At 37.4% G+C, this 72,089-nt stretch overlaps 2 protein-coding genes, 2 long non-coding RNA genes and 1 other non-coding gene across 5 annotated transcripts; 1 reads left to right on the top strand and 4 right to left on the bottom strand.

Annotated features, from left to right (window-relative positions):
- Positions 1-21,392: 21,392 nt before the first annotated feature.
- On the bottom strand, positions 21,393-22,120 carry LOC147474795 (uncharacterized). The gene is made up of 4 exons (XR_015207352.1): positions 21,971-22,120; positions 21,719-21,880; positions 21,522-21,626; positions 21,393-21,441 (listed from the first exon to the last, which is right to left on the bottom strand). It is a non-coding gene; the product is annotated as an uncharacterized LOC147474795 (long non-coding RNA).
- Positions 22,121-22,403: 283 nt separating this feature from the next.
- Positions 22,404-25,034, bottom strand: LOC147474794 (uncharacterized). The gene is made up of 7 exons (XM_086585194.1): positions 24,671-25,034; positions 24,529-24,594; positions 24,328-24,450; positions 24,255-24,265; positions 22,827-22,950; positions 22,620-22,739; positions 22,404-22,529 (listed from the first exon to the last, which is right to left on the bottom strand). Exons 1-7 carry the CDS (start codon positions 24,923-24,925, stop codon positions 22,404-22,406), a joined length of 825 nt encoding a protein of 274 aa, XP_086441320.1. The 5' UTR covers positions 24,926-25,034.
- A 2-nt stretch (positions 25,035-25,036) lies between these two features.
- On the bottom strand, positions 25,037-26,880 carry LOC147474793 (uncharacterized). Its single transcript, XR_015209514.1, has 3 exons — positions 26,786-26,880; positions 26,565-26,684; positions 25,037-25,105 (listed from the first exon to the last, which is right to left on the bottom strand). It is a non-coding gene; the product is annotated as an uncharacterized LOC147474793 (long non-coding RNA).
- Positions 26,881-32,542: 5,662 nt separating this feature from the next.
- On the bottom strand, positions 32,543-34,492 carry LOC147474792 (uncharacterized). Its single transcript, XM_086585192.1, has 4 exons — positions 33,787-34,492; positions 33,204-33,353; positions 32,956-33,052; positions 32,543-32,828 (listed from the first exon to the last, which is right to left on the bottom strand). The coding sequence occupies exons 1-4, from the start codon at positions 34,490-34,492 to the stop codon at positions 32,543-32,545; spliced, it is 1,239 nt and encodes a 412-aa protein (XP_086441318.1).
- A 37,075-nt stretch (positions 34,493-71,567) lies between these two features.
- On the top strand, positions 71,568-71,674 carry LOC147474791 (small nucleolar RNA R71). The gene has a single exon (XR_015209954.1). It is a non-coding gene; the product is annotated as a small nucleolar RNA R71 (small nucleolar RNA).
- The last annotated feature ends 415 nt before the right edge of the window (positions 71,675-72,089 follow it).

The raw sequence follows: 72,089 nt of genomic DNA, 5'->3' as shown, positions 1-72,089 counted from the left end.
TCCACTTAACCTTTCATCAAACCTTTCACTTTCACCAATAATTTCTTACCCATCTATTAAACCAAATAAAAGAACCTACCTACGTGATGAGTATGAGAAATAGGATGAAATGAAAAGAGAAACACTTGTCCCAAATAAAAGTTAGTTACTTGCTTCAGGAAAGGTAAATAGAATCATGTTCTTAAGCCTTTAAAAAAAAATGTGAAATAAGTACAAGGCTTAAGAGCAAAGTAGGAAAACTTAAGTAGAAGCAGGAAAAGAAAACAAGGATTTCTCGAGTGTAAATATCTTGAAAACCCTATTCTCTCATACTTATCATTTTTTATTATCCATTTCCATTTTCTTCTACACTACCACCTAAGCCCCATAATACCTAATAAAGACCTCTATCTCAATTAGGAGTAGGATGGTGTGATAATAAGTAATAGATGTGATTGATCGACCTCGGCTCCTTTGACTGTCATTGAGTATGTGAGGAAACGTGTGCCCACTGCACACTAGAGTTAACGAAACTTGAGTGGAAAAATTATGAGTGAATTTGTGTTTCAACACATACCTGTGAGAACCCATTTAGGTACGCTCTCCAAAGGATCCAGAAATGACCCTGCTTGTGCATTTCAATGTAAAGTTCATTGTATGCATGTTCATATGTAGATGTTTTAATTATTGTATGCATATTAACTTGAGTTTCAAAGGAATTAATCCTCGTCCTCGATAAGGAGATGTATAGATATCTGAGATTAATTTAGGAAACAAGCTTTTGTTACTGAGTCGTTGTAGTATAAATGAAGTTTGTGAGTATCTTCTCTAGAAAACTCTCACGAGACTATAACTCGTCCACTAGGGAATTCCTAGTGGTTTTAAGGCCTTGTTGCATATGGCAATCAATGCAACCGCGACTCTGTAAACGAGACTTAGCTTAGAATGCGCAGTTTTGGCCACTTATCTGTTTTAATGTCTCTTCTTTGCTTGAGGACAAGCAAAATGCTATTTGGGAGTGGTGCGATAAGCACCCAAAACTGTATTATGAAAACCCGTAGAGACGTAACATTTCAGTCAATTTTGTGCTTAATAATCATGAAATAATCGCATCTTCGTGCTTTTTGCAGGTTGGAGCAACTAATGTAAATTTTTTGATAAAGCCAACATTTAAGCATAGAATAGGGAGTATACACATGCCTTCCGATCAAGCCCATGTGAAGCCCAACAAATCCGGACTAAAGCCCAAAGACTCAAACAGTACAGAATCCATTCAGAAACGGGATTATGTGCACAGAAGCGTCAAACTTCCGAAGCTCATATCTCTTGAACAAGGACTCCGAATGCAACGAGTGAGCTGCTCCAATGATCAGTGCGACGAACTCTACGCATAGGCGGGAAGTTGAAAAAATGTCAAAAGACCAGACCGCCACTGGACACTGCGCATGGGCCCACTAGGCGGGCTCACAAGATTTGCTGAGTCATCATGCAAGTCAAGACAAAGGTGCAAATAATTGGTGCAAATTTGACACCTTGCATGAAGTTAATGAGTTGGTTGGATTTAGGTGATGATTATCTAAAAAAGTGAAAGGTGTCAAATGGGGATTAGTTGTGGATAAGAGAAAAATAAATGAGAGGAGAGTGTTTCACGTGGGAGAAGAGAAAAATGCTCTCTTATGTAAAGGGGGGTGGATTTTGGGAGTAGGCTAGCTTTTACTTCCTTGACTTTTACTTTTCATTTACTTCCATGTCTTTACTTTTAGTTTTAGTTTTTAGTGTTAAGAAAAAAAAAAGCTTGTAACTTGTTAATGGGGAACTCTCTCTAGTTTTTAATAAACTCTTCTTCATTTAGGTAAACAGGTTATAGTTTCTTGTTTCATTCTCTTTCTCTTTCATTTCACATATCTTCTTGTAGTTTAATTCAATCCTAGGATCATGAGCTAAAACTCTCCCAAGGGGACGGTTAATGATGCTCATGTGAGGATCAGGCTATAAATTTAGGATTCCAGAAATCACTACTTAAAGACTTAGGTTCTATTTTTCATCCTGTCCCAAAATGATAGAGATTGACCAATATCTGATCAATTGTTGTAAAATAGAACTAGGAGTTGGAATGATATTTCATATTTCAATTCCACATGCTAGCATGATATGTTTAGAGATAGGTATATTGTGTTAGGGATTTGAGATGGTAGTGACCTGTTTTTAAAAGACTTGTAGCTAGGCTTTGCATTAGTAGGATTAATCCTTGCTTATCTTTCTCTCTCTTTTATTTAATTATAAAACAAACTTACAAATTTTAGATAACTTGTGTAGCAAAAATCTATCTATCAAATCCTTCTCACTTAATTCTCCAAGGTGTAGATTTCAGTTGTGATCATTTAGATTCTTGTCTTAGGAGTGGAACGAAATCCCTACTCAAACTAGAAAAAACCGAAAAAAAATAGTAGTAAGGAAATTTTGAGTTTTAGCACATAGTAAGTAAATTTCTAAAAACACTGAAAAGTGCTAAGATCAATGGCGCCGTTACGTTTTCCTTAAAATTTGCAAAATAAATTAATTTGTTCACAACACTTCCATAATCATTTTTATTCCCTCCACAATTTTTCATTTTCCTCTAAAAAAACCCCCCACAAAATCTTCCATTTTGTAGTTGTGGGCCTACTTTGGGGCCTTTCTTTCTATTTTAAAAAAAAAAAAAACTCACCCACTCTTTCTTCTCTTCTTGCCCTCCTTCTCTTCTTCTCTGACAAACTCCTTTTTCTTCTTCTACTAAACTAGACTTCATCTCGCCCCTAAATTTTCTTGTGTTTTCTTAAATTCTCTTCTCTTAACCATTAATTCCTTGCTTCTCATCTATATTTCCTTTTGTTGAAGGTGCTGCTGCTACAACTGGATTGGAGTTGCGTTGTGGCGATGGTAAATAACAAAGAATACGGTGATGGAAGGTGATGGCTATGTTCGCGATCTTTGAATGGAGACAATTGTTTGGTGGTGGTTGATTTGTGTATGTTGGTGGTGAAGCTTGCATTTGTCGAGGTGATTTCTTGTCTGTGCTGCCAGTCGATGTCAAGTATTGTCCTGTTCATGGTGACGAATCGGTGGTAGTTTCGTGAAGGTGATGAGTGTTTCAGTGGTGGTTGTATAGAGGTGAGAGGCGTGATGGCTAGTGCAGCTTGCTGTTTGTGTGTTGTTGCTGCTTGTTTGTTGTGGTAATGATGATTGGGAGATGCTTGTTGTGGTTATGCTGATGCCTAGTGAAGGAGGTGTTGTTGGGGGTGACTGAAAGCTGGTGTATGATGAGTGATGGTGGCTTGAGGTAAGCTAGAGGGTGTCTATGCTGCCGGTGCTGCTTATTATCGCTGCTGTTGCCGCGACTGTTGATGCACGTTGCTGCCACTCCTTGGTTGCATGAAGATGATTTTGTTTGTTGGTGAACTAAGACGAAGGGTTGAGGTATGTCGGTGGTGACAGTGAATTGGCTGTGAAGGTGCTGCCAATCTATGTTGAAGTTGAGTGATGGTGATAATGTGAGCAGGTGACTGAAGCAATTACTAAAAGTCTACGTTGGTAGCTCTGAGGGTTAACTTTGTGGTTGCACCTAACCCAAAAGCAATTAAGAAAAAAAAAATTAAAAAAAAAATAATAATAATAATACGTAAATAATAAATAAATCAATAATAATTTTGTGTGTGTGTGCTAATTAGGACTTGCTCCTAAAAACCGATTGGATTTTGGACTAAATGATTTGGGGACTGCCCCTAATGCTTACTCCCACGCTTAATTGTGCCGAAAGTACACGGACTGTGGACCTTGATTTTTATCATCCAACCACCACACATTTAATTAATAATAATAATAATAATAACAATAATAATAATAAATAAATAATAATAATAATAATAATAATAATAATAATAATAAATTAGGATGTAGAATTATTAGGTTTTTATTTTATTTTTTACTTGTAATTTTGTTGTTTTTATTTTTAAATATATTCGTGTAATTAGGCCCTCGAAGGCACCAAATTGTAACTTATTGGCCTTGTGCCACCATTTCCGCCTGGCTTGTGGGCTTCTATATGTTTGTAAATAAATTTTCTAAAACAGATGAGTGGCATTAACTCCGACCTGTCAACAGGTCAATGACCACTCAAATCATCTTGGACCCAAGTGTGTGTAAGCATAACTTGGGAAGGTACGTTTTCTTTTCTCTCTCTCTTGAATCTCCTGTCAAAGGGTTATATGCAATTTCCAGACATGATTAGGCTACTTAAATGAAAATCAATTTTAGCCTTCTGGAAATGATATGATAGCATGGTTAGAATCATGATTTAACGTTAATGCATGTTTAGAACGTAGGATTAACAAGTATGATTAGACTTCAAATTTTATGAATGCTTAATAATTTTGCAAACATGATCAACTTTAAACACATGCTTTTATATCGGGTAGTTGAAACATACTTTTAGGTAATCTACTACATGCAAATTCAAAAAAAAAAAAAAAAAAAAAAAAAAAATACCATCACAGTAAATCAAAATGTAGACCTACCTAAGAGTAAAGAACCTTGACCCTGCATACAAGAAATAATTCAATCATTCCCGTAGTTGAGAACAATCTTTCAACTGAACATCTTAAAAATGCTAGTTGTCCTATTTTGCATATGTAAGCTTCATGATAGACAACTTTTGATGCATTTTCATTTTCTATCTCAACACGGATGTGTAAAAATACCAATTTTTTTTTGGGTACTTCCTAAACCCCCAAATCGTTCAACTATTCCCTTATAGTTGATCGAGAAACATGCATGACACCCCAGTTTCATCCTATTTGGGGGTGTGCATAGTTTAGGGGAATCTGACGTAAAAAGACCCAAAAAACCTAGTCTCGGGAATCTGACTTAAAAGGACCCAACATAAAGTCTTGTGATAAGAGCCTAAAACTGTAGTTTTAACCCCTTAACAATCATACTTTTAGACCAATTATGCAAGTAATAAATAAGAGTTAATACTGATTACGTGCTTTTATGTATTTCAGGCATTGAAGTCAACTATGTGCAGAAATGTGCCACTTTAGCCAGATAAAGGAGCAAGAGTTGGTTGCTAAGAAGTTCTGTGATTAAAGGGCAAGATTCAAGGAGACAAAGCCTTTGTGAAGCCCGGTCAAAAGCTGAAAAGTCAACGTGGGCAGAAATAGTGCACAAGTCAGCAGAACTTCCGTAGACCATATCTTTGGACTCAGGCCTCAGAATTGGGCCTACCTTATGTCAAAACGACGGGCTCGGAAAGAGATTTCCAATGGTCTAACCCTTGAACAAATCATAGGATAAAAAATGGATGAAAAGTCTATTGAAATCAAAGCCAGCTGAAACGGGCTCTGTGGACTGAAGAAATTGGGCTTTGGGCTCGATTTTCCGACCCAAAACATGGATGCTCAGCCCATGCACGAAAATGTGGATTTGGTCTCCTCCATTTCCACACACAAGACTTAGCTCTTAAGCATATAGATAGATTAGGTAGAAAGTAGCCATTAAAGCTTAGTTCTAGATCTAGTTTTAGATTAATTAATTAGTTGTTATTCTTGTTTTAATTTCAGTATTGAATGATGGTTATTTATTTGTTAGATCAATAAAATAATTAGTTCTTGATAATCTAGTTTCAATTTCCATTAATTATTAGCTTCAATTCCTAGATTCATTTAATTGTCATTATTAGTTTGAATAAATTTTTGCATGAGTAGTTTCCATTTGAGTTTAAATAAGCAAAGTTTCAATCTTTTTATCATGACTTGTTTAATTTCATATGGAAATGATAGCATGATGATTCTAGGCTAAACCTCCATTAGAGGGGGTTGAAGAAGCCTTGATGAAGCTTGATTTGTGTTAGCATAGAGTAGTCGTAATTTCCATTCCATTCTAGAAACGATTAGTTCACCATGAGAATGGGTTTGATCGTTCACTTGCTAAATGTTAGTTGGTAGAGATTACCATGAACAACTAGGGATTAGGAAGAACCAATTGTTCTAGAAAAGCAGTTCCATTCGGATTACGACGATTCGTCGTTAGTAAATTAAGTCGAGTTAAGGTGGAATCAATCCCCCCTAATTCCTTATCATAGATTCAACTTGTAGCATTTCGTAGTTGAATCCCATTATCTTGTTAGTATAAATTGCATAGTAGTATAATTCGTAAACCTCTCATTAACTTTAGTAGTATTGATAAGCTAGAAAACACGAATGCTAAAGAACTAGGAGCGGAACGAATCTTCTATTCCAACTCTATTTCAATAGTATCGAGAGTAGAAATCTTTGATAAGAAGTCTAGCACAAAGTTAAGTTATAGTTTTATTAGCATTTAGAGTTCTCGTAGCTTTATTCATTAGTAAAACTATCATTTAACTTTTATCAAATGGCGCCGCTGCCATCTTAGTTCCTTTTAGCATTCTTTCCATAGTATAATTAGTCTTCCTAAAGTCCCATTACACCCACCCACCCTTGTTTGATTCTAACTGTGGTTGTCTATTTTAGAACGGAAATTTTTCGAGCAAATTCACATGGAGCGCGACCCGCGCCCTGGGCTAACAAACTTAGAGCCTGAGCTGCCCTCAATACACTGGAGCAGAGCGCGCCTCGCCCTCTCTAGAGCGCGACCCGCCCTCAAAACACTGGATCAGAGCGCGCCCAGACCCCAAAGGCCTGGAACGCACAATTTTCCAGAGCGCGACCTGCGCCCACCATAGGCATACACGAAGCGCGACTTGCGCCCACCATAGACCTACACGGAGCGCTACCTGCGCCCACTGCTGGATTTGCCCGATTTCTATAGGTTTGTTTCAAACTTCCATTTCTTTAAGATTTTCAGTGTTCTAACTTGTTATAAACACTGAACACGAGTAAACAAGACGCTATTTATAAGCGAAGCAAGGAGACATTCAGGTACTCTCTTCTTCCATTCCTCGCATTTTCTGTTAGAGGTTTATATTAGGATATCAGGATTGTTTGGAGTGTTGTCGTGTTAGTTAAGATTGGTCTTAGCCTTGCATGAGATTAAGGTCAGGTCTAAGAAAAACAACTAACATAATCAATAGGCAACGTCAACAAACACGCCTTTCTAGTATACCACCCACTACACCTCTACCTAATATACCAGACACACCACCTAAAATAATGGCTGAAGAAAGAGAGTCTCCTCTCTCTGACTTTTACAAAGCCTTAAACGATAGCCCAAAATCTTGCATCGTTCTAGCAGACCTAGTGGGGGATTTCCGAATCCCCCCAAATATATTTAATTTGTTACCCGTTTTTCATGGTTTAGACCATTAAAAACCTTATCAGCACATGCGTAGGATTGAACAAGTCCTTACAATATTCCACCATCCTACGGTGGGTGCTGAACAAATTAAACTAAGGGTATTTCCCTTCACTTTAGCCGATAAGGCGGCATATTGGTTAACTGCCCAAGCGCCTAATTCTGTGAACTCGTGGGCCAAGCTTGTTCAATTATTTATGGAACATTTTTGCCCACCCCTGAAGACAGATGAAATGCTTTCCAAGATTAATTTCTTTCGGCAGAATCCTCATGAATCATTTTAAGAGGGTTGGAATCGTTTCACCGATTTTCTTATAGAGTGTCCACACCATAACCTAGCGAAAGACACGTTAGTTCGTGCCTTTTTCAAAGGACTTCTACACCACCATAAAGAAGTCCTTGAGGCTTATAAATTTTTAGAAGATCAAACTAAGCATAATAACAACGGGGGTAGTGCGATATCTCCCATTCTGCTAGTTCTTCTATAACAGTTAAGGCTGCCGATATGTTTGAGATGAAACCCGATCCTGAACTAAAAAATTTAATCGAATCTCTCACTAAAAAGGTAGAGGCTATTTCTATTCAATAAAAGCCTATCCCCGTCATGAATGTCAACTCCAATCCATGTAATTTCTGTTTGAGTCCTGAACATCCCGACTCTTATTGTCCTCTAGCTTATGAGCAACAAACATCACAACAAGATAACGTTTGCTCAATTAATAGTTATCCTATTCCTAACGCCCCTTGGAGATAACATCCCAACTTTAGTTGGAGAAATAATCAACAAGTAACACCTCCAGGGTTTAATAATCAAAATGTTAGGCAAGCAAACAATTATAACCAAGCTCCACCACGACAAGGACAAGGTCAAGGACAAGGTCAGGGTAATTATAATAATTATAACAATAATAATTATAATGCAAATCGAGGTATCATTCCGGTTAATAATAATAACTATTACAACCCACCCATAAATAATCAACGTGACATAGTTCCTGTCACACAACCTGTAATAAATACCACTCCATAACCGGATCATTTTGATACCTTTATGCAATCCCAACAATAGATTTTACAAGCCATCCAACTTTCCTTACAGCAGTTAGCACAAGAGAAAGTATAACCCAAAGGTGTGTTTCCAGGTCAAGCAATAACTAACCCTAAAATAACAAACACAACCTTTGAGGCGAACGGTAATACTAGTACGGAAAATGCAAATGTAGGTAAGCTAAATGCTATCACCACTCTCCGTTCTGGGAGAGTGGTTGATAACAACGTAACTATGCCTATAGTTACCTCACCAGTTGTCCCTACTCCGAAGATTGTACTAGATACCGAGATGGAAACTGAAGAGCCTACCCCTGTAGAGGTACCAGTTAAACCACAACCTAAGAAACAGAAAGCAGAGGTTAGACATCCAGTTGATCCATACGCTAAATATAGAGAGAAACCACCGTTTTCCTAGAAATTAGCTATGTTAAACAGGGATACAAACTTTGACGAGATTAGGGAAGTATTCAAGAATCTAACAATAAACTTACCCTTTCTCAAAACAATGAAAAAATTACCTCGCCACGTTAAGTTTCTTAAAGAGATGTGCACTACTAGGCGTAGGACAAATATTCCTAAAGACGCCTTTCTAACTGAACAATTTCCAACTTTAACAGAACATAATGGAATTGTGAAGTACAAGGACCCTGGTCGTCCTACTGTACAATGCACCTTAGGTGATTCTCACACGACCACCGCTCTATTAGACCTGGGGGCAAGTGTAAACTTACTCCCGTATTATTTATACAAACAAATAGGTCTACAAGAGATGCAACCGACTCAAATGACGTTGCAATTAGCGGATATGTCTATTAAATATCCTAAGGGTGTGGTGGAAAACGTGCTTGTTAAAGTTCAGGATTTCTACTATCCTCCTGATTTTGTTATCCTCGATACGGAAGTCGTTAACGACTCTGTTCTGATCATCTTAGGGCATCCCTTTTTGGCAACTGCCAACGCGCTTATAAATTGTCGTGATGGTTCGATGTCCTTGTCTTTTGGCCATCTTTTTGTTGAGGTAAATGTTTTTAAAATGATGAAACAGTTACCAGATTCGTCTATAGATGGGGAGGTTAGCATGATCAAGAGCTTAGCTCAAGATTATTTTAATAACACGTTTCCAGAAAACCATATGCATAAATTCCTTTTTTTTAGAAGATCAGATTTTGTCGATGACTCCTACTTAGAGGAAGTCAACACCATCTTTGAGTCTACACCTACCATAGACCCTTCTGTTGCTCCATCTACTGAGTTTGAAGACTTGCTGCCTAAGCAAATATTCATCACTCAAGATAAGGACCCTCCAGAAGCATTTATCGACATTCCAACCATCCCCGATACTGAAACCTCTTCCTTATGAGTTAAAATATATTCAACTAGATCTGAATGGTAGTCATCCGGTTATTATATCTTCTCTGTTATCTAAGGATGAAGAGACATGTTTGGTCCCTGGCCGATATTAAGGGCATTTACCCTAATGTGTGCACTCATCGTATCCATTTGGAGGATAATGCAAAGACTTTTCACGAACCTCAGCGTCGCTTGAACCCTACCATGAAAGAAATGGTCAGGGAAGAAGTCTTATGGTTACTCGATGCGGGTATCATATACCCAATCTCTGATAGCGAATGGGTCAGTTCCATTCATGTAGTTTCTAAGAAATCAGGAATTACCATGGTACGTAATGCCAAGGGTGAATATGTTGCCACACATGGTCCCATGAAATGGAGGATCTGTATTGATTACAGACGTTTAAATACCATGACATGAAAGGATCATTTTCCCTTACCCTTTATAGATCAGATGTTAGAACGTCTAGCTGGTCATGCTTTTTACTATTTTTTGGATAACTACTCTGGCTATTTCCAAATTATTGTTGATATGGATGACCAAGAAAAGACTACCTTCACATGTCCTTTTGGAACATACGCCTATAAACGAATGCCTTTTGGCCTTTGTAATGCTCTTGGTACCTTCCAGTGGTGTATGCTTCATATATTTAGTGACATGGTAGAGCATTTCATAGAAGTATTCATGGATGATTTTTCTATCTATGAAGACTCTTTCACTTACTGCCTGTCTAACCTATCTAATGTTTTGACACAGTGTGAAAAGAAGAGTCTGGTTTTAAATTGGGAAAAATATCACTTTATGGTGAAAAAGGGCATAGTACTAGGTCACATTGTATCTAGTGATGGCATATAAGTTGATAAGGCTAAACTAGTTAAGATAGCGACTCTACCTATACCATGGACAGTCCGTGATATTAGAGCCTTTCTAGGCCATGCAGGTTTTTATAGGCGCTTTATCAAATATTTTTCTAAAATAGCTAGGCCTCTAACTAATCTGCTTTTAAAGGAGGCCATCTTTGATTTTAATTTTAACTATAAACAGGCTTTTGAAACTTTAAAAGCCGCCTTAACTTCTGCACCCATGATACAGCCTCCCGATTGGTCTAAACCTTTCGAACTCAAGTGTGATGCTAGTGACTATGCTGTTGGTGCTGTCTTGGGACAGAAACTAGATAATAAGTCCATTGTTATTTATTATGCTAGTAAACCTTTAAACGATGCTCAAAGGAATTATACAACTACTGAAAAAGAATTCTTAGCTGTCGTTTATGCTTTAGATTAGTTTCGTCCTTATTTGGTTGGTTCTAAGACTCTAGTTTACACGGACCATACAGCCTTTAGGTACTTTCTAGCAAAGAAGGATGCTAAGCAGAGATTAATCTGATGGATTCTTCTCCTGCAAGAGTTCCCCTTAGAAATAAAGGACAAAAGAGGGGTCGAAAACGTAGTTGTCGACCACTTATCTAGACTGACAAACGACGATGATAGTGATTCTGAGTCCATACCTGATTCTTTTCCTGATGAGCATTTGTATGCTATTTTTTCTGCACCATGGTATGCTGACATCATGAATTATTTAGTGTCTAATGTTATTCCTTATGATTGGTCAAGAAATGAACGTAAGAAGTTCTTGGCCAGAGTTAAGCTATACTACTGGGATGAGCCCTACCTTTTTAAGTATTGTGTGGATCAGATTATTCGTCGTTGTATTCCCCAGTGGGAATATAATGAGGTTCTCTCATTCTGCCATGACAAAGAGTGTGGTAGCCATTTCAGTGGTATGAAAATAGCTGCTAAAATTCTACAATGTGGGTTTTATTGGCCTACTCTCTTTAAAGATGTCCAAGTGCATTGTAAGACGTGTGTTCATTGCTAACAACTTGGGCGAATCACGAAACGTAATATGATGCCATTAAATCCAATCATGGTGGTAGAAATTTTTTATGTATGGGGCATTGATTTCATGGGTTCTTTTCCAGTTTCCCACGGTTTTATATATATTCTAGTTGCCGTGGACTACGTGTCTAACTGGATAGAGGTCATGGCTTGCCGTAGCAATGACCATAAAACAGTTGTGTTTTTTGTTAAAGAGTATATTTTTTGTCGATTTGGCATTCCCAAAGCCATCATTAGTGATGGTAGAACACATTTTTGCAACAGAGTTGTTGCATCTCTCGTGAAAAAGTATGGAGTTACACATAAGGTAGCAACTCCATATCATCCACAAACTAGTGAACAAGTAGAAGTTTCTAATTGGGAAATCAAAAAGATTTTAGAAACAACTATAAATCCTGATAGGAAAGACTGGTCAAAGCGTCTATCTGATGCCTTATGGGCATATAGGGCTGCTTTCAAAACTCCTATAGGTATGCCTCCATTTAGACTTGTATTTGGGAAACCTTGTCATTTGCCCGTTAAATTGGAGCACCGTGCTATGTGGTCTATAAAAAGCCTTAACTTCAATTTTGATGAGGCGGGTGTCAAGTGCAAGTTGCAATTGAATGAGCTTGAAGAAATCCGAAGCGATTCTTATGATCTCGCGAAGGATTATAAAGCTAATATGAAATATGTTTATGATAAGCAAATCGGCAAAGAGTTTGTGGTAGGTCAAAAAGTCTTGCTTTACAACTCCCGTCTACATATTTTCCCAGGGAAATTAAAAACCTGTTGGTCTTGTCCTTTTCTGGTTACTGAAGTCACCCCTCACAGGGCAATCACCTTGATAAATCTCAAGGACAACAATACCTTTCAAGTCAATGGCCAACGGTTGAAACATTTTCACGAGCTATTGTCCCCTGATGTAGAGAAAGTCCTTTTATAGGACCCTGCCTATGAGGACTGACCTTTTCATTGGTGTACTTCCTTTCATTTCCATATATTGGTAAGTGCACCATTCAGGTAACCGAGCCCTCCTTATGGAGTGTGCGGCTGTAAGTACCGGATCTTTAGTCCACGGTTAATATAATTCACGTTTTCCACTCTTGCATATTTTCTCGGTTTTTGAGTCATGTTCCCCTATGGTGTGAATTATGCATTTATTTCTTTCTTGTTTTTCTTATATTAAATCTTATTCATAAAAAATAAAAATAAAAAATAAAAATTGTTAAAATCACAAACATAGTAAGTTAAAAAGTCTCGGGAATCCGACTTTAAAAGACCCACTTTTAAAAACAAATTTTCTAAACTCTATTGTCTAAAATTTGTTTGGGGGTGGGGTGTTCATTTGTCCGTCATGGATTGTTCAACTTTCCATTTGTGTTGTTTAGGTCGTTTAATCGTATTCCGATTCGGTTTGACATTATCTATGAAATTAGATTTCATTCGTTCGCATAACTTACATCATGCACTCACTTCGAGGCGTTTTCCATCTTCTTATATGTCACCAACGATCGAAATAGAGTGTTTTATGGATCATTGGATTGGAAATTCTCTCCTGATCATTTTCATAGCTCATTCGTAAAAATCAAACTGATAACGAAGCAGCAATTTTAGTTTGAAGTTGTGCAAAAAATCGAAAAATCAAATTGGGCTTGGGCCCAATCTCACACGCACGTCCAACGTGCGTCTCCATCTTCAACATAACAGTCGCGATTTCACCTTCCAAAACCGCCATTAACAAGTTTTAAAGCTTTTAACCCTAAACCAAAAAAAGACAAAAAAATAAATCTAACTACACCCACGCCAAACATTTAAATCAATCCCAATTCCTCTCCAAATCATTCTCCCACCAATTCCCACCACCACAACATTAGGAAAAACCAAAAAAATTTGAGAAATTTGAACTGCTGCACCACCACCATTGTTTGGTTAGTGAGGTTGTCTCAAACTCCATCCCCACATTCCATTTAATCCCCCAAATCGTTCCAAAGTCTCAATGGCTCAAAGACGAAGGATTTTGTCGGGACAAGCGTTTACGGCCGACCGCTTCGCACCGTTTTACAGTGACGAGATGATTAGGAGGGATTGGAGTAGGTTGTGGTACTCGACTGAGGATTTTTATCACTCAGATTTGGTGGAGGAATTCTATAGGAAGAGAGAGTCAGATGGGAATCGAGTTTTCGTTAAGGTGGCCGGGAAGAGGAGAGAAGTGACGAGGAGGTTGTTGGCTGAGATTTTGGGGATTCCGCCTAGACGCCATATCAATGCCACATTGCAGGAATCCCAATTTACTGGGATTGAGCCCTTGATGAATGCGATGGTTGTGGAAGGGAACTACAATGCGAGCTCGCATTATGTTATCCAGTCGTCGCTAAGAATTTAACCAGCTGGCTGTAGCTCAGTGGATTGGTAGGAATGTCACTGGAAAACAGAAGGTGAGTGACATCAGTTTAAACTGTCTTCACATTTTTTGAATACTCTAGGAGCAGAAGTACGAATTCTGTATTCTGGAGTTTTTGATTGATATGATTAGGGGAGTTGGGAAGAGTATTGCACCTCTCCCAATATTAATAACAAAGATCATGATGCAATTGAGAGCAACTCCAAAAACTGAGTGTACTATGGTTAAGATGCATACGAATGTCGTAACATATACGGACTGTGTTCAGGGTACAAGAAGAGACTGACTCGGAGGATGAAGAGGACACAACATGTTTTGATGCCGATGCCTTAGAGAGGTGTAGGTCTGATAGAGAACGCATGTTGGTACTTCATCGTGGCATGCATTCTCTAAACACTATTTGCAAAGATCTTCGGACTCGCCAGACTGTCATACATTGTAACTATGAGACTCGTGCCCAGCGTGAGGATAAGCGTTGGGAGCAGTCTGTGAGACACGAGCGTTGCCACCGCAAGATGGATGGCTCTGGCCCATCGGGAGCTCAGGAGTCATCACCTGACCATGTGTCATCCACTACCAGCAGCGAGTTCTTTAGGAATATTATGGATTAGATGTAGTTTCATTGTCCTTTTATGTTTTTATTTATTTTAATTTAGGCGGATGTTAAAATTTTTAATTCCGTAGTTAAATTTGAATTTCGTAGTTAAATGTTGTTTGAATTTCATTTTTAATATAATGTGGTTCTTTTCAGATTGTGCGTTGTTTTTATCATGAATCCCACCTTCCCGAATTGTTTGGGGGTGGCATTATTTAATCTAGCATGATTTGTTATATGATCATCCATTTTAGAAGTTATTTTGGAGTGAGGGTTGAGAATATTGCCGTAATTGGCATACCTATGATTAGATGTGGTGGTAGGATGAAATCTAAGAGAGTTTAGAAGTTACTATTCTAAATTCAGTATAAAAGATATTAGGGTTGTTATAAAATCAAGAATATGGTTTGTTTCCGTTTCCGATTTTGGAAATTTCTGTTTCCAGCAATTGCCTTAAAACGTTTTGGAAATTTCCCGATTCGTTTTGGAAACCCAACCCTATATAAACTTCATTCATTCTCCACACAACACTCACATCTCTCACTGTTCACTCCCAAGTTTTCTTTATTTTTCCTTCGCACTTCCGCGTTACAGCACCCTCGAGCGTACCTGTGCCCTAGTGGAACGCCACCTGCGCCCTAGACATTCCCAGAAAACTTCTACCCTGAGCACGACCTGCGCCCTATCAAGCCTACACCTGAGCGCGACCTGCGCCCATACCACTAGAATTCCAGTTTTTCTACAGAGCGCGCCCCGCCCCCTACCCAGGCATAGGTCGAGCGCGACCCGCCCCCAAAACACTCTAAGTCCAAAATTATCAGAGCGTGACCCGCGCCCTCAACAGGCTCAGGCTGAGCACACCCCGGTGAGCAACAAAAATTTCAAATATTTTGAGAGTTGTTCCAGGATCGTTGCAGCTGTTCCAGAGGGTAGTTTTGAGATGACAACTCCTACAGTCATACCCGAGCAATCTTTCGAAGGCTTGATGGGAAGCGACTCTTATGGGCATTGGTTCCGCGATAGGATCTTGCAGTTAGGATGGCGCCATCTATTGGTAAGTGATGACGATTTATATTCACCTCAGCTAACTGCTTATTTCTACGACCATGTAAATTTCTATTATAGCCAAGATGGAGAACAAAAATTCTCCATCGTAATTGATGGCACGCCACTAGATTTCTGTAAGTATTTGGTAGCGTTAGTTTCGGGATTGCCCTTGCCTGACCCCATGCACACGTGGGGATATATGACCGATTATGCCAACCTCTATGACTATGCATACTTTCATGCATATTATGGGGGAGGAGTATTTCGAGTAATGGACCAAGGGTGATATAGCATAGCCCTTGGTAGCCTATCCCTGAATGTAGGCACAACCATGTTATTCATTATGATGAATATTTTAGGGGAGTGGTAGTTTACCTCTGCAAATAGTACTGTGGGTGACATTTTCCTTGCTTTAGCTGAGGGACGTCGCCGCTATGACATTCCCCGAGTATTAGTGTCTAGTCTTAAGAGAGCCCACAGCATGAGGCATAAATATCTTTTTATGCCTGTTTTGGTTAGCTGCATCATGCATGGCTGTTTACCTAAATTCTGTACCCAGTTCACGATTGGAAAAGGGTAGAAGTCATGAGACCCACCAATTGGGTGGTTCGCTCATTTCGAGTTATGATTTGGCCGGGATGGCAAGTGCAACCTCATTTGGTTGCTCCTTACACCCCATCTGACATTGTAACACTCGACAGGTTAGCACGTGTTGATGACACCCGGCGTCAGGCTTGGCAAGTTCTCATGGCATGGCAGGATGCGAAGGAACCTCAACTCTACAAAGCTGATAATGAGGAGGAAGAGTAAGCAGGAGTGCATGTAAGTTTTAGTTTCAGTTAGTGTCTGCTTATGTCCCAATCAATTTATTTCTTATTAACCCCATAATGGGTGGAACTCCTATAGAGTTGCGTCAGTTTTATTTTCTATATTAGTATGTTTTAACCTTGTTTTGCAGATGTTCCACAATTTCACGCGTTTCTATGGTATTTTCCTACCCTTTTTATTTTAAAATACTTTCAGGACAAAGCATGCTTCTTGTTTGGGGGGGGGGGGGGGGGCGGGGCATAGAAACACGTGTAATTAAGGCAACTGTTAGGATATAGATATGTATAATATGCACTTAGTTTCTAGTTAAGATTTCAAAAAAAAAATTTTAAAAATTTAAAAATACAAATAAAAGTTATGCTATACATTTAGGAATATTGGTATTGTTTTCTTTCTCTATGCTCTTAATAATATAGAAGTCTCAAGTAGCTTTTGCATTAGAATAGTCTTTAAAAACTTAGGTTAATATGTAGGTAATAATCTTTGTATCTATCTATAAATATATTACATGAGTATCTATGATTGTTGGCAGTAAGTTTCTGAAACCTAGGCTAGAGTACTTATTCTACAAATCCTGTGAGAATATAGCCTAAAGCCTTATATGAGTGAAACATTTGAGAAATGACACAAGAGAGAAGTAAAATCCGGATAGAGAAATCACACGTCCACTTGCTTGATCACTATACCATATCCTAAGCGAGAATTTAGGCCCTCTTTGGATAGATATAGCCGGAAATTCAAACCATATGAAATTATTTTCCGCTAGTCGCCCCTCTGAGCCTTTCTTTAGCCTTTCATAAACCTCAAATCCTTTAACCTGTTACAAAACAAAATAAAAATAAAAATCTGCCAACCCATTCTTTGAATGAGTCTGAGAATAGACATGAAGAATAGAAAAGAGAAAGACCTTTGAAATCAAGAAATTGTTAGGTGCTTCAAATAAAAAAAAGAAAATTTCCATCCAAATAAAAAAAAGAATAATAATAATAAACAAATAAAAGAAAATAAAGAGTTAGAACTCCAAAAATAGAATCAAGGGAGTCAAAAGCCAAAGAAAAAGAAAAATATGGCTAAGGATGGAAACAAAGTGTAGAAGCATAAGTAAAGAACAAAGTTTTCTCTAGTTACATAATATGAAGACTCTATTATCTCAGACTTGTCCTTTTTGAATATCCATTTCCTTCCTTCTTAAACCATCTCCTAATCCCCGCAACACCTAATAAAGACATCTAGCTCAATTAGGAATAGGTTAGTGTGATAGTAAGTGGCAGATGTGTTTGATCGACTCTGGCTTCCTTGTGTGTCATTGAGTTGTAAGGTAAAGTGTGCCCACTGCACACTGGAGTAGCAAAACTTAAGCGAAAAAATCAGAGTGGTTTTTGTCTTGACATTTATGTAAGGACCTACTTAAGGACGCTATTCCGAGTTTTCAGAAACGGACCTGCTAGGCATTTCATGGTATTACTCATTGTATATATGTTTATTGTAGATAATTAATTATTATGTATATATTAGCTTAGGTTTCGACTTGGTTATTCTGTATTCATTGCTAGTGAGATGTATAGATAATTTGGAGCATGAATAAAGAAACAATAGTTTTATTTCTTAGTCGTTGTAGTATAGATGAAATTTGTGAGTACCTTCACTGGAAAACTCTCACGAGGCTATAACTCGTCCACTAGGGAATTCCTAGTGGTTTAAGGCCTTGTTGCATATGGTCAATGCAATCTCACTCAGCAAAACGAGAGTAGTTAGAACTCCATTTTTGGTCACTTATTCTAATTTCTCATATTTGCTTAAGGACAAGCAAAATGCTGTTTGGGAGTGGTTTGATAAGAGCCCAAAACTGTAGTTTTAACCCTTTAACAGTCATACTTTTAGACCAATTATGCGAGTAATAAATAAGAGTTAATACTGATTACGTGCTTTTATGTATTTCAGGCATTGAAGTCAACTATGTGCAGAAATGTGCCACTTTGGCTAGATTAAGGAGCAAGGGTTGGTTGCTAAGAAGTTATGTGATTAAAGGGCAAGATTCAAGGAGACAAAGCGTTTGTGAAGCCCGGTCAAAAGCTGAAAAGTCAACGCAGGCAGAAACAGTGCACAAGTCAGCAGAACTTTCGAAGACCATACTTTGGACTCAGGCCTCGAAATTGGGCCTACCTTATGACAGAACGACCGGCTCGAAAAGAGATTTCCAATGGTCTAAGCCTTGACCAAATCAAAGGAGTAGAAGTGGACGAAAAGTCTGTTGTAGTCAAAGCTAGTTGAAACGGGCTCTGTGGACTGAAGAAATTGGGATTTGGGCTCGATTTTCCAGCCCAAAACATGGCTCCTCAGCCCATGCACGAAAATGTGGATCTGGTCTCCTCCATTTCCACACACAAGACTTAGCTCTTAAGCATATAGATAGATTAGGTAGAAAGTAGCCATTAAAGCTTAGTTCTAGATCTAGTTTTAGATTAATTAATTAGTTGTTATTTTTGTTTTAATTTTAGTATTGAATGATAGTTATTTATCTGCTAGATCAATAAAATAATTACTTCTTGATAATCTAGTTTCAATTTTCATTAATTATTAGCTTTAATTCTCAGATTCATTTAATTGTCATTATTAGTTTGAATAAATTCTTGCATGAGTAGTTTCCATTTGAGTTTAAATAAGCAAAGTTTCAATCTTTTTATCATGACTTGTTTAATTTCATATGGAAATGATAGCATGATGATTATAGGCTAAACTTTCATTAGAGGGGGTTGAAGAAGCCTTGATGAAGCTTGATTTGTGTTAGCATAGAGTAGTCGTAATTTCCATTCCATTCTAGAAACGATTAGTTCACCATGAGAATGGGTTTGATCGTTCACATGCTAGATGTTAGTTGGTAGATATTACCATGAACAACTAGGGATTAGGAAGAACCAATTGTTCTGCGAAAGCAGTTCCATTCGGATTACGACGATTTGTCGTTAGTAAATTAAGTCGAGTTAAGGTGGAATCAATCCCCCCTAATTCCTTATCATAGATTCAACCCATAGCATTTCGTAGTTGAATCCCATTATCTTGTTAGTATAAATTACATCGTAGTATAATTCCTAAACCTCTCATTGATTTTACTAGGATTGATAAGCTAGAAAACACGAATGCTAAAGAACTAAGAGTGGAACGAATCTTCTATTCCAACTCTATTTCAATAGTATCGAGAGTAGAAATCTTTGATAAGAAGTCTAGCACAAAGTTAAGTTATAGTTTTACTAGCGTTTAGAGTTTTCGTAGCTTTATTCATTAGTAAAACTATCATTTAACTTTTATCATCTTGAGTATCTGACTTTAAACGACTCATTTTTCGTTGCATTCATTACTAAAAAAAGGGCGTTTTATGACAATTTTTAGCTGTCATGAAATACATATCATGACACTTTCTAATTGAAAATCTAGCCGTCATTACTGAGGGTGTCATAAAAAGTCAACCAAAACCGTCATTAAATTTATGACGGTTCATAGAAAGATGTCTTAGAAGGTCCTCCCATTATGACATATATTAGTCTTTAAAATGTCATAGTAGGTAAGTTTTATTATGACACCTCATATATAACCGTCATTAATTATAGTTAGAACCGTCAAGAAATTAACAATATTTTCTAACAGTTCACGTCATAACCATCATGAAATGCCAATTGACTAATGTGGAACCGTCATGAAATGTCCATTGACTACTGTTGAACTGTCATGAAATGCCCATTGACTATTGTAGAACCGTCATGAAATGCCTATCAACTACTACAAAACCGTCATTTTATGGAAGAAAAATACGTCAACAAATAATTTACACTGTGACAGTTCGTCTACAACCGTCATCTTTTTTTTTTTTAATTATTTTTTTAATTTATATTATATATATTATTATTATATTTTTCCTGTAAAAAATACTGCATAATAACCTGTAATTCAATTCCTACCTAATAACCTGTAATTCAAATACTGCATAATAACCTGTAATTCAATTCCTACCTAATAACCTGTAATTCAATTCCTAATCTGTAAACTTATTTCGACAATAAAACAGCTATAAAATTCTCAAAAATAAAATTAAAACATCCACAATAACTGCAACCCATATATTTTCAAACCATTCAGAAACACTTATTCTTTACATCAATTTATCATTTATCCAACATCACTGAAAAATGCTAGATACATTTATTTGATAGCACATTCAACCAAACTAAAAGTCATTCTAATAAACTCCATCATCAACAAATTAAATATTATCCATCGATCGATCGAACGTTGTCAAACCTAAGAAACAAATAAAGTAAAGAAATATTATTAGTAAATTTGCCACTGACCAAAAGCAGACTATTTCATATAAGCATGACGATAACAATGCGATGGGACCTAGTTCTCACAACGGAAGTAAAAATAAATGAAAATACCTACAATGCAAATGGGGTGTGATTCAAGATATACACTACTACATTTAAAGTCATCCCATACCTCAAAAAGTAGCAAACAAAATAAAACAAAATACTATTATTATGCAATACATACTCATACCTTTGGCTTGGCGATATAAATCGTTCGATAAAGTCAATAAACTCCCATACAATTTCAATAAGCTCAGCATTGGTATAGGTGATAGTGTTGGCCAGCTCCATTAGCTACACGAGTACGTCAAGTCAACAAAAAATTTAATATATATGATATACGTTTACAAGAAAAAATTACATAGATATTTTAGAATATATTAACAAGAAAGACTTGCTAACCTTTGTCTTAATTGATTGACTAGGATCCATCATAAAATGTCTCATGAACCGCAAGACATAATATCCACACTCGTATCCTCCCGGGTTGAATTGGGCACTACACTAAAACATAAACAAATTGTCAAAACACATTCAATACACTAAGTAAATCTTTCACATTCAAATATTGTATATTTACCTTGACATAGTCCCTCTGGTTCCACTCTTTTTCCTTCACTTAATGCTAATGTCTTCATCCCACTAAAAACAAACTTTACAATTAAGTTACAAGTTGTTTGCATATATGACATACAAAATAAAAATAAGATTAATCAACTCACGTGTTCACCATGCATCTTAGTTTTATATCAGGGACACCTCCAGTTGAATCAAGAAAATATACTTTTTTTGCACTTACGTCAATAATTACCAAAACCCAATGGATCCTATACAACCATATATAGGAGTTAAGAAAGTACAATAAATAAAAATAAAATGAGAATGCATATATATTAAATAACATGACCAACAAGCATACCCCGAATTGTACGGAAGAAAAATAATTTGGTCTCCTTGTCTTGCCATTAATCTATTTGAGACCAGACGATTCATCTCTTTTTTGTCTGCATACAAGTTGAAATCGCCAGGATAACAGAATCCAAACCTCTGTCGAGAACTTTCGTATTTCTCATACAAATATCTAAAAGTAAAGTATACTACCATTAGTACGACATGTACGCATAAATTAAACAACTCATCTCTTAAAAATAAAATCCAAGATTCCACTCACCGGATATATACTACAATGCAATTGGCATTCAACATTTGCTTATGACAAATATCCATTATTTCATCTTTTGCAATATAAAACTGCAGTTCACGCTCAAAAATCCTCATGTCCATTTCACTTATATGATTTCCCTTCATTATATTGCCGACCAAAACCATAAAATTCTTCAAATATAATTTCGTCATGCTCATCCGCAATCGACCTCATTTTTCTATAAAAATAAATAAATAAACAATGAATAATAAATACAAATAGGTGCTAATTTATATAAATATTGATAGAAAAATATAATAAGAGAACGTTTTACCTTATTATCAAGTATGACAAAGTCACGAGGCCAAGCCACGTGGTACCCGATCGCACCACCTACCCCGGTAATGTCATCATCGGGGAATTGGTCTTGGTAGAAGAGCAATCGCTGAAATTGCACGTATTATTTGTACACCATTACATAGCCTTCACCCATTCTATCATTATGGATCTTGTCATCCGGTCCAAATCCCTCAATTATACAAGCATCAGCAACAACATTGCTTTTGGACCCCAAAGCAAGTTTACACTTTAAAACAACCACAAACATTAAAATAATTATAAATTAAAAATTCTAGTGAGTACCATGATTAATGATTTTAAAAATTAGAGATTTTACCTTCTCATTTCCTGATTTAGGTTTAGAGATTGGCATAACACTTTTGGCTTTATTAGCACCATTATCATTGCCTTTTGATCTGGCTTTAGCACCATTATCACTGTCTTTTGATCCCACAGCCTAACAAACATTATAAGGACAATTTTAATAGATATTTGTAAACTATATATAACTATCACTTTTAGTTAATATCAAAATGACAAGTACCTGCTTGTTTCCTAACATAGGTTTTGAGATAGCCAAATTGTCAAATACCACAAAGTCACTTGGCCAAGCCACGTGGTAGCCAACTGCACCTCCTATGGTGGTAATATCATCATCCGGAATCGGTCTTTGCAGAAGAGAATTTGCCAAAATTGCACGTATGATTTGTACGCATTACATAGCCTTCCCCATTTTAACATTATGGATATTGTCATCGGTCCCAACCCCTCAATTAGACTAGCATCCCAACAATATTGCTTTTGGACCCCAAAGCCGACTTACACTTTTGAAACAACAAAACAATTGAGTATAACATTATTGGTAGCACTACACCATAACACTTAATTTGCAACATATAGTAAAATTGATTGCTAACACTTATTCATCCGTTATAATGTTTGTCACACAAGTTTTATGTTAGAAATATTACCAACCGTTACCTATTTTGTAGGCAAATACTTGATTTATTTCCTAACACATACCCAATATTATGTGATGGATAAATAAAGAAAAAAAAAAAAAAAAAAAAAAAAAAAAAAAAAAAATTGAAAACAAATGAAAATGGGTGAAAACATTTGGGGTGATGTTTTTCATTCTCGCTCATCTCGCAGAGACCCTCAATAACACCATGACTCTTGTACTTTCACTATTATTGCATAGGAACTAGGACGGATAAGAGTACGGTAAGCTAAGCTATTGTCATTTTTTTCCATCTTTTAAAGCTATTGTATTTTGATAATGACACACCATTATGCTTGTTTCCTATCTATAATTAAGTTAAAAATTCCTTGAAGATAAATTATAAACCCCCCCTTTTTTTTTTTTTTTGTACCTACCCCTTAACTTTCTGTAAAGTGTCTATATAAGTATTTAGAATATTGTGCTACTAACTATTTGCAAGTATGTTTCAAGAGCATATATTTGCAAATCCACCTGCATCCTAGTGTTAGTAGCGTAGGAGGTAATACGTTACTCCCATACTTGCCTGTGAATATTGTGTATTTTAATCTGTTCTATTAATATTAACTAATATCTTTCTAAGCCACAAATAAAGCCTTTGGCACGTGAGCTCTATTGATACTTTTGTGAACTGCTCAAGTAGGTTTGGTGGCTAATTTGATGAATATTCTAGTGTATACTTTTAAGTTTCTTAAGACACCGCGTGTACAAGTTGATCCCGGTACACATTTGTGGTTTCAAAGAAGTCATGCACACTAACCATATCACATCATGTGCTCTCTCTCTCTCGATTATAGAAACTCCGGATGGGAACAATAGTACACTATTCATCACTTGGGTAAAACCCTATGTAAGAGTATCCGAGCTATACTAACGGTTCCAACCGGATAAACTCATTTATGTCGAGGGTTGACATCATGAAAAAAAAGTTGTGTCATACCAATGAAAAGCGTAACTGTTTACAAGGCTCACACTCCATACTCCTAACGACAGAATAGATATTGGCATATCACTTTTGAGTTTATCACCATTGTAAAACATTTACCTTCCTATGCCTCTCTAACTCATTAGTAAAAAAACTATTACCCCGCTTTGCGCCCGACTTATGTTGAAAGACTGCCACTTTGCTATTAAGTTTAGCAACACTACTGTTCTTCAAGCCCACATCCTAAGAGACATAACAATGAATTTAAAATCAACAATCTTTTAAGTAACATTTAAAGATTGCACGTTAAATAACATATACCTGCTCATTTCCTAATTTTTGTTTAGAGACTGCCTCATCGCTTTTAGATTTAGCACCACTAATTGCCTACACACATATTGAACAAGTTAATTCAAAACTGAAAAAATATTTACATTGAGTAGCCATTTATTTAAAGTAATACCTTTCTCGACTTCTTTCTCGAATTCACACCCAATGCTCTCTCAAGACATTTATTAATTGTCTTGTTGTTAGTGCCAGAAGATAATACATCATCATTTGGACTTTCCATTCGCTTTTTACTATTATTCTTGGAACCATTGGAGGCAACTTTCTCTATGTGTTGCGAGCTAATCACTCCTTGTAAGGTCTCCAACTCTCTCACTCTTTCCTTTAATGCCTGGTTTTCTTCTTCTTTCTTACGGATCGTGGACTCCATCTCTGCTCTATGTGCTTTTGATCCCCGTTTAGGGAGATTAAAGTAAGTAGTTGGAGTGACATATTTCCCTCCTGCTCTAACCCTGCCACAATGTTCTGGAGTCCCCAATGCCTTCATAAGAACATCATCGCTTCCTTGGGTTACTAACTTCCCTTCAGCCTCTTCCTTTTTTAGTTGTTCCTGCGAAAACATTCTCTCTTGTTAAGCAAGGTAGATCATACATTTACTGAGAAAGAAAATATCAACCCATCATTCTCAATGTGTGTTTTCTTAGTGAGTGTAGCTAACTGGTGGACTGGCCATGCCTAATTGGGACGGTTGACGGCTTGTCATGGGCTGACTGGTGGACTGCCAATGCTTTTTTGACCTGTTAAGTATTGCGGGTGGACATGAATGGTATGGACATGGTCTGTTGAAGCTTGATATTGATTTGTAAAGGACTGAACAGGGTCTGACATGGGCTGGAAGACTGAACAGGGTCCGACATGGGCTAGGAGACTGAACAAGGTCTGACATGGGCTAGAGAACAGCCCGTGGGGTCTTGAACATATTCTGACATGGGCTGGAATATAATAGTAGTTAGTCCTTTAGTTTGTTTGGAGTGAAAGCAGCCTTTATAATACATCAACTTCAATACTTGGCTGTCCAGTAATGAGGCCAACTATGAGAATCTAATAACTGGTTTTACAAGATTATATAAGTATTGACTATGGAGTTATTGGTTTTTGAGACAGACAAATTATAATTCATGCCTAATTGCCCATATTTATCTATACTGCGTACAGACAATACAGTAGTCACAGTGTGGCTTACATGCATCATTATATTCTTAAACCTCTGCGTTCTATGCCTTGAGGAAAGCTTGTGTTGAAAATTAGTAAATGCCTACAACTTCCACAGGTATGTGATTTACTAGCCTACAGCCAGAAACTTAATTGGTGGAAATTCTTTAACTTTCATCACACATGTTCCAATAATAGGCGCAAAAATTTTCCACCTCATGTAACATTGCTTCACCAATATCATTTCCCCAGAGAAAATCCATAGAATGGTACCATATGCATGAGTTACATAAAGTTGGGTGATCTAGAAATATATTAGTTGGTTTTAAGATTTTATTGAAGCCCTTTTTGGTACAGGCTCACAAATGATCAATTAAATCAACTGATCTAGTGAAAAACTAAGAATTAACTGACTCACCTGCTTTCGAGGACTAAAGAGGTATATACAAATTAAACTACTATTACCGTACTTAAAGTTCATATACACTAGACAGTACTCTTCTAGTGTACTTAAAGGTCTTTAAGCTTTCACCCCAATGGCTACAGAACTCTTCTTCCTAGCACCTACCAGGGGGTAGCGACTGTTTATTAAAAACACAGGACTCTGCCAGTGGGAGTGTGGATCTCCGGGTTTTGGAAACACACAAAAGAAAATTCTATATAATGGATGGGCTTAATTTTTCATTTATATAAACATCGTTCCTTTTCCATTGGTACCAGTTAAGGAGAGGCACACAGTGACTCCACCGACAGGAGCAACAGTGGCGGCATGGGCGGGAAGACTGAACAAGGTCTGACATGAACTAGAACATTAGTACTTTAGTCTATTACCCGTGCTAGCATAGCTCAAAACTTACAATTTTTTCTGCCACCTTCCTTATATCATCGTTAAAGTATTCGCCACTCTTGTTCTGCCGAGCTAAAAGCCACAAGCCTGCTCTATCATCCTCATCAAACGATTCTCCCAACTCTTCTTGCTATAATGAGATATACAAAAAAAAAAATCAATTTAGTTATGAAGTATTTGATATGGTTTACTATATACATTAAGATTTTAAAAAGTTGTACAAGTCCTCACCATCTTATCTATCAAGCCAGCATATCCAAGCCTGCTAACTCGGTGATTATACTTACCCTTTGCCCTTCGTGCAGATTGTAACTTACTCTTCTCCTATAATAGATAAAAAATTATTAATTTAAATAGAACAATATACCTATTTAAATGTCTCACACATACACGGAACTCTTCGTTAATCTCGATTTCACAAATGCATCCGGCTTTTTTAATTAGCTTATACTTTGCAGGTGGTTTTGAGAGTGCCTCGGGATCATCTTTAAATGGAATAATATATTTGACAGTCAGCATATTCTTGAAGGTCCTCCATCTAACTCCAAACGATTTCAAACTGACTTCCTATACGATATCTATATCGAATCTTATCGGGTCACATAATAGTTTTAATAAATAAACCGAATCCAAGTTACAAGCAAGATAAGAAACAACAGGAAAATAAAAATTCAAAATTCAAAATTCAAAATAAATTACCAGTATGCTAGCCCATAATATATATATAAACACCTAGTAATAGCAAATGCACACCAAGCAAATTGTATTTCTTGTAAATAAGTTTCGGAATCAAAAAGAGAACACTGGTGGTGTCATAACCTAATAATATTGTATTGCCAAGTGTTTCTGTTTTGCTGTATAACTGGAGCCATCAAATGCTACTATTCGAATTTCAGGTTGTTTCTCTCCTTATGATGAATGCAAGGTTTCTGACAAGCTAAGCGCTCAAATCTTTCAAGGCGTCTGGCGTTTGTCATGGGTTGTCACTATGATCAGATTGACTCGCAACATACCAAAGAAGCTCACCGATGCCAACCTCTATTCCAAAGACTATTGACTCTGTAGACCACAACATTAAGCCAACTACCCCACGCGGTTACGGACCTACCATATCCGCCGCTAAATACATATGCGTCATGAAGCGCATGGGTGACTGGAAGAGAAGGTCACCGTTTCGAAAAAAAACCAGCTACAATGCAATGCCGAGAAAGAGGAAATCTTTGAATCTTTGGCGTGAAACGTGTCGATGCCCTAGAACAAGAACTCATGGCAACCAAACTGGTAATTTTATAGACTCATGGTTTTTGAATTTGAAATACTAACACCTGCTCTACTCTTCTTGATTGCTAGAACTCATTGTATGTATTTGGCCCAAGGTAACAGCTACTAGCAAGTGGCACATTCAAGGAAAAACGTCAGAATGCTTTTTATTACACCGATTATTCTTGTTTTTCGCAGGCTCTGGAGGATGCCCTTGTCCGTGAGAAGGAACTTGAAGCCTATGTAGATAAAAAGAAGAAGAAGAAGAACAACAAGTTGAAGAAACTTTTGGTATGTATGATAGCAAGTTCAATGCTTAGTGATTGTGTAACATGTCATCTCACTTAACGGTTTTTCCCCCTTACACTTCCTTCTTTTTCTGTAATTGTAGAATCATTTCCGATGGTGAAGGGCTAGGTGACATGGTTGGATTCTCAGAATAGCGAGGTCTAAATTCAGGAAACTTGTGACTTGAGTGATTTCAGCTCTTGAGAGCCAAAATCACGCTGTAACACACTTCATTCAAGGAAAACCTTATGTAAATGTTTTGGTAAAACACACTTCATTCAAGGAAAACCTTATGTAAATGTTTTTTGTGCAAATTCTTTTCAACAGAATACCCTGTATCAAAGTAGCTAACAGCAAAGGATCCCAAGTACCATAATACTAAGGAGTGCCTCACGGTTCTGACTCCCCAATTGTATTGGTCAACAACAAGATCGCTAGTTCAAGTGAAATAGTCCGTGGAGCGTAAGAGCGTGCCTCACGGTTACTTCTTTTGGTGCTACATTAACACTGAGTTAACATAGTATCTCATATTTCTATAATTGTAAGATATTTGAAAGTGACTATGAACTATAGTTGTATTTTCAAGGGTATCCTGCTGTATTTGAAATCTGAGATGTAACCTGCCTATAATATCCTCATTAAAAGTTGTAGTAAGACTATTTGTCTAATGGATCTGACATAGAGTCCCACACAATGTCCACGATTGGGTAGATATAGAAATTGGGTGGTGTTCTTTGTATCTTGGGGGGAGGTTCAAGAAACAGATTGTAATTCCGACTCAACCATGTTGTCGAGGAAATGATATGATAACGGAGAATGGTGAAGAAACACGTGCCGTGGACATACCACTATGGAGGAAACCAACTCCGGCTAGGTTGTAAGTAATTTGCAATGGCTAAGCTACGCTTATTAAGGTAGGCCGCCTTACAATGGGAAGTCAAGACACATGAGTCTTCGACAATACTCGTTATTAAGGTATGCATACGAAAAGTAGATATAATGTGTTTTTCAACCCATGTACATTAGTCATTTGATGTTTTATTGAGATGTACGTGTTATTCAGTGTTGCATTTTAATGGACTATACAAGTTCCTTTGGTACTTTATTGTTATCCTTTTTTATGGATATATTTTTAAGCAAAGCCCTCAGATTTGCATAATTTGTTTTGTATGATTCACTACGTATAGTGAAAGCATAGGATTAAGAACTCCTACTATAGTTTCATCTGGATCCTTTAGACTTTCTGCCAATGAATAACACGAGAACCGACCATGACATTTAGAAGGTTGTGTTGTCTCCTACTGCTTATGGAAAAAAACAAAATTCAAGAGTTTTAAAAGACGACAGAACTCGAGTTTCAAGAACTAATTTGTGTAAATGTTTCTCTTAAATTCATTTCGTGTAGCTATTATTCTCAGTTTACGTCTTAACCCATTCTTTTTTTTTGGCTCATGGGTTTAACGCCTATGGTTTTGGGCTGCAAGACTTGGCATTCTCGCTACAGTTTGAAGTCAAGCACTCCAGTACCGTTTGTCAAAGTTTGGTGGGCAAACAGAGGAGTGCCCTGCACATAAGTCAATCTAGAATAGAACTAAGAGTCTGCTGCATATAATAAGCTCTAATCTTTTAGGTTCCATATATATATTACATAGGTTTTACGTTAAAATCACGGATGGTGGTCAGTCATATCATATTGCTATATATATATATAGAGTTGTTATTACTTCTTTTAGTTCTTAGTACTTTCATGCTAATTTATAAGCGTTTAACGTTTTTGCAGTTTTCGTGAATGGGAAATTTTGCAAGGACCCAAAGCTTGCTCTGACCAATGATTTCTTTTTTGGGCTTCATATGCCGGGAACACATCGAACCAACTTGGTTCAGCGATCACTCTAGCAAATGTGGCTCAAATACCGGACTTAACACTCTAGGCATCTCTTTGGCTCGTGTTGACTTTGCACCCTATGGTCTAACCCTCGCCGCGATCACGCACCCTCGAGTGGCGAGATCGTAGTAGTCGTGGAGGGTACACTTTATGTCGGATTTGTCACATCAATCCGGATAATCGTTTCATCACCAAAGTACTTTATCGAGGTGATGTGTTTGTGATCCCCGTAGGCCTTATTCACTTCGAGTTCAACACGGTAACACTCAAGCAATTTATTGCGTTTGTTGGTATAAGCAGCGGAACCCTGGTGTGATTACTATTGCCAACAACATCTTTGGATCAATCCGCCTATCTCCGATGATGTTCTTTGCCAAAGCGTTCGGCTTGACAAGAATGTGGTTGATAATCTTCAAGCTAAATTCGGGATGGACATTGCCTAGAACTGCTTGAAAAATACTACTGCTGCTTGTTTGTATGTACTACTTGCCATATAGTCCGTGATTGGCTATAGAAATAAGAAAGGATCCCAAGTACCATAATACTATAGTTCTTTGAGAAGACTTTCAAGAAAGGGGATACGGTGATATACACGGTTGGAAAAGATCCCAATACGATAATACTATAGTTCTTTGAGATCGGCGTGCCTCTGTTCTGACTCCCCTAATTGTATTGGTCAACAACAAGACCGCTAGTTCAAGTGAAATAGTAGCTACACTTCACTTCATGATAGCTGCAGAGCTGTTCTTGTTGGGGAGAAGACTTTCGATAAGGGTCTAATTCAATCAGTATTCGAACTTAATGATGGATCGGGTGTGGTAGTCCTTTGTTGGGAAGTATGTAACGCCAAATCATATGGACATCAATGGAAATGGAATAGAACCAGATTATCGTATCCCATTTGGGGCCGAAGTTGCAAAACATTTATTGCAGTGCCATACCGAAGGAATGGATCATCCGGGTTTTCTGACTAGTTTCCCGGTGAGATAATGGTTTGAGGATTATGAGAAACAATGGCTATCTCCCCATTATTTTCCCTCGAAGGGGACCAAGATGTAGTGATGGGATTGAACTTGGTCAGTTACTGATTCTTCCTACTCATGTTGCAATAAGTGCCCATCATCCATTTTAGGGCAAAGAAGCAACAAAAATACCGATTTTAAGAAAGAAAGAAACATTTATCAGACTAACAACTGATGCAACAAAACTGCAAAAGGGAACTGTGTAGACAGACAAGATATGAAGATAGGCTCTGTTGACTAATTGGCTGGGTTTGAAAATGTATAACAAGCTTCTTTTTACCTGTTTGTCATTAGGCTTGGAATTCTACAATTATAGAAGATGTTATTATCTCTAATTATCTCTCTAGAATGAATTGTAATACAACAAATATTTGTATTTCAAGTATAATGAAAGCTAAAAAATTTGTTTGAATAATACGGCATAGATGAAGTCTACTCATGAAATAAGTAAAGCTCCAAATGGAAAACAGAAAAAGTGACTAATAGAAATAACTAAATACAAGATTCATCGGGAAGGCTTAAAAAAATCTTGATCAATTGACAACTTATAGAGAATCTTACAATAAAAAATCGCGAGAAACAAAAAGAGAAAAAAAAACAAAATGACTAGGTTTTAGATGATTCATTCTCAACCCATATTCCCTCACAGTCTTCACGTGTGTAAGCTAACCGAGATTCATCAATCAAATCAAAAGAATCAGCACTTGGAAATACTTCGGAATGAACCTTGTCTCCTATGTCCCCATCAAACACGTCATTACCAATATCGCCAACATTATAACATCTTTTAGGAGCTGCCAGAGCAACTGACCACTTAGGATCAAGTTGGTCAGGAACAAAAAAGACTTGCTTGGCTTGAGAAGCTAAGATAAACGAATCAGATTTATGCCCAACTCTACCAAGATCAACTAATGTGAAACCCAAATCATCTCTCTTGATACCATTCCTACTCTCAACCCAATCACACCTGAACACTGGAACGTGAAAATTAAAATAATCAAGCAGCCATATTTCAACAATAACTCCATAAAAGGACATATCAGAAAAGGCTGGTTTCTTATCCTTCGCACTTGCAACTTGCATTGATGCGGCGACCAAGCTCACACCACTGTTTTGAGTGACACGTGAAGCATCCCAATTTTTGTGGAAAACCGATAACCATTGATGATATAGCTCTCATAATTTAATACATGCATCCGAAGGCCCTTGAGATATCCACATCAAGGTATCCGAGACTTTGTTATTGGTGATCGTCGCTCTTGTGAAACTGTGTTCTTATAAGAGTTAGTAATGATTAAATGGAGTTTCTGAAGAAATGGTACTTTAGAATTGCTTAATTGTACCCTTTCTTTAAGCCAATCACTAAAGGTAGGATTGTGTTCTTCTTGTAACCATGTTGGTTTCTTTGACTGACGGGGGTGGATTTTCTTCAGGTAGTCCATGTGCTCCCTATTTAGTTACCGAAAGCAATCTCACATTTAGCTATAGGAATTCTAAACCAATGGAAGAATGGAAGTAAACTATCAACATATTTTACCCTATGTAAGGCTCAACAACTCCTGTGTTGTGCAACACATAAAGATGCGCTTGCTCCAAGGCAGTACTATCAACTTTAGCAGCAGAACCCCCTACAGGGGTAACTCCGTCCACCAGCATATCATCAGGAGTGATTTTACAATTGGGAGGAACCCCAATTGCATCCAAGTCAGATAAGAATTCACTGCAAAACTCAATTGCTTCCTCTGCAATATAATTTTCAACAATGCAACCTTCTGGACGATTACGGTTTCGTACATAACCCTTCAGCACCACCATGTACCTAAGACATTTCAATGGGAAAGTATTTTTCCAGCATACATACGGTGACAACAACATCCCTTTGAATTTGACTCAACTGCTGCACATCTATTACTTTTGCACAAAGTGCACTGAAGAAGAAGCACAACCTGACAATTGCATATCTCACATGCTTTGGCAAGACAGATCGTATTGCCACAGGAAGCAACTGCTGCATCAAAACGTGGCAATCGTGCGACTTCAGCCCTTGCAATTTTAGATCATCCATTGAAACACGGGCTTGAAATTAGAAGAGTATCCTTCGGGGACTTTCAGCTCATGCAATGTTTGGCAAACTCTTCTTTTTCATCCCTAGATAATGTAAAACAATTTGGGGGTAGGAAAGTTTTACTTTTACCTATCTTTGGTGCCAACTCCGCCCTTCCCATCTCCTCAAGATCAAGGCGACCGTTAACGGTATCCTTTGTTTTGAAAGGAATGTTAAGCAATGTACCAATAATCTTTGTCACAAACATTCTTCTCAATATGCATGACATCCAAGTTGTGTCTAACAGGCAAATACTCCCAATAGTCAGTTCAAAAATATTGACGACTTTTTTTCCAACATTTCAAAATATCATCGACTCCATTATCAACCCTTGGCGATGTGGTTGACATCTTTGCCTTTTTTCTCGCACCACAATAAGCTTCCTTTTACCCATTGACTTCTTCAATTTTTCGTTTCCTAACTTCTTTCCGCCCTTTTGGTTTTGCTAAATTCTTCACAGTTACATTCTTAACTTTTTCCCCAAGAAATATTAAGCGGTTTAACCTTTTCTTTTACTTTCTCACGGTTAATGGTTACGGTTGTGATCGAAACTCTTGTTTACCGTTAAACATCTTCTTACGCTTTCGTAAGGGTGGTTCTTTGGGAGGAATCTTCTGGTGGACATGTATACAATCTTCTTAGAATGCTTGATCCGGCGAAGGTGTATTCTCACCGCATATTGGACAAGCATAATATCCTTTAACGCAACAGCCAGATAGGTTACCAAGTGCGGGAAAATCATTTATTGTCCACATTAGCACAGCTCTCAATGTAAAGGATTCATGTTGGTAAGCATCATAAGCATCGACCCCAGTATTCCATAAAATTTTTAAGTCGTCAATCAAGGGCCTCAAGTACACATCAATATCGTTCCCTGGTTGTCGTGGACCTGATATCAACAATGTAAGCATCATAAACTTTCTCTTCATGCACAACCATGGTGGAAGGTTGTAAGTGATCAACATAACTGGCCAACAACTATACCTACTACTCATAGAACCGTGTGGATTGACACCATCTGCAGAGAGTGCTAGACGCAGATTTCGTGAATCTGCTGCAAACTCTGGCCACATGCAATCTACAGTCTTCCATGCTGGGGAATCTGCTGGGTGACGCAATTTGTCATCAACTTCTCTTGCATCAGCATGCCATGTCAAATCCTTTGCTGTTTGCACAGACTGAAACATCTTTTTGAACCTTGGGATGGGTGGAAAATACCACAAAACTTTTGCAGGCACACCTTTACTTGTCTCGGTCATATTTTTATTCTCCTTATACCTTGACGCTCCACAAGTAGGACACACAGTAAGATCCTTATACGTGTCACCTCTGTACAGGATGCAGTCGTTAGGACATGCATGTATCTTTTCATACTTCATTCCATAGACGGACAATGTCTTCTTGACCTTATTGGTGAGGGCGGTAGTAAATGACCTTCCGGAAGCGCCTCTCCAAACAATTTCAGTAACTCTGAAAAAGTCTTGTCTGACCACCCACCTTTGGCTTTTAGATTGAATAGTTTAACCACCATTGATAACTTGGTAAACTTTGTACACCCTTCATATAATGGTTTCTCAGCATCTTGGAGCAATTGTTCAAACTCTACAGGATCACCGGTGAATTGGTCACGTCCAGCATCTAGCAAGTTTTTTGTACTTGCTGCATCTTCTGGAGTTTCCATATTGTGATAATCTTGATGGTCTCCATTTCCATCGACACTAGAAGGGGCTGCATTATGACTTTTCTCCCCGTGATATATCCAGCTAGTATAGTGTTGGTCGATACCAGATTCAAAAAGGTGGTTTCTAACCTCCTTTTGAGTAAACTCACAAAGATTCACACAGTGTTTGCATGGACATCTTATGAGAATGGTCTCACTCTCTGTTGGATTTGCAAACAGAAGAAAATTCTTAACCCCAACAATATATTCATCTGTTAGCCTATCCTTGGACATCCACATTTTGTCCATTTCGAATAAAGTATAACACAAAAATCCACGAAAACACCCAAATTTTGCACTTTTTAGTTAAGAAAATAAAAATAAAAATAATCGTTTCAAGATCATTAAATCTATTAGTGATTTTATTCTTCTCTATTACTATGTATTCTCATAGGCACCATAAAAGTGCTCTAATTTTTGTATCACTACTACTTTCCAGTAGACATTTGCAGTGGAGCAAATTAATTTACTTACTAACAATCTCAATTTGATTACTAGTTCACTGTAAGTCCGTAACACACTGTTCACACTTCTTCTATATATAAAAGGAGACACTGCTCTATGACTCTCTCTCTCTCTCATTTTTCACGCAATGGCGTACTCCCTCTAAATGGATTGTTTGACTGCTAAACAAATTATCATTCCAACATATTATTATAATCATTATCTCTAAATGGCGTTTCAACTTAATAGACTCTTTGTATTCGGGTTCTTTACCGGTAAGTTTTCTACTTCATCTCGTTTACAAATCATGGTAATAATTATTTCTTCTAACTTTTCACACTCTAATTCTATTCATTTTATTATTATTATTATTATTATTATTATTATTATTATTATTATTTACACTTAGAGAATTGCTAGCGTCTTCCCCTTTTAAGGGGTAGGACCATCCTACCTCTATATCTGACAAAAGAACTTACTTGTTGACCATTTCTAGAGGTTCCTCTTTTATTAAAACTAAATGAAGTAAAGACCAAAAATCAAGAAGTGAGTTGACTCACTACCTTCTCATCCAAACTAAAAACAGACCGACCCTCACTGAAAGTCCCACTAGAACTGGTCTAGTGATGAACATATCATACCCCTGAATTCCGTCATAACGTTCTCTTATATTTTGTACGGGATCTGGTCTGGAGCACTCACTTTCTTTGTTCCATCCCATCATGGTTCCACACTTCCACTATGACCACAATACAAGATATAACTACTTGTGTGATTTGTTCAAATTTCAAATGCTTTAGTGGATTGCTTATGTTGTAAAGAACCTTTCTTGGAAGATTTATGAATTTAAAGAGGAACAGATTTGGAAAGCAACTTTGCCACAAGATATGTTGATAATTGTTCATAACTAACCAAGAGAAAATGACTTAATCAATTTTAAGAAGACCAACTCAAACATCAAAAGAAATTACATAGCCTGTGTCTCTGGAATTCTCTTCTATTTCCCTTTTTCTTGTTTCTTGTTTTTAATTGGACTCACAACCCACTTTAAAAAAATGATTTTAAAGAAAGCAGCTCAAAACATTTACTGGTCACCTTTTCTTGTTTTAATTAGAGGTAGGATGGTCCTACCCTTAAAGGGGGTGAGGGCGCTAGCAATTCTCTTACACTTATTTGTGGTTTTGCTCTCGCCTGATCCAATCTGAGGACAATTGCAGAATTATTCAGGGGAGTTGTTTACAATATTCTCCATTCAGTAATAGTGTTAACTATAGTAAATGTAGTTAGCACCTTAAGTTTAGAAAAGAAGGGGCACTTGTATAATTCACTTGTGAAAACATCAATTCGGAGGAAACCCGTTTCTCTTTCAGCCACCCGAAACTTCGTTAACCTCTCATAAAGGTAGGACTCTATCACAGTTACCTAGGCACGGGATCTCGAGTGGGGATCGGACTTCAGATTCGATTTCTTGATTTGCTTAAGACATCAAAAGTGATGATGACAAAGTGGCTTCTATGTTAGCTCATTCTACCTATAGTTCTTACAAGAAGGCCTTGACTACTTCAACAACAAGAACTGTCTCCCTCAACAGTAAATACAACCCTCATATCGGTCAATAACGCCCTACTACCGAAACTACAAGGCCTATCTTCTACCTTTAACGCCCTCAAACAAGGCAAAACAGACCAGTCTTTTATCACATGTGGAGCGGGTTTAGAATGGAATGATCGATCGGAGGGAGAATGACAAGTCGTAGTCGACTTCAGGTTACCTTCTGACTACTTACCCCGGCGTTGCTTCCCTTTTCTGCTTTCCCCTATAGCTACCTTTCACCGAATAGCTCTTGCAAGCCAACTAAAACTAATGCGATGTGCGCCGATCTCGATCCGCTAGTTCCACCATATTTTCATTGATCATCACCGAGGAGGAGAGAAAGCATTAGATGCGGCGGAAAATCTTGTATGATCACAACATATACTCGTCTAGAGAGTACCGTGAGATTCAATTTTGGTTCGAAAGAATGTATCGGTAGGAGGTTCTTTTCAGATTAAACCGACCAAGTTAAATGATAGTAATGGAGTGAAGAGTGCTCTTTTGCTAACTTTGGTTAGTATATTTCGTAAGCCGGCAAAGGCATTTATTGTTGTAGCAGAGCAGTTCTAATGGGCACGCGTTGCGGGGTCGAGTCAAAAAAAGAGTGCTTCGGATGCTACTACCAAATCGGTCGCGAGAAAAAAATTAATGTGGCAAAGCCCAAAGATGGAGAGAAGGAGGCTAAGGTGGAAGTAGCCATTTCGACTCGGCTAAGGGTAGTGGCAATATAAAAAAGACCAAGCTTAGGGGAAAAAGAAGTAGGTGGCAAATAAGAATAAACTAAAAAAACTTTCGGTACTCTTTTGTTTCTTCCGGTGATGCTAAGATTAGTGGTTTTAAACAAGTGAAGAAGCCCAACCTGACCAAACTTGCTACCCCCACAGGTGATGCAAAGGTTAATGGTTCTAAACAAGCTTTTAACTCAGAGAAGGCTAGTGTGACCAAAATTGATGGCCAATCTGTTCAGGCTTCAGAAGTAAGTATGAGTGTTAACAGTGTAATTTTTGATGACACATTTCTTACTACTTGATCTGATATATATATACACACACAAATGCGGAAGAATATAAGTTCAAATCAAATTCAATAAGGAGAACTAAGTTCACTTAAAAATATAATGTTAAAACATCCCTCGGAAACTATGGCATGGTTCAGAAGAGTTTTACAAACAAGAAATCCAGATACGTGTTAAACAACAGAAAATAGCATCAGCAATCCAGAATCCAGTTGAGTTTTATAACAGAAAATAGCATCAGCAATAAGCATCCAGAGTTTTACAACAGAAAATAGCATCAGAGTTTTAAACTCTGATATATATACATCGAGTTTTACAAACAGAAAATAGCATCAGCAATAAGCATCCGGTTGAGTACCCAAAAGAATCGAAGCAATCGAGAATCGGATCGTGTTAAACAAGATTGCAGCCAAAACAAGTTATGTATAGATAATACCTTTAAAAAAATTCCAAACACCCTATTTAATGAAATTTTAAATCAAAACAACATTATAAAACCTTTATAGAATGCTTAACAGATAGCAAAAAAACAAAAGTAAAATCTTACTTGCTAATAAGAAATCACTTCCTTGGCAAAAAGCAGCGACTCCACTCCAAGTTAGACTCTAAGAGAACAACGCTACACGATTATGAAATTCAAGATGAGTTAAAAGATGCAGACATTTAAATTTATATATAATTGAGATACTATGCTAGGGTTTCCAAAGCAAATCCCTATGAATCAGAGTGAAGGGGAATATTTACCTCTTTCGCGCGTTAACCAATCTCTAATCCCAATTTGACAACTTACAATAATAAACTGTTATGGTTTAGGAGAATCCGGGAATTATATTAGAAAGCGCGCGTTGTATATTTGTTGAGCGGGGAAATTCTTTCTCCATATTGATTTTATTACCTTCGGTATTAGATAGGGAATCACAGTTTTGGTTATTTGCGATGTTTGGTTATTGAGTTACCAAAAAAAAAAAGAGTTTGGTTATTACGAATTCGGTATACTCATAGTTGAATTCGAATTTCGAATTTCGAATTTCGAAATTCTCGAATTCGACAAATCAAAATCAAAATTCATTAAATTTCGACCCTATCACATTGAAAATTCGGATATTTCAACTCTTTATTTGGAATTCCGTGTTTTTGAAAAACCGAAATTCCGGGCGGAATTCCGAAGTTTCGTTCGGAATCACGAACTATGGGTATACTATTACTGACTCAAGACTTAACCCAATTATTCATATTCACAGTTCACTTTCGACCCGGTCGGTTATAATGGTTTCGTTTTTAATTGTTCCCAAATGGTTAGACAATTAATTAAACACCGGTTAGTGCCAGAAGGAAAAAGTTATACAATTTTTTAGTTGACGTTTGTGAGAATGAACTCATAAATTAGACACCAAACTTGACACATTAATAAAAACGTCAAAGATATTTATGGCGGCTGGCGTATAGCGATCAACATTAACATCATCGTCATAAAATGAACGATAAGTATACAATTGTTAGTCACTAACTTGACACATTGATAAAAAACGTCATATATATTTATGACGCATGACCTATAACCGTCAACATTTGACATCAAGCGTCATAAAATTAATGGTGAGTTAGAAATAATGACGGGTTATACGGAAGTCGTCAAGGTAGAAAAAAAATAGCCGTCATAGAAAGCCCTTTTTTTAGTAGTGTGTTCTTCCATAAAGAAGTGAGGTTCCTTTGCGTCCTGCTATGCCATGATAATTTGTCAGGCTTCCCGCCATTTATCATCTATTATTGCTAACCTATTAAGAGCCACTTGGTCTGATGGGGTGTAGGGTGCAACCTGATGAGGTTGTATCCTCCACCCTTGCTAAGTCATTGCACGGAAGGATCGAATAATACTATTGGTGGGTCGTACAGTGTCGACCGTATTCCAATCTGTGAAACGTGTACAAAAAACAGGAAAGAAACATAGCATAATACGGGAAACTAGAACAGACATAAGAAGGAACTTATGCCTCATGCTATGGGATCGAGCTAAACTAGACATCAAGGTTCGGGGAAGGTCATGACACATACGTCCCGTGGCTAAAGCAAGGAAAACGCTGCAAGTGGCATCATTCATAGAAGAAAAACGCCATTCTCCTAAAATGTTTAGCATGATCCAAAACATAACAGTTCCTATGTTCATGGACAGGCTACCAAAAGCGACATTATAGTCCCCTTGGTCCTCGATACGGAAAATGCCCGCCCCATACGACTCATGCAAAAACTCATAAGTGTAGACATACATATTATCTACCCAATAACACCATGGGTCTTGTATTTCAGCGGGCATAGCAAGTCCAAGAACAAATGCTAGCAAGAACCTGGTAATTTCCATTGGTTCATTATCAATGTTGATGGAGAACACTTGTTCTCCATCTGGTCTTTCAAAGAAAATGCAGTTATCGTAAAAATAAGATGCTAGTGTTGGAGAATAAAGTGCATCAGGTCTTACCATAAGCGGCTCCCAACCAACGTATGTGATCGCTTCGCGAAACCAAGCACCATAAGTAGTGCTTTGGAACAAATCTTCAAAAGACTGTTCCAGTATCAATATTGGAGATGTCATCTCAAAATTACGCTCTGGAATAGCTGCGAATGATCCGGAAACTACCAGCAGAAAACTAGAATTTTTCAGGTCCACGGAAGTCAGGGCGCGAGTGCGCTCTCTTAGGGCGCGAGTGTGCTTTGAAGAATTGGAATTCCAGTGTTTGAGCACGGGTCGCGCTCACCTTGGGCGCGAGTGCGCTTTGACAAAAAAAACTGAAAAAAATTGCGGAGCTTGAGCGCTCTGTAGAGCGCAAGTCGCGGTCGGAGTTCTTTGAAACTTCGGAAAATGAGACGAAACGTGGGATTCGTGGGAGTGAACGGTGAGTTATGGAGGTTAGGTGTATTGTGAGTTGTGAGTGTAAAATGTATGAAGTTTATATAGGTTTTAAGTTGCTAAAACGGATTGGGAAGTTGCCAAAAGGTTTTTACGGCAGTTTCCGGAAATACCAAAATTTCCAAACCCGAAAAGGGAAACAACTCATTTTCTTGATTCTAAAACAAACCTAGTATCTTTTAGGTTGAATTAATGATAGAATCTACCTATTTAATCGATATTTCATCCTACCATGATACTTATTCATAGATATGCCTAAACGTCTATATTTTCACCTTGACTCCGCAATAAATTCTAAGACGAGGGTCATATAAAAATCATGCTAGAATAGATAAAACCACCCCCAAAAATTTGGAAAGGTGGGATCAATATTAAACAACCACGCATAATGAAAATAACCACATTATATTAAAATTTTCATTCGAAGTACATTTCACTACAAAATTTAAATTACGGAAATAAAACTTACATGAAAATAAATGACAATAATGAAACTACAAATAAAAATAGAGCATCAAACTATACTATCCCTAATCACTCTTGTACTGGTAGTGGAGGGCACACGGTCCAGAGATGGTTCCTGAGCTCCCGATGGGCCAACACCATCCGTCCTTCGGCGACGACGCTCGTGCCTCGATGGTGTGTCCTCAGACGGAGAATCCCCGTGAGGTGGGAATCATGTAAGCATCTCGGCCCGGAACTGGCGTTGAGCTTCTAGCTCGGCCCTCATCTATTCCCACCTCTCATCCTCTCTCTGTGTACGGATCTCGAAGTTATGATGCATCGTTGCCTGTCGAGTCCGGAGGTCTTCGCAGATTGTGTTGAGCGAATGCATGCCACGATGAATCACAGCCATTCGTTCTGCATCTAACCAGCACCTCTCCAAGGCATCCGCATCAAAACACGTCAAGTCGTCCTCATCCTCCGAGGCATTCTCATTTCCCCTATCCTCCTCAGCATTCTCATTTCCCCCATCATACTCCTCGTCCTCTACCTGATCCTCAGGCAACCTCCAAACCCGTTGGACACAGTCCTTATAGATGCGAGGGTTACGGTGTAGGGTGATGTAAGTCCTATCAGTCGCCTGAGCTGCTCTCAACTTCAGCATGATCTTGGTTATCAACACAGGGAGAGGTGCAACAGACTTCCCTACTCCCCTAATCATGCTAAGCAAGAACTCCAAGATGAGAACTTCGTACTACGCTCTGGAGTATCCATAAGATGTGGAGGCAGTTCAGGCTGATGTCGCTGACCTTCTCCTTCCCCAGGACGTTCTGACCAATCCACTGAGCTGCAGCCAGCTGGTTGGTCCTAAGGGATGCCTGGCGAACACAATGCAATCTCGCATTGTAGTTCCCTTCTGTAACCGTCACGTTCATCAATGGCTCTACCCCATTATATTGGGACTCCTGCAACGTGACATCCAGATGGATTCTAGGCGGAATGCCTAGAATCTCAGCCAACAACCCCGTCGTCACTTCCTTCCTCCTCTTTGCCACCACAATAAAAATCCTAGTCCCTTCCAACTCCCTCGTATTGTAGAACCGTCGGACTAAGTCCTCGTGGTAATAGGCTTCAGTCGAGTACCACAAGCTATTCCGATCTCATCGATCATTTCGTCACCGTAAAAGCGGTAGCGAAGTGGTCGCCGATAAAAGCTTGCTCGGCAAAATTCGGCGTTGTTGAGCCATTTTAGTGTTTGGAATGTAGTGGGGGTTTAAATGGGATGTGGTGGTGGAATTTGTATCGACCCATTTGAAGCAAGCGGTGGTGGTGGTGGCACGACGGTGGCGCGACAGTACCAAAATTTTTAATTTAATTTGATTTTCCGGTGGTTTTTGTTGATGTAAATCGGTGTAGGGTGTGGGGCGGTGCGGTTGGAGTAGATTTGGGTTGGGTCTTGATTGTGGGCGTGGGTAAATTTAGTTTTCTTTTTAATTTTATTTTGTTTTAGGTTTTTGGAGCTTTGGTGGCATTAATGGCGGTTTTGAGAAGATGATCACGACTGTTGGGCTAAGGTAAGGGCGTGAGTGCGCTGCCTGTGGGCGCGGGTTGGGCCCAAGCCCAAATCAAATTTTGTGAATTTTTCGATTTTTTTGCGAAACTTCAAATCAAAATTGCCGCTTCGTTACCGGTCTGATTTTTGCGAATGAGATATGGAAATGATCAGGAGAGAATTTCCAATCCAATGATCCATAAAACACTCTATTCCGACCGTGGATGACATATAAGATAGTGTAAAATGCCTCGAAGTGCGTGCATGACGTACGTTATGCGAACGACTGAACTCTAAATTCATAGATTATGTCAACCCGAATCAGAATACAATTAAACGGCCTAAGCAATTCTAATGGGACATAAAACATTTTAGGACGGAAACACGAACACCCACCCCCAAACAAATTTTTACAACGAAGCTTAGAAAATTTTTTTTAGCGATAGGTCTTTTAAAGTCGATTCGAGACTTCCTAGAATACTATGTTTATTATTTGATATTTTTTTCTTTTATAAGGAAAAACAATGAGCAAGAAAGACATAATTCACCCCGTAGAGAAACATGACTCAAAAATCCGAGAAAAACATGCAATAGTGGAAAACGTGAATTATGTTAATCGTGGACTTAGGATCCGGTACTTACAGCCACACACTCCGTAGGGAGGGCCCGGTTACCTTAATGGTGCACTCACCAATATATGGAAATGAAAGGAAATGCACCAAACACAAAAGTTGAGTTGTTTATAGTTAGATACTCGAGACTTTATCTAAACATATGTATGAACATGCAGTTTATTATATATCAACAACCGAAATAGTTGTGGATCATTCCATAAATAAATATCACAGAAAACATATCCAAACATAATCAAGCACCAAGATTTCTTATGACGCAACCTAGTAAAATGAAAGCGAAGTCGGATAACCCTATTACTTAACCTAGCATGCACCTTCTTTTTCATTTTTGAACGAGAGGGTGTCCTAGTGAATAAGTGTGGAAGAGTGAATGGTTGTGTAGAATATGGTGGATATGGGTAAGTTGTAGAAGGAAATCATGGAAAAAATGAGGATGTGGGTTTAGCACAAAACTCATTCATAGTGTAGGTAGGGACTGTCTCAAGTCTGAAAATGAAGGTGTCAAACGCTTTTGTCTTCTGAAGTATTTGTTTTCTAGGTGAATTTAAAAAATTATGAAGCACAGAAGAAACAAAAGGATCGAGTGCAAACTCGAGATTCCTTTGAAAGGGTGGAAGGAGGGAAGTCGAGTTGGATGTTGTGGAAAGTAGTTCTTGATAGGGTGAATCATGACCTGCTCTAAGAAACTCATCGAATTGCTCATCTAGATTGGTCATATCCTCGTTACTATGATAGTCTTCTACATCTTTGAGAAAGTCATCTATCTCATCCTCATCCGTAATATGTGTATCGACTAGTGTAGGGATAGAAATGTTGGAGTCTGAACTTCCAAAGGAAAGAAATTTGGGCATATGATTATCAGGGAATGTGTTGTTAAAATAATCTCGAGCAAAGCTCTCGATCATGCTAACCTCTCCATCCATAGGCTAATCGGGTGGCTGTGTCTTTGTTTTAAAACATTGACTTCAATGACAAGATGGCCAAAAGACATGGACATTGAACCATCGCGGGCAATTAATGAGCGCATTGGCAGTTGCCAGGAAAGGATGCCCTAAGATGATCGGGACAGAGTCGTTAACGACTTATGTATCGAGGATGACAAAATCAGCCGGATAGTAAAAATCCTGAATTTTTACCAGAACATTTTCGACGACACCCTTAGGATACTTAATAGACCGATCAGCTAATTGCAACGTCATTTTAGTGGGTTGCATCTCGTCTAGACCTATTTGTCTATACAAATAAAACGGGAGTAAGTTAACACTAGCCCCCAAGTCTAATAACGCGGTCGTCATATAAGAATCTCCTAAGGTGCATTGTACAGTAGGACGACCAGGGTCCTTGTACTTAACAATTCCATTATGTTCAGATAAAGTTGGGAATTGTTCTGTTAAAAAGGCGTCTTTTGGTATATTGGTCTTACGCCTAGTAGTACACAATTCCTTAAGAAACTTATCATGGTGTGGTAGCTTTTTAATAGCTTGGAGGAAGGGAAGGTTTATAGTTAGATTCTTGAAAACATCCCTAATCTCCTCATAATTTGTATCCCTAGTTAACACGGCTAATTTTTGTGGAAACGCTGGTTTCTGTCTATATTTAGCAATGGTATCACTTGGATGTTTAACCGTGGCTTTCTGTTTCTTAGGTTGTGTTGTAACTGGTACCTCTACAGTGGTAGGCTCTTCAATTTCTATTTCAGTATCTAGTAAAATAGCAGGTGTAGGGGCTACTGGTGGGGTAACTATAGGCATAGTTACTTTGTTATCAACCACTCTACCAGAACGGAGAGTGGTGATGGCCTTTAGCTCACCTACATTTCCATATTCATTACTAGTATTATCGGTTACCTCAAAGGCTGTGTTTGTTGTTTTAGGATTAGGTATTCCGTGACGGAAACACACCTTTGGGTTGGGCTTTATCTTGAGCCAACCTGTTGGGTTAAATTATTAACGGATTGTAGAATTTGTTGGTTAGATTGAGCCATGGTTTGGAAAAGTTTTGGCTCACTTGTATGAAGGTGTCAAGACGATCGGGTTGTGTGGGTGTAGTAGTCACGGGTGGTGTATTTGGAACTATTTCACGTGAATTATTTATGGGTGGATTTTGATAGTTATTATTTTAGGAACGATACCTCTATTAGCATTATAATTATTATAACTACCTTGACTTTGTGCTTGACCTTGTCGAGGTTGAACTTGGTTGTTATAATTATTAAAATTACCCTGACCCTGTCCTTGTCGTGGTGGAGCTTGGTTAAAACTTTGTGTTGGCCTAACATATTGATTATTGTACCACGGAGGTGTGGCGTGTTGGTTATTTCTCCAACCGAAGTTGGGATTTTGTCTCCAAAGGGCGTTAGGTTCACTATTAATGGAACAAGCCTGTTCATAGGCAATAGGACAGTGGGAGTCGGGATGCTCAGGGCTCCAACAGAAAGTACATGGATTTGAATTTACATTCATGACGGGGATAGGCTTTTGTTGAACATAAATGGCCTCTACCTTTTTAGTGAGTGCTTCGATTAGAGTTTTAAGCTCGGGATCGTGTTTAATTTCAAACATACCGGTGGCCTTAACTGTATTAGAAAAACTAGCGGAGCTATAACACCCCGTGTTTTTTTATACGTATTTTTCTATTTAATTAATTAATTTAATTGTTTATTTTAAAAATTCGTCGGATTGGACTCGGGATACGTGGGCCTGGTTTTGGGCCCGAGTCTGTGTTGGGCTTGGGTTTCAGACCCAAGTATATAAACACTTTTTCTAGAAAATAGGGTTCGGAAGATAATATAATATATAAAAAAAGAGAGAAGTCGGGTTTGGAGCATTGGGTTGACGAATCGGGCTAGGAGGATTCGTCGAGCATTTTGTGCTCATGGTGAGTAGCTATTTTGCTATTTCACCGAACTTATGGTTTTCGTGTATTGATCTTGTTCATTTCATTTGTGTTGGACTTCGTATAATTTGTTTTATTAAATTTTATTAAATTTGAATTTGGAATTAAATTGTCGAAGCTGTGAATTGTGGTTTTGGATGAAGCTGTTCAAGCTCAATTTAAACGTTAATGGCGGCGTGGGCTTTGAACTTAAATCTTGTTGTAGCTCTGTTTCACGCTCTGAACAGCGCTAATGGCGTCGTCGAGGAAGCGCCAGTTTTGTTTGGAAACCCATCTCGATAGTGGTTGTGAAACCGTCTTGATGGTGGCGGGTTGAACTTCGTTTTTGTGTGGTGATGAACTGTTTTGTTGATAGTGGTGTTGTTGGGTTGTGTAGTGCGTGATGTCGGGGGCTGCAAAGCTTGGTTGGAGGCGGTAATGGCGGTGGCGAATCGGTGGTGGGGCTGTTTTGGTCGATTTTGGTTGGTTGAGTGGCAATGGGTTGAAGTGGTTAGTGTAGTGTGGGTATTGATGTTGAATGGGGGCTGTTAGAAGCTCCCAAAACTCTTTAATGGCGGTTCGAAATTTGGCTAGATCTAGTTTTTAGAAGATATATATTGAAGGAGTTGGGGTTTTCGGTTTTTGTAAATGTTGTGGGGTTTTCCCCGAGCATTTTCGAAAGTAGATTGGGAGGAGTGGCGATCGGATTTGGTGGTGGTCGGTTTTGGTGGTGGTGGAGAACTGTGGGAAGGAGATGATGAAGCGTAAAAGTTCGGTTTGGGCCTTGGGCCAAACCTTTGGTTTTGGTTGGGCCGATCTTGTTTTGTTTTGTTTGGGCCTAGTTTGTTTAGTTGGTTGGGCCGAAATTTCATTTGTTGTTTGGGCCAAATTCTTTTAGTGGCTTGGCCGAAATTTCAGGGGTGGTTGGCCGAAATTTCAGATTTAGTTTTATGTGGGCCGAAATATAATTTAAGTGGTTGGGCCTTTTCTATTTGTTTTGTAATCTTTGGACCAGTTTAATTAAGTTTTGTTTGGGCCTTCTCCAAATTATGTTTTGGGCCAGTTCAGTATAAGTTTTTGGGCCCGTTTCTAATATTGCTTGGGCCAGTCCATATAATTTAATATAGATCCAATTGGGTCAGGTAGAATAAATAAGTGGACTTTTAGACTTCCGGGTTCTAAGGTTTGGGCTTGGCCAGTTGGGTCCGAACCATTACCTTAGTCACGAGCCCGTGAACCATGCACCTTTGACCTTAGCCATGAACCATGGCTATGACTCTGAACACAAACACACGGAAACGCCGGTTTGACTTTGACTAGGACAGGTTTGACTTTGACCATCGACCGTTGACTTTGACCTTTGACCATGGACGGTGACTTTCACCTTTGACTTTGACTTGGACAGTTTGACTTTGTCAGTTTGACTTTGACTAGGATAGTTTGACTTTGACCATGACATGTTGAGTTTGACCTTGACCATGAGGTGTTGACCTTTGACCGTTGACTTTGACTTTGATTTGACTTGGACCGTTATTTGTGAATGTTGACTTTTCCATTTTTTTTTTTCATATGTTTGTTTATATGGATATATATATAGTAATAAAAATCTTGTCGGATATTGTATAACTTGGTTGGTAAATTATCTAATTTAGATTTGACGTGAGTAGTGTGTAAAAGCATATTGGGCTTTGATTGTGGGGTTGTGGATTGTTTAATTGTACCACGTTTTATGTGTATATTATATGGACACATATAGTAATAAAATGCTGTGGAAGCTTGTATAACTTTGGTTGTCATTATCTAAGAAAGATTTGACCTTGATGATTGGGTATCTTTGTAAAACATAAGAAAGTAAGTTATGTGTGTTAGCTTTTTAACTCAAAAAGCCTTGATGCATTTGGACACCTGTGGAAAGCGTTGTGTCATTCGGAAGATAGTCTGTCAGAAATCTAGTTTGCTGAATATTAGGATTTTTACCGTTTTTGACCTAAGTTTTCTTCTAGATGGGCTGAGGTTGGGACTTCGAGTTCTACATAAAAAAAGTATGTATATATACCTTAGTTTCTAAATAATTAAATTACATGTCATTTGAATGAATGTAGAAAAAAAATTATAGCATTGACTATGTGGCTGTTAAGAACTACGAAGGCTTGATTCCAATCTTAAAAGATTTGGATACGTAGGCTTTGAGCAAAAGTGCAGCCACTACACTATACTATATTAAATATTATATATTAGTTATTGTGGTAACTATATGTGAACGTGATTGTGTACGTGATTGTGGTTAATTAAAATGTATTCACGAAACATTTAACTAATGTGTTATTCCTGATTGAACCTTTTGATATCTATGATTTATATAATTGATAATGAGGTGAGTTGATTAGTTATTGTGTTTGGAATATTTAGTAATGAATTATTGTTTGAGACGATGTTTGTTTTGTAATAAAAATATTATAATAAAATGAGAACTCATGAGTGTTAAAAATCCGGTGTAAAAGTGTCCGGTGAAAGTTTAATGTGTTGCCCACATCTTTAGAACTCTCCACGCCTCAGGATTTGGTAATGAGATATTATGACTTGTGATGTCATGTGATAGATGGGTATTCATTGAATGTGCCATGAATGACCCGGGTATTCATTGAATGTGCCATGAATGACCCAATCGTTTGGACTGCCCTAGAGAGGAACTAAGGTATTCGCCTTGCGGGTTGGTCGTATTCCTTGAATGTACGGGAATGTAGGTTTGGGTATTCCTTGAATGTGGCGGGAATGACTCAGGGCATTCATTGAATGTGCCATGAATGGCCCGTTAGTGTTATGATGGGTATTCCTTGAATGTGGCGGGAATGACCCAAGGTATTCATTGAATGTGCCATGAATGACCTGATATTTGTTATGCCCAAAGAGGCTTTGTGATTATGTGTATGGAAAGCCCAGAGATGGCTGTGACTCACAAGTTACGAGTTTACAAGATGAAAGTATGTTTCCTGGAGGCGATATCCCGCTTGGGACGTATGTCTTGTAGTGTACTTTCGGTGTGAGTGAAGACGGATATGTGTGATTTGGCAAATGTGTGTAGTGCAAATCGTGGAGTAGGAACTAAAGGTTGGGCTGTGTCTTTGAATAAAGGAGTCAACAAGATAATTAATAAGCAAAGTAAAAATATTGATTTTACGCGTGTGATGGAGTTATGGCATATGATGTCTATGATTTCTTATGAGAAATGTTTACGTGGTTTGTATGAGTTGATACTCACAAAGGGATGAATGTACTCCTTGGTTGTGACTTTTCCTCGTTCTCATAAGTAGGCGAAGTGATACTAAAGTAAAAGTATATGAATTGTGTGATGTTATGGATATGAAGTGTGACGGTGAATAATACTAGTAAATGATTGTGAGTTCTATGTGATTTGTGAATTGACTATAACTTGATATGTTATTACTTAAACTATTAATGACTTGTGATAGTTTGAGATCTATGATTATACACAGAAACTTTATGACGTAATGATGTCATATGAATGACTACCCTTGATATAGGTATTATGATAAGTGGTATTCCCGAATATCTTGGACGGACGAGTTATATCAATTAGACTTAAATGTCTTAAATGAGGTTGGGTCATGAATAGAATTTTGGTGGGCGGAGATAAATCAATTTATTGTGATGACTAACTCGTTTTTGCGAGGAGGGTAGGATCTATTAATCTTTTCTCAGAGGGACGTAAATATCCTACCCTAAGGCGGCGTGTCGGCTTAAAGGTAAGGTATACCAAACTCATATTTAATTAGGTTATCAGATGTGCAGTTAATAAATGAAATGTAAGTGGTATTGTATTGTGAGTTAGTTTGGAAAGTGGGAATGACGAGTAATATTATATGAGATTCTTGGAATTTGTATGTTGGGGTGAAATCTTACTTGGGAAGAAACTACACCGTTTTTTGGAAAACGGAACTATATTGTCTTCCAAGTTGAAATTGTTTGTAATGTTATGTTATTCATTTGAAAGATTATTATATATATTTTGTTGTTAGTCTACTCATACCAGCAAATTCAATTTGCTGACCCATGTTTGCTTTGTTTTGCAACGTGGGTGTGTTCTTGGGAACATAGATGGTGGAGTGCAGTGGATGAAGACACGTGACTTGGATTTGCTCTTGGAGTCTTCTGGTTTAAGTTTTTCGAAAGTGTATAGTTTTGAATTGAAACAAAGGTAATAGAATTGGTTAGTAAAAAATTTTATTTGTAAATGAAGCGTTGTTCTTTCAGTTTTAATTTGATCACAGTTTTTAAATATTGTAGTTGATAATATGTTAGTGGGTTTTGTTTCACCCTGGGTTTCCAGATGATTGAATATCAGTTTTAATTTTTCTGGAAATTTGGGGTGTGACAGGAGCGGTGGATATCATCACTACCCCCAGTTGTTATTTCGCTTAGTTTGATCCTCTAAAAATTTATAAGCCTCCGAGGCTCCTTTGCTTAAGAAACTACCCCCATTCATTATGTCTAGGACTTCTTTATGGTGGTGTAGAAGTCCTTTGAAAAAGGCACGAACTAACATGTCTTTCGCTAAGTTATGATGTGGACACTCTATAAGGAGATCGGTGAAACGATTCCAAGCCTCTGAAAATGATTCATGAGGATTTTGTCGAAAGAAATGAATCTTGGAAAGCATCTCATCCGTCTTTAGGGGTGGGTAAAATGTTCCATAAACAATTTGAACAAGTTTAGCCCACGAGTCCACGAGAATTAGGCGTTTGGGCAGTTAACAAAGACGCGCTTTTATCGGGCTAAGGTGAAAGGGAATACCCGAAGTTTAATTTGTTCCGCACCAACCGTAGGATGGTGGAATGTTGTTAGGACTTGTTCAATCCTACGCGATGTCTTGATAAGGTTTTTCATGGTCTAATCCATGAAAACGGGTAACAAATTAAAATATTTGGGGGGATTCGAAATCCCTACCGGTCTGCTAGAACGATGCAAGATTTGGGGCTATCGCTCAAGGCTTTGTAGAAGTCGAGAGAGAGAGAGTCTCTTCTTCGTCGGGCATCAGGTCGTGATGATGCGTGAAATAGTAGCTAGAGGTGTAGTGGGTGGTATACTAGATAGACTTGTTTGTTGGCGTTGTTGTGTAATTACGTTCGGTGTTTTGTTTGGCCGGACCTTAATCTCATACAAGGCTAAAACCAAACTTAGCTAAACACATCAACACTCCAAACAATTCTGATATACTAGTATAAACCTCTAACAGGAGATGTGAGGTGTGGAAGAAAGGAATACCTAATTGCGTCCTTGCTTCGCTTATGAATAGCGTCTTGTTTACGTGTGTTCAGTGTATATAACAAGTTAGAACACTGAAAAACTTGAAAAATCAAAGTTCGAGTCAAAACTGTTGAATTCCGGAAAAATTAGCAAAAGGCGTGGGTGCGCTCTCATAGGGCGCGGTCGCGCTCCGTGTAATTTTCAAATTACACTGTTTTTTTTAGGATGGGTCGCTCCACGGGGGGCTGGTCGCTTAGTGTTCAGGTATAGAATTGAGGTGCACTCTTCCGAAAGCTGGTGCTCTCAGTGTAATTTCTCGCTAAAATTTTCAACGATGAAACGGAAAACCACAGTATGAATCAAACCAGGGTGGGTGGGTGAAAATGGGACTTTAAGAAAAGCACTTACACTACGAAAACAATGCGAAAGTGAAACTAAGATGGCAGCGGCGCCATTTGATAAAACATAAAAAGAATAATTTTATTAATGAATAAAGCGATGAAACTCTAAACGTAAGTAAAACATAAAAATGAATAGTCTACCTACGAAATGAACGATGAACTCAAAACGTAAGTAAACTAAAACTATCTTAAGTGCCTAATTTATCAAAGATTCTACTCTCAATCCTATGAGATATAGTGGAGTAGGAAGTTCGTTCCACTCCTAGTCCTTCCGCATGCTGTGTTTTCTACGTATAAGTACTCTTAACTCTAAGTCTAATGAGAGATTTACGAAGTGGCAACTAGACTACGATGCAACTACCCACAAGATGCAACTAGTCGGTTATCAAAATAACTATGGTTATGCTACGTTGATTCGATGATAAGGAGTTAGGGGATTGATTCCACCTTAACTCCACTTAATCCTATTAACGCGACAAATCGAAATCTGACTTGACTTGAATCGAGAACAATTGGTTCTTCCTAATCCCTAATTACACATGGCATTTCTACCAATTCATAATTAGCATGTGAGCGATTAAACCCATTCTCATGGTGAACTAATCGTTTCTAGAGTGGAAAGGAAATTACGACGACTCTACGATAATCGGAATCAAGCTTTCATCAAGGCTTCTCAACCCCCTCTAATGGAGGTTTAGCCGAGAATCATTGCGCAATCATTTCCGATTAAAATAAAACTAAACATAATATAAAGAATTGAAATTTTACTAATCTAAATTAAACAATAATTAAAATCTAATTAATAACTAAGAATTGAATAACAAGTAATAAATGAAATCAGATCTAACACAAATGTAAATGATAAGAATCGAAATTAACAAACTAGCTATTTTATTAATCAAACTAATTAAGAGTAATGATTCTAAGAGTTTAATCTAAAACAAGGATTGGATTTGAAACTAAACTTAATTAAAGCTAATTAAATCTAGATCTAGAAGCTATTCTAATGGCTACTTTCTATCTACTATTCTCTACCTCTTATCTACCATTAACAAAGAGCTAAGCTTTGGTTTTTATACTTTCAGATCTAAAAATCGTGCATGGGCTTGGAGTCATGGTTTGGGCCAGAGAATCAGTCCCAAAACCCAATTCTTTCAGTCCAAAAAGGCCTCTTCAGCTGCAGTTGACTTCAACAGACTTTTCGTCCATTTCTGCTCCTCTGATTGGATCACATCTTAGACCATTGGAAATCTCTTTCCGAGCCGGTCGTTTTGACATAAGATAGGCCCCATTCCGAGGTCTAAGTCCAAAGATACGGCCTTCGGAAGTTCTGCTGACTTGTGTGTTGTTTCTGCCCGCGTCGACTTTTCAGCTTTTGACCGGGCTTTAGAAAGGCTTTGTCTTCTTGAAACTTGGCCTTTAATCACGGAACTCCTTAGTAACCGACCTTTGCTCCTTTATCTCGCTAAAGTGGCACATTTCTGCATATAATGGACTTTGAAGCCTGAAATGCATAAAAACACGTAATCAGTGTTAACTCTTAATTATTACTCACAATATTGGTCTAATAGTATGATTGTTACAGGGTTAAAACTACAGTTTTGGGCTCTTATCATATATTATCGACATCATCTAGATCCAATAAGCAGTCAATAGTAGCTCCATCAATTGAATAGCCTCTGGGTAACACACCACTTCCATTTAATGCTTCAACAAACCAACTCTCAGACTTAGAATCATCTAAAAGTGAACCAATTGAAGAAGCGGAATCTGGTTTTGTTGGTAAAAGGAATAAACGAAGTCTAGATGGTCTAATTGAAGAAGGGGAAGAAGTATGATCATATTCTTCAATCATGTTATCGAGATCTTCATCAGTTGTTACCGAGATTAGTGAATCAAGATCATTGTTTGGGAGTTGGTATTTTACTGTGAAGTTACGATCGTTAAATAGACTTCGAGATAAGTGACATCAGATTTTGTTACCTGTCCATTTCAATAGCGACACGCCATCTTCTGTTAGCACACATAAGCAAACGTTTGTACACACAGGCAGCCGTTTGTACACATTGGCAAATTTTCTAACGGAAATACACCGGTGGCCCAAACTGATAAAAAAAAGAAAGGTCATGGCCCAATTTGCTCAAAAAAAAGTTATTGGCCCAAATTGATAAAACCAGCAAAGTTCATGGTACTAAATGGCCATTTTTTCAAGATAATATCATATAATTATGTCAAAACACAATAAAATTAATTATATTAAATACAAATAGTTTAAGCTTTGAAAGTTTAGTCTTTTAGTTTAAGTTTACTTACCAAGAGTTGGGGATTCAACCAACTTGGACTGGTTGGATGTACGTGGCATGAAAGAGTAGTACCACGCGCGCACATCACAACCCAACTTGGGGGTTGGAGTTCCATTCTTTGACGAACACTTTCCAAACTTTTTCGTATTTTGTTTAATTAAGTTATTAGTTAATTAAGTTAAACGTAGTTAATTTTTGTGGTTACCGCTTTTATAGTTTAAGCCCACGAAGGCAAATTTTTTTTAAGCCCACGAAGGCAATCAATTGTAATTTATTAGCTTTGCCAACATTTTGACCCTACTTGTGGGTCTTAGTTAGATTAAATTTGTAACCGTAAAGAGAGTAGTAAACTACCAGATTCCAGTGGACCACCCACCTTCCTCACTCCCCTCCCTCAGAAATACCGTGGGTAAGATTCTTGGTGGCACACCATCTGGTGTAGTAGTGATCTTCTTCCTCGACGTGTGTAGTTTCTAAAACCCAGTTTCGCACCCACTGTTAAATTCAAACAGGGCATAGTTTCTAATCTATAGGCAATGTATGCAAAATTTTCAAAAACTTCAAAGTCATAAATGAATTTCTGCAGATTGTGCATCATTCTTGTTTGAGCATTCATGTCTTATCAATATGCATCGCAACCGTCATGGAATTATAATGCAAACCTAGAGCCATGTTCTTGTTGTGGTAGTCCGTATCATTGGGCGTCTCAATGCACATCATATACCGAGTTCGAGCCTCCTATGGAATATTCTTATGATTACAAACCTCAAATTTCAAATTTCCATAGTACCCAATACACCCCAGAGTTTTCTAATCATGCACACAATTCATGGAATTCCACCACAAATAGTCAACCATCATTCATATATCCACTCGGTCAGTCAGAATATGGGTCCACTAACAGTCCATTACCATTCACTTCACCATCCATTTTAAATTCATATTCCACTCTACCATCCATTACAGACCAACTTTACCAAGCAATGGTTGAGCAAACAATTCAAATATAACAAATAGCAAAGACCTCATGTTCTCTCCAATCCATTTTAATCATTATCACGTCTAAGGCTAATGTTCTTCCCACTAGTCCAAAAACCAACCAACAAGAGGATCAAGGTGTTGCTATAACAAAACCAATTGCTAAAGCCCATCTTGACGTTTATGACCAATTAAAACCACATCACCATCCACCTAACTATCGTGTGAATTTCATATTCTATGATGATAATTATATGCATGAGAACATTTTAACAAAAGAAACTCTACAACCTGTGTTGGAGAGTAACTCGACAAACTTGGATGATGACATTGAGAAAATTTATGAAGTTCTAGATAAAGAGGACAAAGAAAATCAAGTGCCTAGAGAAGAGGATATAAATTCTATAGTGGAAAGTGGATCTAATTTTAGTTTGGTCGTTAAAGACTTATCGATGGAAGAAATTTGCGGCATCCTTAATATTGCTGATATGAACCACAAATTTGTGGAAATGCCAAAGCTAGATGAAGAGTTCTTTGAGTCCTCGAGATCATATGAAGAACCACCACCCGACCATCATTCCCCCGAGTTAACACCTCTCGAAAGCCAACCTCCATTCATAAAAAATCCACCAAATTCTGAGGATTACACCACTAACCCATTTCAAAGAAACCTCAAGCTCGCACTTAAGCCAATTGCCTTTGAAATCCTTCATAATTTTCTAAACTTTCCAAGTAAAGAGAATTTGCCCAACATAAAAACTCCCGAGACTATCATTCCAGTTGAGAAGAGCCCCGCATTGATTGAAGTGCCAGAAAAAAAGGAAATAGAATCTATGGCAGGATGTGAATTCTTAAGAGCATAAGATGATCCCTTTATTCAAGTGGTTGAAAAACACAGTTGGCCATATGTCGTATCATATAAGCCTCATGAAGAACAACTACTACCACACTCACACTCTCTTAGACAATTTAATGACGGGTTACTGCATAAATTCCATGATGGTTTACATAAGCTTTCTCTTATCATTCTACATCTTACACTCCAACTACATTATTTCATTCAATCTGGGGGTAAATGCTTTCATATGTTTTTCTATAAAGATCCCCAACTGTTTATACTATTAGTATATAGTTAACATCATAACATCCATCTCATATGCATAGTCTTGGGGAATCTGACTTAAAACGACTCCATGTATAGTCTTGAATATCTGATTATAAAAGATTCATGTTATATTTCCTCGATGCATTCCTTGGGAGAGCATCACCAAGGTAACCAGACCACTACACTTGGAGTGTGTGGTTGTAAATGTCGGAGGCTTGAGTCCACGTATATCTTGCATATTCCTCGTTAGCACTTTTACTCGTAGTTTGAGTAGTGTATCCCATGGAGCAAGTACACAATTTTCTTTTTCTTTATTTTACACTTCTTTTTAAAATACCTTTTCTATTCTTGTCATTTACAATTCCTGTCTTTATTTTAATTTCCTTGCTTTCTATTTTTACATTTTCTATCTTACATAAGCATTTTTATTTCAATCTTCACTTTTAACATTGAGTACTCTTTCCTTTATAATGAAGAGATGTGAAACAAAGCAGAGGGCGATGGGGATCGAGTGAAGGTGTCTTACGGCTGTCTCTCATGGTTGTTTAGCATGTCTCGTCTTCCATAGGCATGCCATACCGTGGGATGGTTGGCAGCTGGAGTCCTTGATTTCAAAAACTTTTTCCTTCTATAGGTGATTTCTAATTGTTTCGAGCTTCGTCTTTCTCTCTGGTTGGAATAGCTACAAAATAGGGCTAACTAGAGATTAGGAGAGAAGAGACTAGATTATCTAGCAATAGAGCTAGTCCTCTTCACTAGATTCACTTTCTTGAAAAACAAGGAAGTGCACAATCTAAGGTAAGCCAAACCCCACACAAGTTTTCAATTAGAATCACTTAATTTCAAACACCTTCTATTGGGAGGATCACTTTCGTCATAGTGATTTTTCTTGTTATTTTTCTTGTTTATATTTTTCTGTCATAAGTAATTTAGGAACAAAAAGCCAAAAAGAAAAACCCTTCTCTCACCCTTTCATAAAAGTTCTTGTTTTTCCAGTGCTTATAATAGAGTTTCTCGATACATCAATAATTATGTGATTTTCCAAAAACAAAACAGGAAATGGATTTCATATCGACCAACCCTTAGAAGTATGCAATATCTATTCTTCTAAGGGCGGTTTGAGGATCAGTTATGTGTTATTAAGGGTCGCAGAAATAGCCATGCACTTTCTGTCCCAGCTTAAACCAGATACCAATTGTCCCTTGCTCACCATCATACCATACTTCCACCAGAAGAAGTATGTGCATTCAATGTACCAAATGCACCACGGAGGCAACACCTAAAGCCACAAACCCAACCACCTTCAGGGTTCATCAAACCACCAACTACATTCAGACAAGGACAAAGTACCTACAGCAATCAGAACAGAGCATTGGTTCCACCCTATTTTAACCAGAACTACCAAAATCCACCAAAGAGACCTAGTTCCACCATCCACTAGTATCCAATCAGATAAACCATCCCATTACGTTCTGCGCAGTAAATCCCACAACACACATAATTAAAGCCATAGTCTGATTGGATTGTGTTAAATAAAGAGCCGACACGAAAGTTACCTAAGATCATCTATTATGGTATGTTTTTAAATCACTGCTTTTGTACGAGTTATCTTTAAAACATCTTTCCTTAGTTTTTCAAAAACTTGAGGATATAAAAATTAAAATCTTACGCCCCAGAGTAACCAAAATGATACTGGATAAACGTATGATTTTATCTTCTTATAAAAACCATCTATATGGTTAGAGATACCATTTGAGAAAAACAGGATTCAACATTAAAAAAAAAAACACACACACACACACACACACACACACACACACACACACACACACACACACACACATACACACAGACACACACACAGACACACACAGACACACATACACACACACGCACACACACACACATTTCATATAGATAGTTGTTTACATACTTGCATTTCCCATCTTTTTATTTCTTAACTTATAAGTATAATTCTGCATGCATGTTAAGTATTTCATATAATAGAATAATTACGTAAATCCCTAGTACAATAAACCATGTATATCTTGTTCTATATCTATCAACCCACGATCCAAACTTGTTTGGGGGTGGTATATTTTCATAACGAAGAACCGAGTACAGGTTACTGCCGTTTTTGCTCATGTTCTTATGGTAATCTCTTTCCTTTTCTTCATACTTTGAGGACAAAATATATTTTTGTTTGGGGGTGGTATAGTAACATTTTGCAAAAACTAGGCATTTATTATATAGTATTCTTATATTAGATAGATTTAGTATATTTCTATATTTCTTTCTTTCTTAAAATATTTCGAAAAGACCAAAAATAATTTTCTGTTTAGTACCAAAAGTCTTGTTTTCCTTTTTTTTTTATGATGAATAAATGGTTTAGAAGTCTCATTATAGCAATAGAGTAAAGATTCATTCTTCGAACTTAGACTAATATACATATAATAGTTTCTACACATTTTCATGAATGGCATGCATCATCATTTGATTGTATATAGCAGTGAGTTTCCCAGACCAAGGTTAGAATAGTTAAGTTCCATATCCTATGAGAATCTAGCCAAAAGCCTCATCTGAATGATTATTGAGTGATGACATAAGGATGTCCGGATAGAAAGATAACACGTGCACTTGCTTGATCACCACGCCATATCCTAGGAGAGAATTTAGGCCCTTTTTGGAAACCAAAGAGATAGTTTTTTCTCTAGTTACTGCCCTTGTGCCTTCATCAAATTCTAAAAGCCTTTTTATTTCTTTGCCATCAATCCCTAAACCATTACCACGCACAATAAAAAGCTTACCCAGCTGACGAGTCGAGAATTGGATGATATGTAAAAAGAGAAGAGAAGACCTTGTACAAAAACATAATAGTTAGAAGCTCTAAAAAGAAAAAAAAAAATAATAAATAAAAGAAAGAAAAGATTCAAAGATTGAAATCTCCCAAAAGTTCAAAATCAAAAGGAGTCTATTTCAAAAAAAACAAAAGCAAAGTTAGAACTCCTAAAAATCAAAATCATATAGAGTCACAAAGTCAAAGGGCTAAAAGAATGAATCACAAATTCAGAAGCAAAGAACAAAATGAGGTTCTTATCTAGTTATAAATATCCTGAAGACCCAATTTCTTAATGTTTCGACCAAATATGATCAAAACACTAAGTGGTAACGAAATGCATGAATAACATAGAAAAGTAGTGAGAAAAGTGATGGTGATCGAGTGAATGATGAGATTGTACCTTTCGGTTGCCTACATACCCAAATTATCGATAGGATCAAGTCTCAAGAACGTTGTTCTTTATGAAAAATAGTTTTGTATTTATATGTGTAGAGTCGAGACTTCTTGTAGCTCAAATAATTGTAATTGAATATAACTCTCAATTGATGATTATCTCTTTGATACGAAACGAATCTAGACATAAATTAATGTATGTAAGTGGCAAGTCATGTGGCTAGGGTTCAACCCTAGACACATGAGTTAATGGGCATGTACATTGATCTATGATATTGAAAATTGGACTTTAGCCCTGTCGATTAAACGAACTAAAGTGGAGACCCTCACCAATGGACATTTGCCACGTAGGTGGGGGTTGAAACACTACCCCCTCTTTGGCATGTGAACGAAGTTCATATGGCAAAGAAGAGAAAAGAAAATTAACGAGAAAAAGTAATGAGAAAAGAATAATTGGAATGAATAAGGTGTGAATTTAAACAAATAGTTATATGTGAAAATCGATTGGCTGATTAGATGGGACTTGGGCGGGGCTGGACGGATTAGTAGGGCCTGTGTATTAAGCTTTGTTATTAAAGGCAATCAAAATAAAAAGGAAATTAAACGTTCATAGTACCAGCCCAACACAAAAACATAAAAAGCCCAAATCGGACAAGCTACTATAAAGGTCCAATTGCTGGCCCAATAGGACAAGCTAACATCTTCTCGTTCGCTCTTACTGTAAAAGACAATAATGGAGGAACAAACTCAATGAAGCCTCAAAATTATTTGTGTGCACAAAACTAATTATGTTTATCCAGAGACTTAAAGTAAGCAAAACCTCAAGGGGAGGCCTCTTAAAGTGTGCATGTGAGGCAAGCCACCAAAGGGAGAAGGTATTTTGCAAATTGGAATTATATTAGAACTTGGATTTGTGTTGGTGACGAAACAATGATGTGGGGATAGATTAGAAGATGAAAACCAACCTGAACTTGGAGAAAATATTAAGGTGTTGAACTTGAACTTGGACTTGCACATTAATTGAACGTGAAAGAAATTGATTGAACAGGCTCGTATATAGATGAAGTGAACGAGTTCGAATTGATAGAAAAGCAAATAGCAGCATAAAACTAAAGCTATATATACGAATTGGTAATGAGGTTGAATGACGGGACCATGATATAGAATTTGATGACCATTGGGCACGAATGTTGGGGTGAAAATTTGTTGGTGGCAGTGGCCTGAAATTGAGGAGGGGAGGTGGTTTGTTGTTGATGAGTGTCGAGAATCATCTGTTTGAACGATGGCAGTCAATGGACTATGGTTGGTGCTTGATCAGTGTTGTCGACATCTTCACCACATTAATTGTTTTGCTCTTTCTCATTCATTTTGAAGCGTAGCGACAACGATCTCTTTAGCTATGCTTCGGAACTCCAAACGAAACTTAACCAGAGCACAGAAAATCTTGCGGAATATGACAAAGCAGTGTCAATGATTTTCGATAGTATGCAACAAGTATGTCAATATTTGTTATTAGTTATTTTAAAATTTTGGTTAAGTCAGAAAGACTGATGAAAAGATTGAAACTTTTGTCACAGGTCGAAACGGCAGAATTACGAGCAAAAGATATTGACGAAAAGTCTGCGAAGAAAAGTTTCGAGCGGAAAGAGCTCAATGTCTTATAAAATAAAAAGAAGATGGAGAAAATTTTCGCTCAGAAATTTGTCATAATGCAAATTTTCACCACACAGAGAAACGGGGGTATTACGAGCAAAATATATTCACAAAGAGTCGACGGAGAAAAGTTTCGCACAGAAAGGTGTCAATTAATGTCATAGAAGAATTAAAGAAGCTGTCAAAAGTGTCGTTGAGAAAGATCTGGTCAATGCCTTAGAAAAAATAATAAAGTTGACGGAAAGTTTCAATTTGATCGGAAAGATTCGCTAATCGGCTCATTGCCTTAGAAAAAATAATGAAACTATCGGAAAATTTCTCTCAGAAAGATCAGCTCAATGCTTAACAAAATAATGAATTTGGAAGATATTTAACTGAAAATGCTAAGCATAGCAAATGTAATTTTTCAAAGAAGAAAATGAAGATTTAATCAAGCGACTGTGAGACAATTGACAGAGATTTTAACAGAAACGAGATATGAACTAGAACGTGAAAATATGAATTACAAAGATTTGTACGAGTTGTCTATGCAAAAAAACTGATAAGGAACCATTGGATTTTCCTAAACCAATGATTATATGATTGTATGAATGTAATACCACAAAGCTAAAAATTCTTTTAATGAAAAATAAAAATGAAGTATGGGTTTGTTATTGAATATTGTTGGTGTGTCAGAGAACATATCTGCGGAAAACTGACAATGTTGTTGATTTACGTAGTTGAAATGGAATAGAACGAGACGCCTCCATGTAGAGAAAAATGCCTCCAATGCTAACTGAACTTGTCAAAGATTTTGTCGTAGCGATAGTAACGTACTAAACGAGCGTAAAAGCGTTCAAACTTAGACTAACGAAGCTAAACGTAGTAATTTAGTCAGATTTTGTTGTAGTGATAGTAATGTATTAAGCGAGCGTAAAAACGTTCAAACATAGATTGATTAAGCTAAACGTGGTAACTTCGTCAGATTTTGTCGTAGTGATAGTAACGTACTAAGCGAGCGTAAAAACGTTCAAACTTAGACTGATGAAGCTAAACGTGGTAACTTCGTCAGATTTTGTCATAGCGATAGTAACGTACTAAGCAAGCGTAAAAGCGTTCAAACTTAGACTGACGACGCTAAACGTGGTAACTTCGTCAGATTTTGTCATTGCGATAATAACGAACTAAGTAAGCATAAAAATGTTCAAACTTAGACTGACTAAGCTAAACGTGGTAACTTAGTCAGATTTGTTGTAGCAATAATAAGGTTGCGATGGAAACATAATTAAACCATTAGAACTGAAATGAAAGAAATACTTCTTTATTGATCACCGAAGCTGGAAAAGTGCAAAGATAATATCGGAAAATAAACTATTGAACTAGAAACAACAAGAAAATAGTCCAAAGGACCAATTTGGGGAAAAAGTAACTCTAGAGGACACAATTTTTTGTGAGTAACTCACAAGGACAAATTTTAGGGAAAAGTAACTCACGAACCCACTATTTCAAAATTAGGAACCCTCAAGGACAAAATAAGTTGGCCCAGCCCTTTTACTTTTTTTAAATGCCAATTATACCCTTTTGTGAAACCATCAAGGACAAATGGCCTGGATTTAAAATAAATATTTTCTGATTTTACCCTTTCTATCATTTTACTATGAACAATGAGTGTTCATACCTTCTGTTGGTGTATGAACAATGATGGTTCATATCCAAATAGGTGAATGTACCTTATACAATATATCAATGTATGAACATTGAATGTTCATACCAAAAGGACTATGAACATTGAATGTTCATACCCAATCAATGTTCATACCCAAAGGACTATGAACATTGAATGTTCATACCCAAGGACTATGAACATTGAATGTTCATGTATGGATATTGAATGTTCATACCCAATCAATGTTCATACCCAAGGACTATGAACATTGAATGTTCAATGTTCATACCCAAGGACTATGAACATTCAATGTTCATACTAAATACACCGGGACGTTTCGTCTGGGCCGGGCAGTTAATTATTTCGCGTTAGGGGTATACTTGACATTTTATCTACCCAATCTATTTTTTATTTCACGTCAAGGGTATACTTGACCTTTCATCTACCCGGTCCTTGTGAGTTACGAAAAAAAAGGGTGTCCTTGAGAGTCACTCCCTGTAGAAACAAACTAACAAAGTTTCGTCTGTTTTTTCTTTCAACTTGTCTATTTTCTAAAGACTGGGATGGTGACGAGAAATTGTGACTAATCTTAAAGTCAAAACAAAATTGACAAATTTCTTCGATGACGTATTATTTGCCATTGTCAGAAGTCAACGATGCTGGAATATCAAAACGGCAAATAATGTCACGCCATAAGAAATTTTTAACGTCTAAGACATGGATTTACCGCTCACTTAGTAAAATAATTTGTTGCGACGATCAAGAAAGGAACACTACCAGGGGCTGTCGGAAAAATAACCAACAATGTCAAGCCCCTATTTCGCAAATGACCAAGGGCTATGGATTAGATGATGCTTCATCACGAGAGGTTTGACCCATATTATCATGTTTATAACAAGGAACACACTTATCTGAAAAATGCTTAATATCATGTTGCATACCAATACTATTGGGTCATTGCTCTGTGAGCAAGACCTAAATGAATTTCTTCGAGCCCTAGTAAATCGTTCATTCTGCTCAAACAACGAAGGATAGGATTGAGAATTGTGCCTTTGCGATATAGTTTTTGGTCATCAGGAATTTCGGAGCATTGTCAACTGTATGATCGTCGTCGGTAGCCACGGTAGATACCGAGACATTATCAGTGTCAAACTTGTTAGGATCATCTGACATCATAAGTTGTTAATCTAATGTTGTCTTGGTAGTGATGACTTGATTTCCACAGATAAGTATACGGTAGAATCAAAATGCTTTACATCATAATGCGAATACTACACAATACTGATAGATATAAAATTTCATGCAATTCGTTGAATTAAGTTCAAATAAATGACCATTCTATCATTGCGAGCTGCATATTATCATTCAAAGTGGCTAGGGACTAACTTAAAATAATTAATCGTAACTTAGTCGCCCCTAACTGAAGAGCTATGCGCATACCGTAAATGATAGTTTCGTACTCGACCATATTATTTGAAGCGTCAAAACCCAAACATAGAAACCTCTCAATTATGTCTTCATTCAGCTTCAAGATGATAAAACCAAGATAGAAGCCAGACTTATTATGCAAACTATCGGTGTAAATCTAGCAATTAGCTGATATATCCGATAAATATTTCAAGTCATCGCCCCTGGGAGGTAATGACAATTAGGGATAGATGTGTTCCTCATCGAGTAATGTGTTCGATATAGGAATATCATCAATAAGAAAATTAGCCATTAGTGAAACCAAAGTTTGTCTCTTGTTAACTATATAAGTGTTAGAGATAATGTTGTAAGCGCTAAGGTAAATTTTCCATTCTGCGACTCGATTCATAGATAGCATGAAACAAGACGTCTGACAGCATGAAACAAGGCCAATGCAATTTTCTCAATGCAAGAATGCCTCCATTCAACTGATATAAGAGTCTTGCTAACAAAAAATATGAGAGGACCATCGTCACTATCAAACGATAATAGACAAATATGAATTAGATATGCTCTACTGAGATTTATGAAAAGTAACCATTGCGAACAATGAGAATCTAATCATCACCATATAAACGATCTCACACGCAACTATGTTGTTGGCGTGTGTTTGTGGTGTGACAAATACAACACCATTTTCGAAAACTCATGGATGATGTACGTTGTGACCAATGGGAATTGCATTCTCACCACATAAACGATCCCACACGCTACGATGTCATTGGCATGTGTTATGTTATGGGGTGATAGATTTCACATCATCTTCAAGAGGAATGGTTTGTTTCAGATGACGCTTGTAGTTTTCTTTCCATACACACTTGAACTATCAAAAAAGTGCTTCATTCTCGAGACATTTAACTTATATTTTCAGTATCAGATTACGGAGAAATTTTAGAGGCAATATCTTCGTGCTAAAAAATTTCGCGCATTGGTGGAACCGTAGTAGAGTGGATTCTATCGCTGAAGAGGAGTAAGAAGGATTTTTTTTCCATTGTTGCCAGGTTGACTGACCTTGAACATCATAATTGGGTTGTTCGTTAGTAAGTGCATCTTGAACTATCGTAGAACATGATCGGGGGTTTTGAATAAGAACCACAGACGACGCCAATTATATTTCAACCAAATATGATCAAAATACTAAGTGGTGACAAAATGCATGAATAACATAAAAAAGTTAGTGAGAAAAGTGATGGTGATCGAGTGAATGATGAGACTGTACCTTTCGGTTGCCTACATACCCAAATTATCGATGGGATCAAGTCTCAAGAGCGTAGTTCTTTATGAAAAATAGTTTTGTATTTATATGTACGTGTAGACTAGAGACTTCTTGTAGCTCAAATAATTGTAATTGAATATAACTCTCAATTGATGATTATCTCTTTGATATGAAACAAATCTAGACATAAATTAATGTACGTAAGTGGCAAGTCATTTGGCTAGGGTTCAGCCCTAGACACATGAGTTAATGGACCTGTACATTGATCTATGATATTATAAATTGGGCTTTAGCCCTGTCGATTAAACGAATTAAGTTGAGACCCTCACCAATGGGCATTTGCCATGTAGGTGGGGATCAAAACACTCAAATTATCAGAGTTAATTTCCCTTCCATTTATTTCTAAACCACTACCTTAGCCCTGTAATTCCTAATAAAATACCTCTAGCTCAACTAGAAATAGGATAGTGTGATAGTAAGTGGATATTGTGAACAATCGACCCCGGTTTCTTTGGACGTCATTCAAGTATGTGAGGAATATAAAGTGCCCTTTGCACTTGAGAAAACGAAACTTGAGCGAATCTATCAGAGAGTTGTGATTGCAACACACCCTTGTGAAAACCCAACTTAAGGACGCTCTCCAAAAGTTTCATAAACGACTCTGCTTATGCATGTAACCGCTCATGTTTTGCACGTTTATCTTTAGATGATTAAACTATTGTATATATATTATTTTGAGTTCAAAGGAGCATGTCTTTATTCTCCCGCTAATAAGATGTATAAATCTCTGAGAATAAATAAGGAAACGAGACCCTTTGTACTAGATAGAGGAATTTTGTGAGTACCTTCTCTGGAAAACTCTCACGAGGCTTAAGCTCGTCCACTAGGGAAGTCCTAGTGGTTTAAGGCATTGTTTCATATGTTCATTGCAATTGCACTCCACAAAACGAGATTAGTATAATAAATCACACATTTGTGATCTTAGTTTTTTATCTCTCATCTTTTGCTTGAGGACAAGCAAAATGCTGTTTGGGGGTAGTTAATCAGTCCCCAAATGTGTATTTTATTACCTTTTTATTACCTTTACAATGCTTCAAATATGCCCTTATTATGCTTAATGAACAGACAACTTATAGCTTTTGCTACCATTTGCAGGATACAGGCCATTTAGGATGCATATTCCTAATATGTGCATTTTGTCACAAAAAGGATGGCTATTTACATTGCTTGGGAAGATTCCAACTTAGGAGCAACAGTGCTAGAAAGTCAAAGTCAAAAGTCAAGTCAACTATCAAAGTCAAGGACGCAAAGACTCAAGACTTAAAGCTACTGACCCAGGGACTTAAAGCCAATTTCAAGACTTCTAGTGTATGGGCTTAAGTCAAAGGCCCATAAGATTGTTTCTAGAAGGCATTGCATAATTGTAAATGGTGTCCTATATAAACCAAAGAGATGTAAAGAATTTCTTATCTAATGTATTAGGGTCCAAACCATTTAGTTTGTTAGGGGTTGAACCCTAGATCTAAATCTTTGGTCATTAGGAGTAGGTTAAATATTTTTATTTTAAATTGTTATTTCCTTATTTTCCATTTTCGTGTTCTTCAAGCTTTAGTGTAAACCAAGTTCTTAATCAATTCAATACAAGTTTTCGTAATCATTTCAATACAAGTTTAAGATTGAGAGTAATTCCAAATAGCCAAAAGAGACTAGGAGAGTAGAGTTACAAAGTTTAGTGTTTCATCCATTAAAAATCCTCCTCTAAACAAAGAATCTAAGAAGAATAACAAAACCCTTTCCACCACTATCAATAAATCTTTTTCAATGCGGTTATCATCCCCTCTAAGCATGTAGTTATAAAATTAAAGAGTAAGAGAGGAAGAATACGCCACACCTTCCAACAAAACCAAGGGTTCCCATCCTCTTCTTCTAATCTCAGCCTTGAAGTGCATTTCAAATAGATCAGAATTGAAGAGGTTTTGAAAACTTTGCTCAGACACGATTTTAAGAACTCGAGCCATTTAGAGTAGGGATTGATAAAATTATGGTTTTGAGTTGGAATGAGGGTTGAAAATGGAGCAGGTTGTATAAATTTGGAGTGGTGGTGTTTTGAGGTGAGGTCGCGGTCGCGAGTGTATGAGGAGCAGTCACGAGCTGGTGTGGGCGGCTAGGGTTGGGGAAGAAAAAAGGAAGTTGGGCGGTCGCGTAGGTTAAATAGTTTGATGGCACGTGCCTCGCATGTGCTACTTTAATGAAATTGAAATTTTTGCCCAAGCCCAACTGAAATCAGGAAATTTCAATCTTGTCCTCAATGCCTTGTAAACTTCAAGAGATGATCCGCGCTTTGTTACTTGTCCGATCTTAACTCGTAAGGTATCAAAATGATCAGCATCGAAAATTCAACGTAACGGTATATGGTACACTTACATCTAACAGTGGATGAAAAACAAATAATGGAAAGAACTGTAAGGAAATATGTACAGATAATAGAAGGAAAATTTAATTAATTTTTTTTGGGTTTTGCATAAGTTCGACTGAAATTTTAAAAAGGTGGGTCATTTTAAGTCAGATCGGCAAGACTTGGAAGTTTCTGAAAACTTAAGTCAATTCCAACTAGATAGCTAGATTACTCTCTTAGACTGAGCGTAATGCACTGGAGGATAATACATGTAGACTTTATAAACAGAATTATTATGTGGTTGAAGATTGGGGCAAATTGGGGTTTGACAGTTCAAGCACCAGCCTTCTCTCATAACTCGTCTCTTACGTGCGTATGAACTCTTACCTAAACCAGAAATGATTTTTGGTATATGTGTCCATATCTTAAGCTGCAATTCTCTAGGAAGTGCTTGCACACGATCATTGAAACTGATCCATCTAGTCTTGCTAGGTGGAGGGTTTTTGTTTGCTACAAAAACATTTTTGAAAAGTTTTTCAAAAAAGATAGGGATTGAGAAGGGGAAATGATTTTTAAGAAAGGAAAATTTTGTACAAGTTTGAGTCTTTTAACGGCAGATTCTTGAGACAAAATAAAGAGATGGAGGCAAAAGATAGAATTAAACAGAGGATAGTATCACTTTGGATTACTCTATTTGTTTAATTCTCATTTGGAGACGCCTCATTTTTTTTTAAAGTTGGTTTTCTCAATCAAAATATATCTCTAACCATATAGAAGTTTTGCCAAGAAGTTAAAATTATACGTTAGTCCGGTATCATTTTGGTTACTCCGGGGCGTATAACTTTCATTTTTGTATCCTCTAGTTTTGAAAACTATAAAGAGATGTTTGAAGAAACTCGTACTCAAAAGTTGTGATTCAAGATGCTACTATTTGAAAGCAAACCATAATGGATAATCTTATGCAACTTTCATGTCGACTCTGTGGCGAACTCAATCTAGACAGACAGAGCTTTAGCTACGTGAGTTGAGGGATTTATTGTGCAAGACTTGGAATATCCTGACCCAGGTGAATAGCTTGGTGATATAGGTGACCCTTAGTAAGCAAAGCTGATCTCAAACTGCCCCTAGATTATGTTGTTCTAGGGGTTAATCTGTGTGAAATCCATAGCCCATTTTGAAAAATCACTTAACTATTGATATATTGAGAATCTTATCATTAACAGAACAAAGAAAACAAACATTTTTGTAAAAAAAATGTAAAATAAAGAAAAGAAAATCTGTATACTCGCTCTATAGGTTCACACTTACTCCAACGAGTAAAAAATATTTTATAAAGAATATATGAGATATACTATGAACTAAGGCTCCAACACTTACAACCACACCCTCCAAGTGGAGAGATCCGGTTACCTTATTGATGTATCCCCTTAAAGCAAAAGATGGAATGGAATAGGAAAGGAATACATCAAAAAAAATGATTCAATCCTCGTAGATGGGATGATTAAGAAAGAGTTTTAAGTGTTCCAGCTTCGTTCACTTCACTTGTTGCTTTAAAGGCTGTGTTTGTTAGTTTATGATTAGGAATAGCTTGACCTGGGAATACACCTTTCTAGGTTTTATCTTAGGCTAACAAGTTTAGAGATTGTTGTATGGATGCTAGGATTTGGGTTTATTATTGCATGACAGATAGTATTATTTCATTGGGCTTATCTGTTTGGACACTAGTTGATAGTGTAATAGGAACTAGGTTTCTTTGGTTATTGACAGGTGGGTTTTGATAGTTCTGGTTAAATTGGGATTGAACCAATGCTCTGTTCTGATTGTTATAGGTACATTGCCCTTGTCCTTGTCTGAATGTATTTGTTGGTTTGTTGAAACTTGGAGGTGGTTGGTTTTGTGGAATGTTGGACCATGCGAAATTTGGATGTTGTCTCCATGGTGCATTTAGTACATTGAAAGCACATACTTTTTCTAGCTGAAGTGATGATAGGTTTGTGATCAGGGGACAGGTGGCATCTATATGATTTAAGCTTAGACAGAAATTGCATGGTGAGATATTTATATTCATGACAGGATGAGGAGTTTGGTCTTTTTGTTTGGTTGTAAGGGCATCTATCTTTCTTGTAAGGGTTTTGATTAAAGTTTTGATTTTTGGATTTGATTTCACCTCAAAAATACCACTAGCCTTAGATGTACTGGGTGATAGGGTTATATACTAAAAACATTACTTTTGTATTAACTCTAATTCTTCATTTTTTGAATGAGAATCATATGGGCAAATGTTATGCATATTATATATGTTATTAGTTATATGCATGCGTCTAATACTTTATATTGTAGATGATGTGGTGTGTGGTGAGACACAGAAGATCATATCATCAGTACCTTATAAAGTATAAGTAAACGTTCACAACCTAGATGTATTTGGACAAACCATTAGTATGGTTGTAGTATAATCTGGTATTAGTCTATCTTGACTACAAGATTACACTAGTACACTTTGTGTGTATTGAACAGGACCAAGTGAGGTTGTTTCTCTTTATACTGACTATATAAGAGAACAAACACCTCTGTTATTATGGATGCTTGTCCTCTTAATCCGAATATAATAACGGGCACTTACATGCATTATACATTGCTTTAAATCATCAATGAGTGAGATTCATTTGTGAATCAACAAACTCGATGGATTAGGTAATGACATTGTATGTAAGGTGTGTTGTTGATTATAGAAGGAATCCGTGACCCGCAAGAAGTCGGGTTGATGATGTCCCATTGAAGAGCTCATAAGGATTGTCATGTAAACCCTGCATGTGGATTTAATCTGATATGACAATGAGGTTGAGTGGTACTACTCAAGGATATAAGAAGTTGATTAATGTAGTTGTCAGTAACTTGACTTAATCAACGAGCATTCGATATCTTAACACGGGAAGATCAACAAGCATATAATATGGAGCCCATAAATGTAATACACGTAATTTGGGATTAGGGCGGTAGTACAACAATGGCCTTTAGTGGAATAAGCCATTTGTTGACGGACTTGGGCCATGTATTCTAGGCGAACTTGGGAAGCCCAAGCCCGTCAGGAGGCCCAACCCTAATTTCTCCTCATGGTCCCTGTTGTAGCCTATATAAAGAAACCCTTCTTTCCTTGCCAAATACTGGGTGATTGCTCAAGAACAATTAGTCCCAAAATTCGGCCAAGAGAGAAAGAAGGGGTTGGTAGATCGTTGCCCACACAACGTCTATTCCAAGGATAGGAATACAACAGAAGATCAAGAGGTTGCTGATTCGTATTCTCAGAAATATCACAGATGATCAAAGGCGTATGATTTCCTAACCAAATCATGAACACCCTTATTCTGCTGCGCATGGGTTTTCACGGTTTGTAATAGATGACATACAACCATAACGGTTCCTACACTGGGTTGGGCTATTCTAGAATTATCTATATCACTCCAATGGGTACTCTTTTCAGCTTGGTTTTCAAGTAAGGTTAAGGCTTCAGTTACACCTCTATCTAAAAAATTACCATTACTCATGATGTCGAGGGTTACTTTATGTTCTGGGAGAAGGCCTTTGAAGAAACATTGGACAAGAGTAGATTTTTCTAGTTTATGGTGAGGACATGAATGGAGTAGGTCAGAGAATCTATCCCATGCTTTAAAAAATGTCTCACTCAAACTCTGTCTGAAGAACTATATCTTTCTTCTTATCTTTTCTGTTTTCTTCGGTGGAAAGTACTTCTTCATGAAGGAGAACACAACCTTTTCCCATGTATCGAAAAAGTCAGCCTTCTATGAAAGAAGCCAAGCATGACTATTACCAGCTAGAGTGAAAGGAAACACTCGTAGCTTAACCTGATCGTCGGTGATGCTTGGATGATGAAAGGTATTACATACTTCATGTATCCGGCATAGATGCTCATACGATAACTCGTATGCTAACTCGTGGAAGATGGGTAGAAGATTGAACACGTTCAGTGGAATGCGAAAATCACTCGTGAGTGGTGTGAGTCGTATATAATATGGAGGCCCATCTTGTAACGATGTGTAGAAGTTGGAGAGAGGCTCTTCAGCTTGCACTACTTTGTCAACCATCTTATGAGATGGAGGACTAGAAATAGGAAATTGT

The sequence above is a fragment of the Coptis chinensis genome, chromosome 9 (genome assembly GCF_015680905.1).
Source record: "Coptis chinensis isolate HL-2020 chromosome 9, ASM1568090v1, whole genome shotgun sequence".
NCBI classification, from domain to species: domain Eukaryota; kingdom Viridiplantae; phylum Streptophyta; class Magnoliopsida; order Ranunculales; family Ranunculaceae; genus Coptis; species Coptis chinensis.
Note: the sequence above shows the minus strand (reverse complement) of the source record. Positions and strands in the feature narration are given on the sequence as shown.

Excerpts from the sequence above, each read along its gene's own strand:
- LOC147474794 (XM_086585194.1), bottom strand. The coding sequence starts at position 24,925 with ATGGAGTCCACGATCCGTAAGAAAGAAGAAGAAAACCAGGCATTAAAG. Across the intron at positions 24,451-24,528 it reads AAAAATTAGGAAATGAGCAG|GATGTGGGCTTGAAGAACAG; the intron begins GTATATGTTATT and ends TATGTCTCTTAG. Across the intron at positions 22,530-22,619 it reads CTAAATCAGGAAATGAGAAG|TGTAAACTTGCTTTGGGGTC; the intron begins GTAAAATCTCTA and ends GTTGTTTTAAAG.
- LOC147474792 (XM_086585192.1), bottom strand. The coding sequence starts at position 34,492 with ATGAAGTATGAAAAGATACATGCATGTCCTAACGACTGCATCCTGTAC. Across the intron at positions 33,053-33,203 it reads GGAGTTGGCACCAAAGATAG|GGCTGAAGTCGCACGATTGC; the intron begins GTAAAAGTAAAA and ends TAAAATTGCAAG. Across the intron at positions 32,829-32,955 it reads GTGAGATATGCAATTGTCAG|GTACATGGTGGTGCTGAAGG; the intron begins GTTGTGCTTCTT and ends GAAATGTCTTAG.